Source organism: Rhipicephalus microplus, chromosome 3, assembly GCF_043290135.1.
Source record: "Rhipicephalus microplus isolate Deutch F79 chromosome 3, USDA_Rmic, whole genome shotgun sequence".
NCBI classification, from domain to species: domain Eukaryota; kingdom Metazoa; phylum Arthropoda; class Arachnida; order Ixodida; family Ixodidae; genus Rhipicephalus; species Rhipicephalus microplus.
In genome coordinates, this window is record NC_134702.1 from 238886961 (window position 1) to 238959049 (window position 72089).

The following is a 72089-nucleotide window of genomic DNA, read 5'->3' on the forward strand; positions in this document are numbered from 1 at the left end:
TGTCAGGTGATCACGATTTCGATGGCCGTTTTCTCTGCGCCGTTAGTGTATCCGACTTGGCCGAACAGCAGAAGAACGATTCCGAGCTTCGACAATTCATCGAATATCGCGAAGGCCGTACGCCGCATCCACCACCAGCATTCGCCCGCTCGTCATCATCGTTCTGCGTCCGCAGAAATATCCTCTATAAAAGAAACTTCGACCCTTACGCGACTGAGTACCTGCTCGTTGTCCCGCCAGCGTTACGAGCCGATGTCTTGTCCGCCTGTCACGATGAGCCTTCCTCAGGCCACTTGGGATACACACGTACCTTGGCCCGGATTCGCCAACACTACTACTGGCCTAAGCTCAGTCGAGACGTGAAGCATTACGTGAAGACGTGTCACGAGTGCCAGCGCCGTAAAGCACCACATCAGCGCCCAGCCGGCTTTTTGAAGCCCATCGCTCCTCCGACACAACCGTTCCAACAAATAGGCATGGATCTACTCGGATCTTTTCCCAAGTCTCGTGACGGCAACCGCTGGATTGTAGTCGCTACTGATTACATGACCCGCTACTGCGAAACGAAGGCATTACAACGTGGCACCGCCATTGAGACTGCCCACTTTTTCATGAAAAACATCGTCCTCCGACATGGAGCACCAGCAGTTGTCATAACTGATCGTGGCACAGCTTTTACCGCCCGGATGATACAAGACGTCATGCAGCTTAGCGGCACAGTACATCGAAAAACTACTGCATACCACCCACAAAGCAACGGCCTTACAGAGCGACTAAACAAGACGATCGCCGACATGCTATCCATGTACGTTGACCAAGACCACAAAAACTGGGTTGACATCCTCCCTTATGTCACGTTCGCTTACAACACCGCTGTGCAAGAAACAACTGGATTCACACCATTCCGGTTGCTTCATGGTAGGGAGGTCACTACAATGCTGGATGCCATGCTTCTACCAGACAGACACCAGATTAGTGTCAAGACGAACGAATTTATCAGACTGGCAGACGCGGCTCGTAAGCTTGCAGTCGAACGAATCCATAAGCAACAATGCATCGACTCGCTGCGGTACAACGCTCGTCGTCGCGATGTCTCTTACCAACCCGGAGAACGAGTATGGCTGTGGACTCCCAATCGACAACGGGGCCGGTCGGAAAAGTTGTTACGCCGCTATTTTGGTCCCTATAGAGTTTTCCGTCGTCTCAGCGAAGTGAACTACGAGGTTCTTGACGAGGACATGGCTCGTCAATCCCGCCGTTTACAACAGCCACACGTCGTCCATGTTTCGAGGATGAAACCATTTTACCAACGCTGACTATTCGTCACACCCCCTTGAGTAGACTTACAGTGATTGTGAACACCCCCTTGTGTACTGCTTATCGTGTGTGTTTTCATCTGGCAATAATGTTATGACATCGGGACGTTGTCCTTTGGGAAGGGGGGTAATGCCACTAGTACAAGTTCTGAAACTATTATTTCTACAGATGCTAGCATGCTTGTATGTGCCGCTGTTCAGAAGAGGACAAAGATGCGCGTGCAGAGAAAAACAATAGTCGTACTGCCGTTGTTCGAATCAGTTTGACGTCCTTGTGTGCCCTTATCAGCAGGTTACAGTCACGCGTTAACGTGACAATACGAATGCTTCGCGGTGCAGTCCTCTTGCATAATCTGTGGTTTGAATTACTACCCTGCAAGCTTGCGTTGCGCTGAAAAAATAGACACCACAACGAATCGTGCTCGGTTCCTTTGACTTAATAATATTGCTACGTAGCTGACATATCAGGGGTCAGAAGACGACAACGAGGAAGTGGTCTGTCGGTTTTGCGTGCTGTCCTCCATCTTGGTCGACGCCATACGCATCAGTTTGAATATAGATTTTAAGTAGACACGCCTCGGGTCATTTTTACGTAACATCTTTGTGATGGACGTGCTCGGTACTTTCCCGTCTTCATCACGAAGCTCCGCAACGGCCGCGTCATCATAGGTCCAACCATGTCACAGGTTGAACAACCATCATCTTCACCAGCTGCCCCTTCCGTGACTTCTACATACGTCGTTCTACCTCCTGCTCATGATCCCGGTGTATTTTCTGGTCAGGATGGCGTTGACGTCGACAAATGGATCAACCGGTACAAATGGTTCAGCGCGAGCTATAGGTGGGACCCGACTCTTATACTTGCCAATGTGCTTTTTTACCTCGATGGCTCACCGCGAGTGTGGTTCGAGACGCACGAAGCGGAGATTACAAACTGGGACTCCTTTAAAGAGAAGATCCGCGACCTTTTTGGCGACACCGTTGGGCGGCAGATCACAGCGCGGAATCAACTGACGGCTCGTGCACAGACGTCGACGACGGGGTCGTACGTCGCGTACATTCACGCCGTCATCGCCCTATGCCGCCAGATTGACGAGCACATGAGTGAGTCGGAGAAAGTGGCACAAGTGCTGAAAGGCATAGCAGACGACGCCTTTATTCTTCTAGTTTACAACAACGTTGCCACCGTCAATGCCGTCATTAAAGAGTGCCGGTGGTTCGAAGAAGCCAAGAGCCGCCGTATTACTCAGCGGTTTACCAGGCAGCCCAGCACAGCCGCAACCTCATCGTGTGAAGCCACCGGCCCACGTAGGACAACGTCACACGCATTGTTCGTCGGGAAATTGAAGACGCCTGTCCAGCTCCTCTTCAGCCACCTGTTTTCGCAACACTCGCCTCTGACCAACAACAGCCGTCAGAGGCGTTAATACAAGCTGCGGTGAGGCAGGAGTTTGCGAACTTCGGCCTTCTATCAGCATGTTCCTTGACTCGCCCTGAAGTCCCGTCTTACTCCCGAGGACACGCTCGCCGTTCACCTCCAACAATGCCCTTCTGTAACCCTTCGGAATGGCGAACACCCAACGACCAGCCTATTTGTTTTTTCTGCCACCAGCCTGGGAACGTTTCTCGCTATTGCCGCCGCCGTTGGTCAAACCAACCACGTCAGATTTTCTCTACCTCGGCACTCATGCATCCGACGACCCCTCGACGTTCAGTCGCCGCACCCTTCAATTTCTATTCGTCGTCATCTTACAAGCCTTCCACTGACACCCCTTTGCCCGGTCGCCGCTACCCTGACGCCCCTTCGTCCGGTCGCCGCAGCTCTCGGTCCCCGTCACCGCTACGTCACCAATCCCGCTCTTCGCCACCTCGGCGCTTTTCCTCGCCGAGCTTCTCTGGACAACCGCAGCAGCAAAAGTAGATACTGCTGCTTATAGAGGTGAAGCTGCAATACCAATGACGACCGAAAATTCTCTACTGACGCTTGCCACGCACCACAGCTTGCTTGAAGTACAAGTCGATCAGTTTCCTGTGACCACTCTCATTGACACAGATGCGCACCTGTCTATTATGAGCGCTTCTCTACGCTGCCGCTTACAAAAGATTATGACACCATCTACGACGCAGGCAATGCGTGTTGCCGATGGTGGTACTGTACCAGTAATCGAAATGTGCACTGCTCATGCCATCATTGCCGGTCGTCACGCCGTGGTACTTTTTGCCGTGCTAGCCTGCTGCCCTCAAGACCTCATACTTGGCCTTGATTTCCTTTCGGCACACTCGGCCCTAATTAATTGTTCATCTGGTACCCTCAGCCTTGATCTTCCAATCTTTGCCGACTACTCTGCAAAGCCCACCAGCCGGTTGAGCCCGGCCACTTTCGTTCGCCTGCCACCTCGAACCGCCACGTACGTGTCTTTGTCATCGACCCCTCCCGTTCTTGACGGTGATTATATCGTTACGCCAATTACTGAAGTTCGGCTGACGCGCAGTGTTACTGTGCCCTATATTATCGCGACCATAGCGGATAACTGTGTGTTACTTCCGCTCCTTAACTTTGGTTTCACCCCTCAAGTGTTGCCCTGCCAGATGTCTCTAGCCCAGCTAACTGCCATGACAGAGGACGATGTCAGTGTTGTCGCTGTATCTGCTCATCATCGAAGCGCTGTCTCAAGGTCACCCAGCTAAGACGATGGTATTTTTCGAAACATGATTGCATCGGAGCTGTCGCCTCAACAGGCCGACGCTATCTGTGAAGTTTTAGCCTCGTACAGTGACATTTTCGACACCGGAGATCGTCGCTTGGGTCAGACTAAAACTGTCACTCACCGAATCAACACTGGTGACTCTTCGCCCATTCACCGTCGGCCGTATCGCGTGTCAGCGTCCGAGCGAGAAGTGATTCAGAAAGAAGTGGCCAAAATGCTTACGAAAAACGTAATCGAACCATCAACGAGCCCTTGGGCGTCTCCCGTGGTATCAGTAAAAAAGAAAGACGGCTCACGGCGTTCCTGCGTTGATTATCGCCACCTTAACAAAATTACCAAAAAAGACGTGTACCCTCTACCACGCATTGATGATACCCTTGATTGCCTTTATGGCGCCACCTTCTTTTTATCTCTCGACCCGCGATATGGCTACTGGCAAATTGCTGTAGATGACATGGACCGAGAAAAGACCGCCTTCGTTACCCCTGGCGGTATTTACCAATTCAAGGTCATGCCATTCGGTCTCTGCAACGCTCCAGCGACCTTCGAGAGAATGATGGACACGCTACTACAAGGATTTAAATGGTCAACATGTTTGTGTTACCTGAACGACGTGATCATTTTTTCACCTACCTTTGCAACCCACCTTGAACGCCTTTCGACCCTTCTATCCATATTTCGACGGGCCGGCCTGCAGCTCAATTCCTCCAAGTGCCACTTTGGTCTTCGTCAAATTACCGTATTGGGTCACCTTGTTGACGCTGCCGGCGTACGGCCAGACCAGGCAAAAGTACGCGCTGTAACAAACTTTCCAGTCCACGCTCTGTCCATGATGTTCGCAGTTTTGTGGGCCTCTGCTCCTACTTTCAGCGGTTCGTGAAAAACTTAGCGGCACTCGCACGGCCACTCACCGACCTTCTCAAACAAGACGTCCCATTTTGTTGGGGCCCTCCTCAAGCTGACACCTTCTCTCAGCTAATTACCGCTCTAACGACACCTCCTATTTTTGCACATTTCGACCCTAATGCTCCTACAGAAGTGCGAACAGATGCGAGTGGTCACGGAATTGGTGCAGTTTTGGCGCAAATTCAGCGGGGCAACGACCGTGTAATCGCGCACGCAATCCGTCTGCTTTCTAAGTCTGAACGCAATTATTCTATAACAGAACGGGAATGTCTCGCCCTTGTTTGGGCGGTTTCGAAATTCCGTCCTTGTATGGCCGCCCTTTCCGTGTCATCACAGATCATCACGCGCTGTGTTGGCTTTCTTCTCTGAAGGACCCCACTGGACGACTTGGTCGTTGGGAATTACGCCTACAGGAGTATTCCTACTCGGTTGCTTATAGGTCTGGACATCTCCATCTGGACGCCGATTGCTTATCCCACTACCCTGTTGATGAGCCCGACGAACCAGACATTGAGCCTAGCCTCAGCGTCATGTCAATGTCCCAGTTTCTTCAGATTGGTGATGAACAACGTCGTGATGCTTCTCTGCGACAACGTAATGACCATCTCGAATCTGCTCCGAACGACACGTCACTTCGCATGTACGTCCTCCTGAATGGCACGCTGTACCGTCGTAGCTTCCAGCCAGAAGGCCCTGAGCTCCTTCTTGTCGTGCCGAAAAATTTGCGTTCAACGGTGCTGCACGAGCTTCATGATGAACCAACTGCTGGTCATCTGGGTGTATCTCGGACGTACGACCGCGTGCGTCGCCGCTTCTTTTTGCGTGGTCACGCCCGGTCCGTTAGCCGTTACGTGTCCTCCTGCGATAAATGCCAACGTAGGAAGCGATACTGCGCCCCCGGCTGGACTTCTTTAACCAATCTCCATCCCAACCGAACCATTCTTCCGTGTTGGTATAGATCTTCTCGGTCCTTTTCCCGAGTCGAAATCAGGTAACAAGTGGGTCGCCGTTGCTATAGACTACGCGACTAGGTATGCCATCACTCGAGTGCTCCCCACCAGCACCACTAATGACGTTGCGGACTTTTTGCTCCACGACGTCATCCTACACCATGGCGCTCTTCGCCAATTACTCACGGATCGCGACCGCGCATTTTTGTCTCGTGTAATAGACGATCTTCTGCGCTTTTCCTTGACGCATTACAAGCTGACCGCTTCCTACCATCCCCAAACAAATGGCCTTACCGAACGACTAATTCGGACCCTCACGGGCATGCTCGCGATGTATGTGTCCTCCGACCACCATGACTGGGACCTCGCGCTACCTCACGTCACCTTCGCGTACAATTCTTCGCGCCACGACACCACTGGTTATTCACCGTTTTTTTTTGCTTTATGGCCGTGATCCGACGTTACCATTCCACACCCTACTTCCAACCACTACAACGCCGTCAACCAAATATGCACGCGACCCTATTGCTCGTGCCGACGATGCACGTCAGATCGCCCGCTCTAGACTTTCGGCTTCGCAAGCCACCCAGAAAGCCATCTACGACAGCCGGCATGCTGACGTTCGCTTCTAACCCAGTTCTCTTGTTCTCCTGTGGTGCCCAGTTCGTCGAGTTGGCTTATCCGAGAAGTTGTTGTCTCGCTACATGGGTCCTTACCGTATCATCCACTAGGTAACCAACGTCACCTATGAGATCATTCCTGCATTTGAGACCACAAGCCTGCCTGCCACTACACCCAGTGATGTTGTGCACGTCAGCAGGCTGAAACCTTACCACCTGCCTACTGGAGACCGTAGTTAATGTGCACCGAGAGGGCGCTTTTACCGCCGGGGGGGGGGGGGGGTAATGCTACGTAGCTGACATATCAGGGGTCAGACGACGACAACGAGGAAGTGGTCTGTCGGTTGTGCGTGCTGTCCTCCATCTTAGTTGACGTCATACGCATCAGTTTGAATATAGATTTTAAATAGACACACCTCGTGTCAATTTTACGTAACAATATCTTGTGGTAGGAAAGTAAAATAACTACCCCGTGTCACACAATGCGATTTACACAAGTGGTGGTCTGTTTGAATTTTCCAAGCCACAATAAAAGGCTCAGCCATTATTGTTTATCGTAATCGGTGACCGCATCAACAAAGTGCACGTGATGCCCCAGTGATGTGCAGCCAGGCGGCTACCTTGCTTCTCCGCAGAACATCGAGTAATAACACAATCCGTGCTTCCCAACTAGTCGGGAATTATGACTGTGGTAAGGGGGGTGCTTTGGAAGTGTACTTGTATTATACCCCCAAGAGAGTTTACAACGGGTTTCTGAAATACAGCTCTGGCTGGTGTCGCTTTTACTGTGGTGCGTTTTTCATGCAGACTTGGAGTTTTGGGGGTGAAGCTCCTTAAAAAGTGGGTCCTTTTCTTGTAGTAGTAGTATGCTGTAGTAGTAGTCACTTGTAGTTACTTTTAAAAATTGCTCACTAGATGGCGTTGTGTGCATTTGTCTTTGGAAGTAACACAACTAGATGGCATTTGTGGTTTTTACAATACGAAACTCCCAGCATATCCACGGAGTGAATGATGAAGGGTAGGGCGAAGCGTACGCCCTTCCGTGCTTTTGATGGAGTGAACGGACGGACGGATGGACGGACGGACAGACGGACGGATGTATGTACAGACAGACAGACAGACAGACAGACAGACAGACAGACAGACAGACAGACAGACAGACAGACAGACAGACAGACAGACAGACAGACAGACAGACAGTGATGGAATGAAGGACGCTGCGCCCCACTGATCATCATTCACTCCATGAATATGTAGTGATTTTTTCTGCACCAGACAAATCAAGTAAGCGGTAGACTCTCAAAGTAAAAGACTTCAAGCAGAAGTATTTACACAGAAAGTGCGTGCTAAAGCCCCCTTATTTACGTGAAAGAGTTACACCCCAAAAACAGTTCAACCCGTGAATTAAGTGATGTGTGGGTACCTGCTGGCTGCGCAAGAGCAAACGAGACTACGAAATTACTTTTTCCTGGCGACATATCAGTTATTTCTTAAACAATGCCACCTAATCACACGTGCAAGAGCACCGACTTTGCGTAGAATTTATTTGTGTAAAGAAAGAATGCACACGCCAACAAGGGCTTGCAGAAACAAGAGACAAAATACTGTTCATTCAATATATGACTTCGTTTTAATAAAACGCTCTTTCTACAAAATGACTGCCTGCCACTAACTCAATGGTCAGCTTTAAATACAACTTCGGAAAAAGCCAGACAAAATTTTGCTGTGAAGTCAAAAAGACTTCAACGGCCAAAACACCAGCTTCTGTGTCTTCTGTTTCTTCTGTTTCTTGGGCCGAAGAAGCTATGCCTGAGGCAAACGCCCGGCATTTCATAGCAGAACTTGATTTTACGCAGGTACCACCTCAAGGGGCGTTAGAGCACGAACGCGTGGTCCGAGACCGAACAGGCCTGTGATTTCCTTCTTTCCGGCGGCGACGACTGCCATAACGTTGTTGAAAATATCTGAGACGACTGTGAGAACCGCTCCCAGCTGATTATCTGCAGCTTCTGAAGTATGCACTGTAGAAAAAAAAAGATACCGGTCTGTAGATAACTAAAGGAATGGACATTTGTCGCCTTCGCAAAGAATCTGGAGGTGAACTTCTAAAAAGGCATGCTACATTTGATGCGATCAAAAACATTTAGAGGCATAATTGCAATGAAACTTTCGCCAACTAAACTGATGCCTTTTTGTGCACTTTCATTCGCTTTACACTTCGTCAAAATTATGCACTATAGTCTAAAAAAGCAAGCATTGTCCGGCGCCTTCCTTGGCCTAATTATGGGTTCTGTTCATTCGACTGTGTCTAATAACGAAACAAGTCACTCTAGCAATCCCCTCTTTTCACTCATTCACAGCGAGGGCTCCAGCATATTGGATTTCTTGTAGGTAACATGCGAGGGTTTATCGGTCGCCTGCCAATTTGTGCAAATGTTCGCGTGCCATGTAGTGACCTCTGGAACTCGCTGCCATCGCTACGTATAGCACTGCCTAGCACCACCGGGGATCGCACGCACAAAAATGCCCAGCAAAGCGGACAAGGAAGCATCTTCGTATTCTGTTGGCAGTTCAAGCAATGTGAAACTTCGAAGATTCGAACCCCACCGAAGAAAACGCGCCTTTTTCGTCAACCATTAATTCGTTTCAATTTAGGCAGCAATTATTCCACTTCTTTTCGAAAAGCAATAAACATTGTCTTCAATGATTTCTTTTGCTTAACTGGTTGCGTCTAACTATTACTGGGAGTAATATATTCACTCACTTTGTGCAATAATATAAAACATTCAAGTTATTGCAATAATTCTAGAATTCAGTAATTTTTCGAGCACCGCATCACAAACTAAAATAAAACTCAGACGTCCTAAAATCCTAGAAATTATTTTTGTATGCATAGCTAAATACCTAAATATTCACCGCAAACGTTTAACACATTATCAGTGGCAGTGAGAGTATCTTCATCTTGGCATCAGAATCACTTGTAGTGCTTGATGTACACTATTAATTATCATTTCATTCGGTTTCAACCATATATTAACAGTAATCCACTCTAACATAAAAATCAGAGTGTCTGCTAAAGATTGCGTGTCTGTTAAAGAATAACTTAGCTAAGGATCTCACCCATCGCCACTTCACGCATGCAAAATTTTTAAAATGGTATGAAACATAATGTGCTGTCATGCGTCAAGGATAGAACGGAACAGGAATACATGAATCTCAGACACGAATAGATGTTCCCCAACTAGCCTGAGCAACTCTTCACCTTTCCCGGCTGGTCACGGTTTGCAGCCCCAAAGCACCAGGTGACATTTTTTACCTTCCCAATGTCTAAATAATTTGATGCTCAAATAAAGATGCTCACCCAACGGGCCCATAATATGAAAAACGGAAGCACTAAGTTATAACACGTAGCACATGATTGGAGGTAAAAATGACGTATAGAAACTGAACTAAAAGAAAGTTTTCGTTCATTGAACGAAAACATTGTTTGAACGAAAACATCGAAATGTACAGAAAATGGCATTTAGGCTTCCGTGTGGGAGCCGGAACCCTAAGTTGTGGCAAGTCCTACATCGCTCTTACTGGACGCTGCATCTATGATAGATTGAGGGAACATGCTAATAGTTCAGACAAAAGTGATCATGCCCATGTTTCTGCGCACTGTAAAGCCTGCGAATGCGTGCCTTAATTTGAGAAACCGTGATTCTCGGTAGTAGTAGTAAACAAACAGCTAGAAAGCTCCTCGAAGCTTTTTATATAAAAAAGAGCCCGATTGTATCAGTGACTCACATATAACGTTGTATCCCGCTGAAATCTGGTTTTTCGATAGCTTATTGCATTGACAATGACGCTGTATGGCGTTTGTTGGCTGTGTACGCATGGGTGGAATTGTCTTCTTTTTTTTTCCTGTACGTTTCTTAGACTGTCATTAAACAGTTGGTAGCTGGCACTGCTCTTTCCTTTCTTCTCAACTCCCCGTTCCACGAAATGTTTTTTCACGCCTCAGTCCTCTGCGACAGCATTTGCTGCGAACACACAAACGCTGTGCAAACGAGAACGGCTACGAGAGCAGCCTGAAAAGCTGTGAGGCAGCCGATAGCCTAGGACTACCCGTCCAAGAGTTGGAAGCTGCACACAGCTCGGGCCCAACAGTGGCTGCTGACCTGCAAAGTGCCAGGATTCGTAAAGAAACTGAGCTAACAGAAACACTGAGTGACTCTTCCTAATTACCAACCGTTCTTCGGTCAACCAGAGCTCGAACCAAGCCGAAACACCTTCGCTACGATGAAAATTTACTTAAAATGTTGTAGTGAATTTTAAATGCCAAGCACAACTTAGCCAACTTCGGCGAAATCGACCATATCTATCTATCTATCTATCTATCTATCTATCTATCTATCTATCTATCTATCTATCTATCTATCTATCTATCTATCTATCTATCTATCTATCTATCTATCTATCTATCTATCTATCTATCTATCTATCTATCTATCTATCTATCTATCTATCTATCTATCTATCTATTCATCTATCTATCTATCTATCTATCTATCTATCTATCTATCTATCTATCTATCTATCTATCTATCTATCTATCTATCTATCTATCTATCTATATACGAAATATATACCAAATTTGGTGTTACGTGACGTGAATAGATGATGAAGGCAAATGACATGTCGAAACATGATAATCATGACATGTGTGTCACGTAAAACGTGACTACATGCTACGATCATAGCGTGCTCGCTGACGTATCGCTAGCTTCACAGACACGAAGTTTGGTATTACGTGATGTGAATAGACGACGAACACATACTTCAGGAGCAAACATGATAATCATGACATAGAAGTAGTGTGCGGCACAGTTTATGACTGCCTCGCAACTCTTAATAATTTGAATGTGACATTTCAACCTTCCCCATTCTTCGTACACCATCGATTCCCACTGTATGCGGGTTCTGCTATCTATCTATCTATCTATCTATCTATCTATCTATCTATCTATCTATCTATCTATCTATCTATCTATCTATCTATCTATCTATCTATCTATCTATCTATCTATCTATCTATCTATCTATCTATCTATCTATCTATCTATCTATTTATATACATAATATATACCAAATTTGGTGTTACGTGACGTGAATAGATGATGAAGGTAAATGACATGTCGAAACATGATAATCATAACATGTGTGTCACGTAAAACGTGACTACATGCTACGCTCATAGCGTGCTCGCTGACGTTTCGCTAGCTTCACAGACACCAAGTTTGGTATTACGTGATGTGAATGGACGACGAACACATACTTCAGGAGCAAACATGATAATCATGACATAGAAGTAGTGTGCGGCACAGTTTATGACTGCCTCGCAACTCTTAATAATTTGAATGTGACATTTCAACCTTCCCCATTCTTCGTACACCATCGATTCCCACTGTATGCGGGTTCTGCTATCTATCTATCTATCTATCTATCTATCTATCTATCTATCTATCTATCTATCTATCTATCTATCTATCTATCTATCTATCTATCTATCTATCTATCTATCTATCTATCTGGTCGCCTACGTAGGAATTATCTCATTCATGTTGCCTCCCCCCCCTTAACATGAGGCACACCAAAATTAGTGTGGGAGGGTAAGATGGTTTTATGACCAAGGCTCGCTTGTCACGACATAAGGAGTGTCCCAATCTTGTCGCGTACGTGGTCAAACTGTTTCCGAAAGCACCACCGTGGTGGTCTAGTGGTTAAGGTACTCGGCTGCTGACCCGTAGGTCGCGGAACCGTATCCCGGCTGTGGCGGCTGCATTTTCGATGGAGGCGGAAATGTTGTAGGTCCGTGTGGTCAGATTTGGGTGCACGTTCCGGTGGCCAAAATTTCCGGAGCCCTCCACTACAGCGTCTCTCATAATCATATGGTGGTTTTGGGACGTTAAACCCCTCATATCAAACTATTTTCGAAAAAATGGCAGGCATGTGCGGGAGGAAGAGTGGCCTTTATGAAGAAGAGAAGAGTGGCCTTTATGAGCCTTTTCTAAACACTGATTGTTTAACCGCTGCAAGCACACTTGCTTGATATTGACTACGGCATTATAAATAATAATATCTGGTTAGTCGTTTGCTATTCTACTTTTCGCCATTCTTCTGAAAAGCGTGGTTACCACTAAACACTTGCAAGAAATTTTGTACCAATTACTGATTCAGTGGTTGACGATAAAGAGGAATTATGCCTGAAGCTGGTATGTGCCACAGATAATAGGTGATCAAGAAAAATATTTTGTAATGGGTTGGAGCGTCGGATGACCCACTTGTTACGCTATTCACATTCTGTGAAGCATGGTTGCTCTTTTGCTGTTCTAAAACGCTTCATTACTCATATTAGCGCCATTCCTTTCTCGACATCAAGCCTGCCTAAGGCAAGTTTGCGAACACGTCCCAAGCACTGGCGTGGCTCAGTGGTAGAATACTGGTCTGGCACGCAGTGAAACCGAGCTCGTGCCGTGCTGTGTCCCTGGTACTAGTTTTTTTCTTTTCTTAATTCGTGCGAGATTGGTTACAGACAGCGGTGACGGTGGCAGCGGAACACTATAGCGCTGGGAATGACGTGAGTTGTGATCTCATAACAGCTTTAGCTCTAAAACAGTTGCACATACGCGGAGGTAGGTATGTGCCTTTGGTATGCGAGTATGTGTCACGGGTGTTTGACACTCAGTATCTACGCAGGAATGGCGACAGCACAGATGAGTAACTAACGCTTGAGCGCTAAGAAAAGGCTACCATAGGCAGCGTTGATCAGACTAATGCAAGCTATAAATGTCAGTATCCCAGCATCAATCTGTGTGATAATGAAGTGTTCTGTGACATAGCCACGCCACACCTCGTATATACTTTTCAAATGGACCCTGGTGTTATCGTAACGTCAATTGTGGTTGCAGTACTGGCTATCCAACTTTATACTTCTATGTACTCGTTTGACACAGCCTTCATGTCGAGTTACAGTACTGTATTTAGGCAATATCGCTGAAGTTGACTTGTGTAGCAGTGTTGAGGGCTACTTTCCCCGCGCCCCCAAGTGCAAACACTGGTGCTTCATATCAGCTTACCGCTTCTGGTCTATCTAATATGCATGTTACTGTTGGAATGATTACGATACTGTAAACTGCTAACATAAAACACATGCGACTGTTTAACGAGCGTGTGTGCGTGAAGTTATACCTATATTTAGCACCACTTCACAACGTCTCACCCAATAAAGAAATATAACACATGCACCTCCCATCCGCATGCTTCACATAACATCGATTACCAAGGTATGTGAGACCTGCCGCATTTTTTCTTTGGCTTTCTACTTGTTTCCTCCGTATTATGATTACAAGCAAGTGTCTGGTTGCGTAACTCTATGAAAAAAAAAGATGTACCAGATCAGGCTATTTTGCATGTGTGCATGTTGGCACAAGCCACATTCAAAATAAGCGCACTCTACGATTCTCGCGCCCTCCCAGTATGGAAGGCGTACTTGGAAAACAAATCACCAATTCAGAAAGTAGCACATATTAGCACGAGCCATACAACAGCAGCCGCATGAGGCACTCAAGAGAAATAAAAGAAGACGAGACGAATGCTCTAGAACGAACCGTTGATTAGAGCGGCCCCGTGAACATTGAGTTGCCTGATTCTTGGGCACGAGTTTGCCCTAACCACTCGATTTAATTAAATTGTACCATTTCATTGTGCGTTACAAACTAATAGCCATTTTTTTCCTTTGCTCTTCCTTCACCTTGATGCTCACCGTAGCTACCTAAACTATATCAATAAACGAGCAATCATTTATTCCTTGCTCACCAACATGTTGTTTCGCTTCTTTACATTGAATACGATAAAGTTCACTAGCTCATAAAATGCAATCCTAAGCCTGTGCTTCCCATTACTCCTATGAAGGTTCAATATCACCATGTAAATATTCTGCTTAAGCTCTATGGTATAAAAATTTTGTATCAGAACCATAAAGCCCAATCACTAATGTGTGCAGCCACGCAAATGGAAAGCTGTGGAAAACTTGGAGGCTTATTTCACATCACCGTCAACATCAGCCTGATTACGCCCGCTGCATGAATAAAGACCTCTATCAAGATCTGCCAATTGACCTGGTCTAGTCCTCTCTGCTTCCCCGTTATACCCGCAAAATTTTATTTATCATAGGCCTACTTAACTTTCTAGAAGCCTCCGCCTCACGCCTTTGCCTTCAGATATCACAAAATTTCAGTGGAGGGCAAGTGCATGCACGAACCACCGAAATCTATTGAAGAAGTAATTTGTTGTGTGATAGAGACCTATATGTTCAAAGGAATTAAGACGTACCGCACTCGACCAAGAGTTGGAGCAATTTCGAGCTCCAGACGCATTCATCCGAAATCTAGACGCATTAAAAAATCCAGCATCGAATACATGAACTCTAGGAACAACGATGAAACTTGCCCAATTCTTAATACTACTCAACAATGGAACAGTTCTTGTGACTCGCTAGACCCTCGAAAGACTTTGTATCCCTTATGAAAGAGTCTTCGAGGCATTCACTCGCATCCGCAATCGCGTCATTCCTTCGCTGCTCTGGCGCTACATCAACATCGCTACGGCTTGATGTTTCTGGTAAATTTTCTGCAAATATTGCCGGCCACGTCTCTATAGCGATTGACCTATTGCCACATGACGTTCCAGTCGCACCAGATTGAGAAATGAAGGTTGAAATCACTATGCAAGAACTTCACGCAGCATTGAACACGTGCAGGCACTCATCGTCCCCAGGTCTGGATGAAGTGACTTATGCTGCCCTACGTCACCTGGGTCCGAAGGCACAACGCTGCCTCTTGGGCATTTTCAATAGGTCTTGGCATGATGTTATTGTGCCTGATGAGTGAAAGTGCAGTCGCCTGGTGCCCTCGTTGAAGCCGGGAAAGTCTTCATTGGGTCTGGCATCATACCGGCCTATAGCCGTAGCAAGCCGCGTCGGCAAGGTCATGCAGAGAATGCTGCTTACGCGCATATAAAGGTACCTGGAACATTATAACACATATCCCGATGCTACGGCTGGCGTTTGGCAAGGTAGGTTTTTAATGGATAGCGTCATTGACTGAGTGATCTCGGTTCAGCAACAAAAAGGTAACAAGCGGCCGTCAGTAGCTCCGTTCTTAGACGTCAAAGGTGTCCATGACGACGTGACTCATCAGGCTGTTCTCAATGCTCTCAAAGAAGCTGAATTTGGAGGCTGTGTCTTTCGAAGGGTGAAAAGCTACCTAACAAAGAGATCCATGTTTGTTCTAATTGAAGACGGGTCTAAGAATAAGCATTTCACAAGTCGTAGGGTGCCACAAGGTGTCGTTTCGAGTCCAACTCCTTTATACCTGTTTCTGGTGGGGCGCACCGAAATGCTGCCACAGATGGCTCATATATCTCTCTACGCTGATGATATCTGCATTTGGGCGTCTCGCGTGACATGGCCTCAAGTGCGCGCAAGTATACACCTGGCGGCAACAATGACATCGGCATACCTTCGCCAGCAAGGTTTGACTATCACCGCAGAAAAATGCGCAGCGGTAGCGTTTACACGTAAACCGACGTTTTTCTACCTATTGCGCATCGATGGTGAATAAACTGCATATAACAGCAGTCATGAATTCTTAGGTGTCATCGTAGAATGTGACCTAACCTGAAGTTCACATGTCGCATACCTGACGAAAAAGCTCATCGGTTTTGATAGTGCATTCACGTTCGTTGTCGGAAAATCATGGGGCTCCTCCGTGCACACTATGCTGCAGCTTTATACAACCCTCTTTCTTGAACTTCTCCAGTACATCTTTCCTGTCTTATGCAACACGCGCAAGAATAACATCCGTGCACTACCGAGCGTACAAGCCCAAGCACTTCGGACATAACTTGGCCTTCCAAAATGCTCATCGACAGTGGCAACCATTGTTATCGCACAAGAACAGGCAGTATCAACGTATATCACTCTCAAGACGACAATAGCGCACATTCGGCATTTATCACGGCTTCCGTTACATCATTTACTTATTTGACAGCGCAGAGGTCCCTTGCTTTGTTCTGCTGTATTGTGACGAAACACCAGGACATAGTACCGCCTGGCTTCAAACTTGCGATGAGTCCAGCATATGTGTTATGGAGTCTGACGTGCGCTTATTGGTTCCTGGAATCATTAGGAAGGCACGCATGTCACCGCTAGCCCTGAAGCAATTCCCTTTGCGTCTGTTGGACGAAAGTTACTTTGACCGCATACATATTTACACCGATGGCTCCACTAATTCCCAGATTACCAGAGCAGTGGTCGTTCCATCTGGTAATGTGTCTCTCCAATACAAGTTCTCTCACACCATGACGCGGACAGCAGCAGAACTCGAAGCAAATCAAGGTGCAGTTAACTACATTCTTTGACAGCAATCTTGTCAATGGGCCATCTTTTGCAACTTGAGGTCAGCCTTACAGACACTACGGTTATCTATACAGCACTGTTTACACGAACAATCAGTCAATCGCACGACTACCGCGATACGCTCGAGCAAGGTCACCACGTCATATTTCAGTGGTTGCCGAGTCATTACAGAATAGTCGTAAAAGACCATGCTGAGGAAGGTGCTCGATCGGCTCATGACCAAGACCTACGCACGCCCACACCACTCTTGAGAACGGACGCTGCAAGGCGACTACAGTCACTTGCTCGTTGTATAACTCGCCTACAACGGAATCCGCTGGGTTTCTCCAATGCGCGCCTGTGTTCTATCGACCTAAACGTGCATCTTTGTTTGCAATCGGGCTTCCACGACAAGCTTAAACTTTACTGTGTCGCATGAGGTTGGGCGTGGCATTTACGAATGCGTATTCTTGTCTCCTTGGAATGGCGAGCAGTTCGGCATGCAACGTTTGCGCCTGCGAGGAGATGCTTGAGCACATTCTATGTCACTGCCCAGCATACCAGTCTGAACGACGTATTATGTAAGCCAAGGTTCATCAGCTGGATTCACGACCGCTTGCAGAAAAGCAGATCCTGGGACCTTGGCCGACGGTTTCGCATGCGCGCAAAGCCACGAAAGCCCGCTCGTGCTTCCTATAAACCACCAGACTTCACAAGCGCTTGTAAAAAAAACAGCGTGAGACCGTACTGTGTAGTCTCGAGCTGACTATTCATCCATATCTTTCTTACTCCTCTTCTTTTCTGTCTCTTTCCTTTCTATTATTTCCCCTTTCTCCCCCTCAAAAGTGTAGGGTAAGCTTAGTTAAACTCCCTGCCTTTCCTCTCTAGTTTTCTCTGTTTTTCCTTCTTGATTTAAACTATAATATCCTTAACTCTGACTTGCTCCCTGCTCAACTCTGCTCCCTTCTTCTATCTTAAGATAACACCTATCAGTGTCCTTTCCATCGCTCACTGTGTCGTCCTCAATTTAAGCTGCACCCCCTTTATGAGCCTCCAGGTTTCTGCTCCGTAGGTAAGCACCGACAAGAGACAGCTGTTATCCACCTTCTGCTTGAGGGATAATGGCAAGCTATCATTCATAATTTGAGAATGCTTGCTGAATGCGCAACTTCCCATTTATATTCGTCTAGGTTCTTGAATCCCGTGGTTCGGCTGCGCTGTCACTACCTGCCCTAAGTACACGTACTATTCTACAACATCCAGTGCACTGCTTTCATCCCGAAGCGCTGTTTTCTTCTGAGGTTTCTGTGCAATCATTTCTTTTCGTGCAGAATAATTTTAATACATACCTTCCCGCTCTCCTTGTCTGATTCAGTTAACTTGAACTGCATGTCGTCTCCTAACTTACTCAGAAATGAAATGTTATCGGTCAAGTGCAGAATTCTGAGGTACTCTCCAGTAACTCTTATTTGTAACTCTTTCCATTCTAGGCCTCTGAAAACCTCCTGTAAGCACACAGTAATTAGCATTGGGGAGATCGCACCCCTTTGTGTTTCACCCCTTTTTCTTGGTATTCTATCGCTTCCTTTATGGAGCACATTGGTGACAGTTGATTATCTGTACATTTCTCCAATGATGTGTATATATGCTTCGTACCTACCCTGATTTCAGAGTGGCTACTTCATGGCTACTGGTATCTCCATTGAATCAAATGTCACAAACTGACCGTAAATGAACTCCATAACGCCTGCTTCTAAAGTATTCTTCAACAAGGTGACAAGGAAGGCAGCAAGTGTGTTCCAAGCTCGAGGATCGTCGCCTGTTACGTTAATATTATGCCGGTGCTGCGGTAGAAGCACATAATGCTGTAGCATAGAGGCAAGCCGACCAAGCATACGGCATGTGACGTCGTGGTGTCGCGACCATGTATAGGACGTCGTGGTGTTTTCCTCAAATTTCGTCGAACACCTCCGGCGCCTTGAAGCAGTGCTGCAAGCAATCAAGAACTCCGAACTCATACTCAGGGCAGAAAAGTTCCGCTTTGCAAACGAGAACCTCTAGTTCCTGGGCCACGTTGTTAGCAAGTCCGGCGTCCGACCCAACCCGCAGAAAACTGCTTCCATCGCCACCTTCCCACCGCCTACTGACAAGAAAGCCGTGCGTCGATTTCTTGGCCTATGCGCCTATTATAGCGGCTCGTCAAAAACTTTGCCCACATTTCTCAGCCACTCACTAAGGTTACCAGGACCTATGTGGAGTTTAAGTGGGAAACGCCGCAGGAGAGAGCATTTCAGGAACTGAAACGACGCCTGCAGGCGCCTCCGCTACTTGCGCGTTTCGACAAATTCACCGAGACAGAAATATCCATCGACACAAGCCGTGTAGTAGTCGGCGCCGTTCCTGTGCAGAGGACTGAATGACGGGAAACAGTCAGCAGTTATGCTAGCCGGTCGCTATTAAAAGCAGAAACCAACTATTCTACAACAGAAAAGGAATGCATTGCAATCATTTGGACTACATCGAGGTTCCGCCCCTACCTTTATGGCAGGCTCTTCAAAGTTGTGAGCGACCACCTTGTGTTGGCTAGCTAACTTGAAAGACCCTTCAGGTCGCCTCGCTTGGAGGAGCTTAGACTTCAGGAATTCAATGTTACCTTCGTTTACAAGTCTGGAAGAAAACAATCTGACGCCGACGGCCTGTCTCGTACCCCCGTTGAACCACCGCTGAAGGACGACCCGGACGATGACTGTTTCTTAGGAACCGTAAGTGCCGTTGACTTCGTCGAGCGACAGAGAGCTGAATCGAAACTCAGGAGCCTTGCAGAATACCTCGAGGGCAAGGCCACTTTTGTCCTAAATGTATTCAAATGACAAGTTGGGCCATTTCCTGCGGAAAGGTGTTCTCCTGAAGAAAAACTTCTCGCCCCTTTGGGCAACTACCTAGTCGTAGTACCTTCAACGCTACGTGCAGAAGTTTTGGAGGCTCTACACAACTACCCAATGGTTGGGCACGTCGGCGTTTCCCATACGCTCGCAAGAATACAGGAGAAGCACTACTGACTACGTTTTTTCACCGACGTCACTCGTTATGTGAAGACGTACCGGGACTGCCAATGGTGAAACACGGCACCGACCAGACCAGCCGGTCTTTTCCAGCCCATCAAGCCTCCTCCCTGGCCATTTCGGAAAATCAGCATGGACTTACTGGGCCGTTCCCAACGTTGAATTCCGGGAACAAATGAGTTGTCGTAGCCACCGACTACCTAACACGCTGCGCCAAGAAATGGGCCCTGCCCAAAGACAGTTGATTGATTGATATGTGGGGTTTAACGTCCCAAAACCACCATATGATTATGAGAGACGCCGTAGTGGAGGCCTGCAGAAATTTAGACCACCTGGGGTTCCTTAACCTGCACCCAAATCTGAGCACACGAGCCTACAACATTTCTACCTCCATCGGAAATGTAGCCGCCGCAGCAGGGATTGCCCAAAGACATTGCCGCCGAGGAAGCAATGTTCTTCGCCGAGAACATCGTCCTGCGTCATGGTGCTCTACAGGTCCTCATTATTGACAGAGGTGCGGTCTTTATGGCGGACCTAACTCAGGCTATCCTGAGGTACAGCTCCAGACCACTGCATACCATCCACAGACCAATGGCCTCACTGAGCGTCTTAGGAAGACTATCGCCGATATGCTGGCTATGTAGGCCGACGTCAGGCACAACACGTGGAATCAAATCCTTCAGTACGTGACCTTCACGAACAATACGACCGTCCAAGAAACTACGCAGACGGTGCCGTACAAGTTGTTCTATGGAAGGAGCCCGGCAACGACGCTCGACGCTATGCTTCCAAACGTCGCTGACGAAGAGCAAACCTCAACGTCACCGCCTACCTTCAGTGGACTGAACAAGCTCGTTAACTCGCTTACCTCCCTATCTAGAATCAGCAGGTGACCTACAGCTGCCATTACCATATTCGACGAAGTTTTGTGCAGTACCAGCCCGGGGACTGTGTCTGGGTATGGACGCCGATACGCCGACGTGGGCTCAGTGAAAAACTTCTGCAACGGTATTTCGGACCATACAGAGTAGTAGTTCGACGTCTCGGCCCACTTGACTACGAGGTTGTTCCCGACGGCATTATGAACTATGAGAGCATCGGGACGAGGCCATTTTTCAGAGGGGGGCAATGCCACGTTTGTTTATCAGGCTTTGTTATCGCGCCATTACACTACGTTCAGCGCGAACCAAACCTATGATGTTTGAGAAGCCTCCAGGCTTCAGTAGATCGTTTTCTTAAGATTAAGCCCACTTTGTGAGCATTACACATTTTTCTGGAACCTACGTCGCCGCTAGCGATAACGCTAGAATATTCGACGACATGGGTAAAAAGCGGACACGGTTCACCGCTTGTCAGTTGATCGGCAGCCGACGCTTGGTTCGCCGCTATCACTGCAAGACTGCTACTGTAATCCGACTTTCCGTTTACTGGCCACAAGATTGCACAAATAAACAGTTTATTATTCAACTCGCCAGGTGCTCTATTCGTCCACACACGACCCCGTGGCAATATCCATATCTCTATTTGTTTGCAAGCTGGCAGTCATCATTACCAGCCTGGCTACGCCCTTGCAGAGCATAGGCTTCTCCCGTGTTCGGCCAACAGACCCGGTCTTATACTTGCTGTTACCACGTTATACCCAAAAACTTCATCTCATCTGTCCACTTAACGTCCTGTCTCTCCCTTGCGCATTTGCCTTTTTGGGAAATTCTGTCGGTTATCACGAATCATCAGCGGCTATCCTGCCTGAGCAATACTGGCCCGGCTCATGTCAATTTTTTCTTCTTCATTTCAACTACGATACCCATAGGAACCGTTGGCTCCCCGACCCACTTCCCTGTCATTCTGTCTCGTGAAGTTACGCGTATCATTTTCATTTCTATATCTTGAATTGAATGATTGAATTAAGTTTATTGCGCAACAAGGTTGCGAGGAGACAAGGCGAAAAAGCTGCTCAAGCTACACTAAGCAGCTTGAGCACAACCTAACCACCTCACACACTGAGTGGTTACAGCATTTCAAGGCATGTCCTATACCTAATGCATGAACAGAACAGCAGAAACAGTAAGCGAACACGGTAACAAATAATGAACAAGGTATATAGTGTAAACTTTAAAGAAACTGAGAGGAAAATACTCGTGGTGATGAAGATAGCAAAAAACAAACTGAAAACAACAGGCCAACCTACGCCAAATGAGACAATCTGGCTGCGTCATCCCCCATTTAAATAGAACCTCCTACTTATAGCATCCAGGCTTCTGCTCCGTGAGTACCGTAATGGTGAAGCTGTTATATACCTTCCTTTTGAGTAATAGAGATAAACTACCAAATATGTTTTGAGAATACTTGCCAAATGTGCTCTACCCCATCCGGGTTTTTCAAATTATTTCACTCTATTGGTTCGGCTTCGCGGTTACTGCATGTCCTAAGTAGACGTATTAATTTTTATATCTACGGTCTCACACAGCTATTGCAAAACGCTGTTCTCTTCGAGCCTTCTTCACAATACTTTACATTTCTCCAAAATATCCAGGAATCCCTCAACATGCTGCCAGCATAGTCGACAGCGATGGCAAAGAGAGAATGGCAGCTAGCATCTTAACTACAGAAATCGACACGTCAATAGAAACAGTGACAGCACTAGCAGTTTCAATCTTGCCACAGCAGTATTAGTAACAGATTCGCAAGCAGATTTTCCAAATTTTCAGAAAGACAGAACTTCTAAGCAAGCCTTACAAATGCTCGCCACTGCAGCGAAGACGAAACTATTGTTTGGCTTCCAGATCACGACTCCCCGATTGGAAAAAAGGCTGCCAATGCTTCCGCCCAAGCTCATATTCACCGGGCAATCCCACAGGACGCACTAAGCAAAGAAAAAGATGTACTTAAAACGCACAATGGTATGCTACAGCACTACAGGCTAAACAGAACTTTTATCCGCCAATTCACCCCAGCCTGACTCGGGAAGAGGCAGTAACCCTCAAAAAGCTGCAAGCTAACACCTAAGTTCACGGTACGCCGCTTCACCACATCTCACCAACCGAGCACTCGTACAACTGCCAGCACTGTGATGTCCTAGAAACCTTATTCCATATGGTATATGAATGCAGACAAAGCCCTGGAGCCACTACAATAATCGAAGAACAGTGGGAGGTCAAGTTATCAGACCCGGCTCTGAAGAATCAGCGCTGCATGGTTCAACGGGCACGGGAGATGGCGAAGGCTGGTGGCTACCTGAAATAACGAGGATGCCCACATTGAGCGCATAGTGCGTTTGCAAAAATAAAAGTTTCTGTTCTCTCTTTCTTTTTAATGTTTTTCAGACTTTCTTTCCTTCTTCGCTTGTGCAAGTGAGTCATCATGAGCTTTAATGCGTCTCCTGGGTTACTTGTTTATTTCGAAGTCATTGGTGAATCGCAGGCTACTGGGATAAACAAGACAAGCTGGGGTGATTCCACGAAAAATCGACAGGGGTCGCAGAATTGATATTTTAGATTTATTTCTTATTTTATATTTCGTGCACATATTACCCAGCAGCCTGAAAGTGAACTTTATTTTTTTTTAACTGCATAGTTTAGAAGGAAAATATAGTCAACCTATTTTGTACACAGGGACCAATTTCGTCCCTTGTCATTTGTAAAAGTTTACCACAATATAAATACACAAATATTAGCTTGATGAAGTTTTTTCCTAATATTCGTTTGTGTAATGAGGAGCGAAGTAGCATTGTTTGAAGGTTGTGGGCTGAATCAAACCGTTTTGAAAAATGTGTGAACAGGTGACACTTTTGAAAAGTTGCGTGATTTGAGATTTTTTTCCTCCTAAGCTATACAAGCTAGCGTTTCATAGCTTGGTCACTTATTACAACATAATATTTACAATATTATCTGTCAATAGTGTTGCTGTACCTAAAACACATAATTTTATAAATTGCCTCCAACTTTCAAATTTGTCGACAGTAATGCCTATTAAAAATCAATATTTAAAAGCCCCATCTTTGATTTTTCGTAAAACCCTCTAAAGCATTTCTCACAGGTGACACAAAAATAATATTACAAACATTTTGCATTATTTTATTTGCAGCAACAATATTACGGGCGGAATTTATAGCTTTTCGAGCGTGCACTCAGGCGATAAATGCATGAGATATCGGGCTAAAAAAGTGGGCTTTAGCTTCTGAGTCGTTTGAACAGTACTATACTTGCAGAGGAAAAGCAGATATAGCACATTGAGGATTAAATTTCTGTAAATGCGCATTTCAGGTGCGCTTCGCTAAGCTTTAATGCCGGATGAGCAATACCTAGTGACACACTTTAAGGCCATCCTTACATATTTTCCGACAACGCGATGAATTAAAATGCTCTAACACCAGCATAGAACCACGAAAGATAGTACTTGAACATTCGGAATGACCCCCTCTTTAATCCCTTTTTAAGCTGAGAAATGCATTGAGCAAAAACCATGGTGTGCTAAAAACGCTGATTTTTTTCCAGATGACTTACAGCAGTGCCTCAGACCAAGAAAACACGACCATAATTTGTATCATTTGGTGAGGTTGACCATACGCACCGAAAACAAAGGCCTGCAGCTCGCGGCAAAAATATGCACTAAAACAATCCTAAAGTAAGGAATAGTCTCTAGGTAATCTTCATTTGCATAGAGAATTTTGACCTTCTTTAACCGTACGGTCTTCTGCACCATCATTTCAGATTCAGGCTTAATCGCTCCCAAACATGCCACTCTTAGGTGGAAGAGTTAGGTTTCAGACTTCGCTAGGCTTTACTAAGTTATGTTCCGTCAAAATTACAGATTTCTTACCGTTTCCCCTTAGTTGAAATGCTATGATATTCTGCATTGCCTACAAGAGGGGGTGCGCATGAATATGTTCAGTAGGCGGCCGGGGAAGGAAACGCTAGACCGTGTCCAGGTTAAGGAGGCTACAGCAGCATTACCAAATATAAATATTCGTTATGCTTCAGTGGTTCCTTTCGCAAGCCTATTCCCGTTTAGGTGTACTGAACGAAAACGCTAAAAGCAGATGACCGTAATAGCTGCCTCATGCAACCAAAGTGAGCAACTGAGGTGCGAAACACTGAGGTCTCAATCCTCGGCTTGAAATAGCAAATTGAGGTAATTCAGAAGGGCGCGCTTGAAACGATCATTCCTGTTTACCAAATCTCATTCTCTTCTGTAGTTATGGTCCTGTTCAAACGACTTAGAAGTTCAAGCGCACGTTTTAGCCTGATTTCTCATGCGTTTATCGCCTAGGTGCATGCTCAAAAAAATGGAACTTCCAGCCGTAATAGTGTAGCTTCAAATAAAATAGGCCAATATGATTTTTAATTATATTTTTCTATCAATTGGGAGGAACGTATTATGGGATTTTCAGAAAAATTGAAGATGGCGGTTTTTAATATTGATTTTTCTATAGGCTTTACTATCGACAAATTTGAAAGTATGAGGCCATTTATAAAATTTTTTGTTTTTGTTGGAAAAACAGCAACGGTATATACAGGCAATATTATAAACAATATGTTATAATTGGCCCCCAAGTTACGAAGCACTAACTTGTATCGGTTAGGAGAAAAAATCTCAAATCAAGCAACTTTGAAAAAATGACACCTGTTCAGGTATATTTCAGAATCAGTTTCCTTCAGCCCACGAATTTCAAACAAATTTGCTACACTCTTTATTACGCGTGCATTTATTAGAAAAAAAACATCTTCAATAAGCTAATGTTTGTGTTTTAGTATCGTCGTTCTTTTTTAAAAATGAAGAGGGATGAAAATTGTCTCTCTATACAAAATAAGTTCAATAATTTTTTTCTTAATCTACGTAGTTAACAAAAAAAAACGAAGCTCACTTTCGGGCTTTTTGCACAAAAAATATAAAGTAAACAATAAAATCTAAAATATCAACTTTTCGACCCGTGTCGATCTCTCGCAGAATCACCCGCATGTGAGCGGGGTTAGCTGATATAAATATATAATAATACTTAACATCGTGGAAACCACAAGAGGGCTCCGTGGATGCGACACAGCTTCCTTTAACCCAATCCACTTCACCGTGCAGGTTTCTATTCAAGTTGCCTTCCTGCTAGCGCTCGTTCTTGGCTTCACTGCTGTTTCGGGCAGCGCAGTGCCCTCTCACCCGCCTAATCTCTGCGCCGGTGGTGCTCATGCGGCGTATAGTTGTGGCAGTTGTCAGGAGGCAACCGTTCAACAGCCCTTCCACAAATCCCCCCCCCCCCCCACAGCCACTGGCCTTCTCTCTACCTTGGCTGGACCAATCATCAACGACAACCTTCACGGAGTAGCCTATAAAGCTGCCGCATAGATCGGCACTGCTCCTTGGGCTTGATGGCTGCGCCACACTAGCATCCTATGACCCACTCCGCTTCGCCATGCAGGTTGGTTCGTCGTGTCAATTCTACTCCAAAGAATATGTTGATACAGCTGCCGATCCCTTAGTGCTTAACGTTTATCTGTTGTGAATGTAATGATGTCTGCAACATCATATTGCTAGCAGGAGATATATAGAATAACCCGGGGTGAGAAATGGCTAGCATCCTCAAAAGAGAAAGAGAGAAACGAGAAAAAAGGAAGGCAGGGAGGTTAACCAGATGCTAGTATCCGGTATGCTACGCTACACTGGGGTTGGGGAATAGGGTGTTGAAAGAGAAAGATAGAGTTAAGAAATAAATAAGAGAAAAACACCGACACACACACACAAAATCAGTCCACTCAGAGGCGTTCCGACAGGCCAGTAGTTCGCAAAAAGCCCAGTAGCGCTTGCACGGCTTTCTTCTGTGACAATGAGTCATCACGATGGCGCAGTATTCTTTCTTTTGACACTGGCTGATCATTCTGCCTGTTTAGTGTATTAGAAAGGTGTTGTCTTTCCAGGTTGTATTCCGGGCAGTCACACAGGATATGTGGAATTGTTTCTTCATCTCCGCAGTGTGCACAGTCGGCGGTGTCGGCCGCCCCGCCGCGGTGGTCTAGTGGCTAAGGTACTCGGCTGCTGACTTGCAGGTCGCGGGTTCAAATCCCGACGGCGGCGGCTGCATTTCCGATGGAGGCGGAAATGTCGAGGCCCGTGTGCTCAGATTTGGGTGCACGTTAAAGAACCCCAGGTGGTCAAAATTTCCGGAGCCCTCCACTACTGCGTCTCTCATAATCATATGGTGGTTTTGGGACGTTAAACCCCACAAATCAATCAATCAATCAGCGGTGTCGGCCATCTCTATGCTGAACGCGTTCGCACGGGTAAACGCGACTTCCAACCATAGTCTGCACAGAGCAGTAGCGTCACCTCGTCGAATTTTTGTTGGAAGCTGTAAGCTTAACGTTGGATCAAGGGATCATAATCTTGCATGCGTAAAGAGAGGCTCATTCCAAAGAGCCATGGAGCGTTGGCGAACAAGCATATGAGCCTCCTAGCAGCGTCCGTCCTTGAGAGATGTATTGACTGGTTGTCTTCTGTATTGGCTGGACGGGCAGCTTGATCAGCTCATTCGTTACCGATACTTCCACAGTGGCTTGGCAACCACTGAAATATAACGTGGTGCCCTTTCTGTGTTATATGTTGTAGCATGTCTGCTGTTTCAAATACCAACTGCTTGTGTGAGCCATGGCGTATAATTGACAGAAGTGACTGCAGTGCCGTCTTGCAGTCGCAGAAAATCGTCCACCGTTGCGTGCTTTTGTGATTAATGAAACGCAGCGTAGCGCGAAGCACTGCAAGCTCTGCTGGCGTTGTTCTGGTTGTATGAGCTGTCCTGAATTTGATGGTTGTGGCGTGCGTTGGAATAACGACCGCCGCAGTTGAGCTGTTTGGCAGGACGGAGCCGTTGGTGTAGACGTGGGTGCAGTCATGGTACTTCTCGTACAGCAGAAGTAAGGCGAGCTGCTTCAGTACTGGTATTGAGAAATCTCGTTTTTTCCGGATGCCTGGTATTGTCAGGTTGATGACTGGCTGTTTAAGGCACCATGGAGGAATTGAAGGTCTCGCTGCGGGCGTAAAACCAGTTGGTAGAGAGTCACCATGTGTAGTTATTGGTCGACAAAAAGGAAGTATGAGGTCTATCCGCTGGTAGAGAGGCTAGGTGGTGGTGGGGAGTCCGGCCCACATGCCTTATGTGTGTCCTCAAAGCTTCAATTTCAATATGGGTCTGCACGAGGGGGTTTTTGCCTAAAGCTATAGTCGCTACCGTTGAGGCACCCTGAGGCAGACCTAGACATATTCGAAGCACCTGTGCCTAAACGCTTTGTATCATGCGTCGACTTGTTTTGCTGGCGTTTGATAATGCAGGCAGATTGTATCGTAAAAAGCCAAGGAAAAGCACCTTGTACAGTCGTAACATAGCATTAGGCTCCATTCCCCAAGTCTTTCCAGCTCAAAACTTGAAAAGATGGCATATGCCTGTCAATCTCTTTTTCAAGTACGACACATGAGGGCTCCATATGTCTCTGTCGACTATAACACCCAAACATTTGTGATATCGACGATATGGTATATTTTTCCCGTTAATTGACACTCTGTAATTCGACATGGGTTTCCGCATAAATGATAGAAGAGCGCACTTCCCGGAGGGAACTTCCAGGCCTCGATTGCGGAGAAACAAAGCAGTGGCAGTAGCAGCTCTCTGTATTCTCGCTCGAAACTGTAGGCGAGTTACCGCAGATGTCCAGATGCAGATGTCTACAGCGTATGTTAAAAGATATTGTTTGGTAGGTGCGTATGGAGAGCGATTAGTGTTATACTGAAGAGCACGGGGCTCAGTACACCACTCTGAGGGACGCCACGACAACTGAAATGTGCAGACGTGTTCCCGGCCTCCGTACTCACAAAAAATGATCACATTTGGAAATAACTGCGTGTCAACTTAAACATTCGGCCACCCACTCCAATCGCTTCTTGTGCGGTAAGAACGGCTTGATGTGTAACGTTATCATAGGCTCTTTTGATGTCATGGAACAGAGAGGCGCAAAGACACTTATGGCCTTTGTCGTGTTCGACGTACGTGATTAGGTTGATGACGCTATCGATTGATGATCGACCACGTGGAAAGCCCGCCATGGCATTTGGGTAGATCTCATGATATTTCAAGTATCACTTGAGTCGGCCGAGAATCATTCTTTCCATCACTTTACCCACGCAACTAGCCAATGCGATCAGGCGATAGGAGGAGAGTTCGAATGGTGAATTGTCAGAATTTAGCAGTGGTACTAGACGACTAGTTTTCCAACCTAAGGGGACAGTGCCCTCTAGCCAACAATCATTATATAGCTGAAGTAGAGCTATTCTCGCGCGCTCACCCAGACGATCCAGGGCTCTGTAGGAGATTCCGTCAGGTCCTGGTGCGGAGGCACGTTTTCATGAAGCGAGTGCTGCCTTGAGCGCCTGAATGGTGAACGGGAAATCTATACAGGTATTACGTGGTGGCGGACAACTACTCGAAAGTGGTGAGCTGCTAAGTGCTGTAGTTGGCGCTCATAATCCGGCGCAGAACTCTTCAGCAACATCCACATCTGGTCGATTTTGGTAAAGGGCTAAGGCCTTGAATGGTGACTTCTGAATGAGGGATGACCGCAAACCTCTTACCGTCCTTCATATCTGCGATAAAGGCTTACGACGGTCGAGTGACTCGCAGAAAGTAATCCAGCGTTAGAATTCTAGCTTGTCCTACCAACGTTTGATCTTCTTCTGCATACGTCTAGCAGTCCGTGAATCTTCAATGTCCTTCGTGCGCTGGTACCTTCTTTCAGCTCGTCGTCGCAAAGCTCGAAGCCGCTCCAGCTCTATGTCGACGTCGATTATTCTTACAGGGCATGGGATCGCACACACAGTCTCTTTTGCAGTGTTCTTGATGGCCTGTTGTAAATCGGATATGTGTTCTTGGCATTGGTCTTCCATACGAGACTGAAATTTTTTCCAGTCCACTCTGTTAACCATATCGTGCACTTTAGGAGGCGACAATATTCTGATCTTGACTATTGTTAGAATGTGATCACTTCCATGCGCTTCTATATCTGTAAACCATTCAGTAGGTTTCACTAGGCTTCGCGACACAAAAGCCAAGTCGAGACAGCTACTGTATGTGGAACCACGCAAAAATGTAGGACTGTCATCGTTCAGTAACCAAAGTTTGTTGTCGAAAGCAAAAGACACCAAGTTTCTGCCCTTCATGTTGGTATTCTGACTTCCCCATAATGTATGATGAGCGTTAAAATCCCCTATGATAACACACGGGTCAGGAGTTAACGCTATGATGTCTCGTAGTCTTTTTTTATCGAACCGGCTTGATGGTGATAGGTATGCGCCAACCAAAGTGATGTTGAGCCTCCTCTTTTTCACTCTTAAGCAGACGTATTGGTTTCCATCATGAAGTGGTACAGGTTGAAGAATGTAATTAGGGTCTCGGCGAATGAACACCAGAACTTCGCTGCTTTCAGTAACAGTGGACGACATAAAAGGTTCGTATCCCGACAGTTGTATTGCACTCGATAAGTTCGGCTCACAGATGACAATTACGGGAAACATATTGACGTACACAAATCGACGAAAGTCACCAATGCGCGATCTCAGTCCCCTGGCATTCCACTGCAGTATTGCTGCTTTACGAACCTCCTCCCTGAAAGACAGTGGTGGGTTAGCCATGGTCTACTCTAGGGCTGCCAGCACTGGACTAAGCACGTCCAGTACTTGAAGGGCACTTTTGGCTGACGGTGTATTCAAGTCGCTTAACAACACGCGAATGGTATCCACTAATGATTTTAGCATCACCATCACGCGATGATCTGGCTTCCCGGCTGTTGCAGCATCTTGTGCTTGTTCTTGAGGTGGCTTCTGTTGAGGCTCAACAGGTCGTGTAAGCGGCTTCTGTTGAGGCTCAACAGATCGTTTAGGCTGTAGGGGTGGCCATTCCTTTGGGGAGAGAGATCTCCCAGCATCTTCTCTTTCAGCGCATATGTTTACCATGCTAGGAGCCGCGCCTGTCGATTTCACTTGAGTTTCTGACTTTCTCGTTAGATTTTGCACTGTCTTCCGTGAGGACCTTCGACGACGACGGCGCCTTCGCCTTACTTTTTGGGCAGCTTGTCTGTCAGTCAAGTTGTCTCACACCATTTGCCTCAGAATATAAATCTCTTTCTTGATCTGAGGACACTCCTTGGAGGAAGCACTGTGAGCGCCGTGGCAGGTGGGGCATTTCAACGTAGTTGCACTACAGTCGTCTTCTGAGTGGTGTTCAGTGCATCGGGGGCACACTGCGAAATTTCTGCAAACACCCTTCACGTGGCCAATCTTCTGGCACTTGAAACACTGCATAGGCTTCGGAATGAACGGGCGAACCTGGTGACGAAAATGGCCAACCTTCACGTAAGAGGGAAGACAGTCACCCTTGAATGTTATTCGCACACAATGAGAGTTGCCTAGGCGACCAGCATGCACAATGAAGTTGTCTTCCCTCACTGGTTTTATCAGTACAGGAAAATGTTCATTGGCGATTTCAGTGTCTATACCATAGGTAACTCCTGTTACGCTGTCACCATTCGCTGGTATGATGGATCGGACTTTGATGTTTCCCAGCTCCGACACATGCTGTAGCATGTTCAGTGCACTCGGGTTCATTACGTTCATTGCCCAAATATTCTTCCTCGTGTTTATCCTGATGTCCTTAATCTCGTTAGGCACAATGTTTTCAAAATGCAAGGACAGTGCTTGCCTGTTGAGGGTGCGTAGATATGCCGTGGTTGTCTGCGGCACAAACAGAATGGAGTGAGGCCATCGCTGAGGCGCTGTCCTCACAGTGGCTGTACTTTACGCTGGTGATGCGTTCATGATTCTTCGTTTGGCCTTGCGGTAGAGCACAGGTTCGAAGCCGTCTTCCGAGGACTCGTCGTCTGATGCAGAGTACAGCTCGGTGTCCTCGCTTTCGCTAAATGCATTACCACGCTTTCTAGAATCAATGCTCGTGGATGAACTGGTACCGGGCAGGATCTCCGGGGATCATATCATCAACGAGCTAAAGAAGCTGTCTCCTTCACAGTTGAAATTACGAATAGAAGTGCAGAGCATCAAAACCCAACACCTCGTAAACAGCGCCGCTATTTCTCTCACAAGTACACGCTTTACTACTGTCTAAACCAGCTGCTAGCGTATTGAACCAATGCGGGTGCAGCTAGAATCAATCAAATTGGATACAGTTGGTTCTACTGCTTGAATTGTAAGATTGGAGAACCATCTTCATGAAGGCGAAAACCATCTAAAGCGTAGCAACTTCTTGTCTGATACTGACTCAAAAGAATTATCCGTGCTTGGAAAAAATCTTCATTCGGCACTTCGCCGAGCACCTTTATTACCTATTTGGCCGCCAAATAATTGAGGCTGCACATCGACACAGTACATACACTCAAGATCGAAGCCGGTCACTTATAGTTAAAATGGGTTTTTTTTCAAAACCAAGGAAAAATCTGCCAGGGGGCTGAGGTGTGTAGTTGCACCTTACATGGGCTTCTGCTTTTGTTGCTATTTTCTGTGCAACCTTGCCAGGACACTGCTAACGTTTTGTGACCCGGGATTCCTGACGTTGCAAGGCATCGTTTTACACCAGACCTATCGTGTGTGTACTTTTTTACTAGATATTGAGTGAGTGAACAACTTTATTTACTTCCTGCAGGTTACCAGGCTGGGTTCCCACCTAGGAGCTGGTTGAGAGACCATGTCTCTCCGCAGCTTCTTTCGTCTGCTGGATTGTGACTTCTAAAAAAAAGTGCCGCCATATCCACGAAGTGAATGATGATGAGTGGGCGAAGCTCTGGAGGAAAACCTGGTAAACCATGAATCTTCCGTACATTTTGCCTACTCGATTTTATTACAATGCTCCCCCTAGCGTACGTCGCCGCACTAAATCGAACGATTGCCTTCCACCAATGACACGTGCCATATGTGACATCATTCCTATTTTATAACATCTCGTATCTTTCATCATCAACTACAAGTACCGCCGTCTAGTTTATAACATCCTGCATCTTTTCATCATCAGCTACAGGTCCCGCCATCTAGTGAGCACTGAAAGAACTAAACGAGAGGTGGCTACATGCAGGAGATGGTGCCGCCATCTAGTGAACACTGCAAGAACTAAACGAAAGAAGGCGACATACGGGAGACGATACCGCCATCTAGTGGACACTGCAAGAACTAAACGAGAGGTGGCTACATACAGGGGACGCACAGCCCACGCCTTAAGGAGCTTCGCCCCTAAAATATTTTGCCTGTTCACTGGGACGCAACATCGCCAAAGAATCCAAAGGCCGCGCTGCACGCACATGCTGCTGTGGCACCAGGACAGGCCTGCGAAACCAGATGGATGCCACCGGCTCTTAGGTCCACGAGCACGCTGCTCGCGCAACACGCAGACACAGCGTCTGAGGTCAAAAGCTAACGCCCTCATGGAAACGCAGATGTGTAACCCACGTAAAGCGGGCCCAAGTACGATGCAAGTGGACAATACGGAGGGTAACTCAAGAACGGCATCACGCTGTACGTTTCATGAAAATAGAGAAAAAAACGGCAGGCAAATCCCACATTGGGTTGCTAAAAACTGGCCGTGAAGGCAGGTCAGACAAAGAAGACAAGTCAGCCGAAAAAAGAGCTACACAACCTCTGAAGCCAGACGCGGAGTCTCAACCACACCGTCAAAGCAGCACTAGGATGCGGTCATTCCCTACTGACGGCTATAAATTTTTATTTTGCCCGCCACCAGGACTAGATCTTTCAAAGCGAACACTAATCGAGGGTGCACGTGTCATCAGATGATCAAGTGGCTTGCCTCAGCTGGACTTTTATGACCCTGTGCGAGTACAGTTGCAGAAAGTCGAGAATGTGGTCATCGCAAGCACAAGTGCTGAACGAGCTTCAAAACTGCAAGATATTGTTTTATTCGTTATTATTTGAAGGTTACCCCGCATTGCCGAAAAGCGTTACAGCAGGAGGGTTACAGAAATGACATATGCAATTTTTCATTCTTACAGCATACTTGCATGGCAGACAATCCATTCCACCCTTTAACAGTTCTAACAAAAAATAAATTATTGAAGAGGTTCGTCCGGGTGCGTAATTCTCTTATTTTAAAAACATGGTCAGTTCTAGATGAACGGTAATGACGTTCCTTAAAATTTTTTTATTAATTCCTGTTTTATCATTATATCTCTGAAAAAAGAACTTCAGTCGCAGCTTTTGCCGACGCGGGGAAAGCAGCTCCCACCCAAGTTCATTTTTCATCCTAGTGCAGCTCTCCCCTCTCTTGTACCTTCCCAAGACGAACCTGGCCGGTATAAACGCTATAAAACAGGTATAAACGATATACAGCTTGGCGGAGTAATATATCAAAAAACAGCACATTTGAAAATAAAGGCTCTAAAAATAAAGTGAAAGATCTATAACAGAGTATACAACATTGCCCACCAGACAAGTGTAGCACACGTGAACTTGAGGGCAGCATACTAAAGCAGACGGAAGCCAGAATAATGAAGCGGGTAGAAAGAAGGCTGCAAACACATGAAGCGTAGATGCTCAACCTCGTCGAACGACACCTTGAAGCTTTCGAGGAAGCCCTCGCTGTGAAACTCCTCGGATCCATAGACATAATCATAGAGGAAGTGGTTACTAAAATTATAGCAAAGGTAGACCCACTATCGTACTGTAAGCATGTTTGACGCCAAGCTTGACGGCGTCATGGCACAACAGCATAACTTCATAACATTCGCATACAAAAATGTTTTACCCATGAGCAGCTAGCGAAACAATCAGGAACCAAGCGGAAAGAGCGAAAGACTATAGGGGATGAAACTGCAGTGGTAATTCGATTGACAGCAACAAATAACCGGCACCAGGTGGAAGTCAACTGCCAGAGTGGCAACACCCACACGAAGATCGTCTGAGCCAATCCCCATTCTTCGAATTTTGCACAACAAGTGCAGATCCTAGAGACCTCGTTCTGCAAACTTGCAAGAATATGTTAAAACAAATAATCCAGATATGATTGCGTTGCAGGAAACCCCCACACAGAAAAATCAACCCCCCTGGCTACAGCGTTCTCACACGCTCACCCCGCACCACAATTCTAGTCAAGAAGGCTCTAACCACACAGGCTTATGAAATCGAAGACATTCACATTGAACATACCATCGTGGATATAATGCCAACTCGGAAGACTCAAGAAAGCTTACACCCGACCAACCCTTACCGCCCTCCGCGGGAGCAGTTACACCAATGCGAGCACTTCGTCCACGAGCTCCATCAAATGGTTAACGGCAGCTGACTTGTCATAGTTGGGGACTTCAATCCTCCACACGCAGCCTGGGGCTATCACAGCACCAACAAGAAAGGGGCGCATGTTCACGACGCTGCACAGCAACACGGTCTGCCACTGTTGAATGACTTGCTCCATTCAACCCGAGAGTGCGACAGCGAGTCGAGAGGTACTAATCCCGATCTCACGTTCACTAGAGACGTGCACAACGCAACGTGGACAAGACTACCGGACACTCTAAGGCGCGACCATCACATCATTTCAATAGAGGTCGAACAGGCTCACGGCTTGCTTAAGACAGAAAGAGCTCGGCTCACGGACTGGACCACCTACAGAATCGACCTTGATGATGACTCGACCATCGAAGACATTGAAGCCTGGTTAAACAGTATTTTAAGTGTTGCTGATGGACATACTAAAACAATACACTTGAACGAGGACAATCGGGCAGTCGATAATCATATCCTTTACCTATGGGAAGATCGAAGATTGCTTATCAAACGATGGCAACAGCAAGAGCTCAACCACAAGCTCAAGCGCCGCATCACTGTATTCACCAAGCAGGCACAAGAGTACGCGGAAAACCTTGCGAGCCAGAACTGGCGATCCTTCTGCGACACACTTCAAATGACACTGAGCACAAAGAAGACTCGGCGCATTCTTCGAGCCCTTATCAATGACACCCACACTAAATCTAATCAAAGACATTCAATTCAGCGGCTCAAGTACAACTGAGAGGGCACTAAGCCCCATTACTCCAAGAACTTCAAGCAAAGCTGCGTGGCTCTGTTAACCAGCAAGCTACCTCTATCAACACTTCGACACCCAGGGACTACCCATGATCGCCAGACGAAGCACCAGACCAAACGTTCACGCAGGCAGAGCTACACGCGGCCACCGCTAAGTTTACGCGCAACACAAGCCCAGAAAAAGACAGGGTGACCACTGAGCACCTACGAAAGCTACCGCCCCGGGCGTTGACGGCGCTCTTTTGGCACTAGAATGACTGCTGGAAAAAGGACGAGCTACAACAAGTCTGGAAGCACTCGTAGGTGACCCAAGCCAAACAAGCCAATCGCGATTGCGAATTTTCGTCCCACTTTGCTTACGTCTTGTGCTGCGAAATCCTTTGAGCACATACTAAACAAGCGGCTCACCATAAACCTCAAACACCATGTTCAGCTTCTGCCAAATGTTCAGCGCACAAAGCTCTTTTTGCACGTAAAGGAAGATATTCTTTTTCGAGCACAGTAAATCATGTGTTCTAGCTCTGGGCGTAAAGGGCGCATTTGACAATGTAAGCCACGAAGCCATTCTGCGTAGCCTTGAAGATGTCGGCTGCCGTGCCAAAACACACGCCTACATGCTGAATTTCCTCACCAACCCCACAACCACTGTAGCAATTGCCAGTATCTGGAGCGAGCTTTTTCAACTCCCTAACAAGGGCACGCCGCAAGACTTAGTGGCATCAACACTATTATTCAACATGGCCCTCCTTACGCTCCCACTTCTCTTGGACGCTGTCTCTGGGATACATCACGCGTTATACGCTGATGATATCACTATGTGGACCAGAGGTGCAAGCAGGGGTGAGCACGAGGACCGACTTCAAGAGGCGCTTAACATGACTGAAGAATATCTCAAGACCTGCGGCCTCCTTTGTGTTCCCGAAAAGACGGAACTGTTAGTACTTGCGGCACGCGCCCGCGGTAGACCACCAAGCTACGATGCACCTGACCCAAGAGTCTTTCTACAAGGAGTCCAAATACCAGAAGTTGACAAACTTCGAGTCCTTGGACTACCTATACATAAAGATGGCTCTGGCCGTGCTGCCCTACCCCGGCTGCAGAACATCGTTACACAGCTCACTCGCCTAATCCGAAGAGTGGCTAACCACCGCAGCGGCTTCAAAGAGCACGACACCCTAAAAGTGGTACAAGCTCTCTTTTACTACCGCATAACCTTCGCAACTTCCTACCCTAACTTGAAGACAGCGGAAAAACAAAAGCTTAGTCTGCTGATACGAATTGCTACAAAGCTTGTCCTAGGACTGCCGCCAGCCACCTTAACTGACCAATTGCTCCCCATGCGAGTTCACAATACGTGGTAAGAACTCACCGAAGCACACCTTATCAACCAAGCCGAGAGGTTCAAGCTGTCACTAACAGGGTAAGCCGGCCTTCGACGCACACGATACGAGACCACCCTAGAACCCAACGAAAAACGCAAAGGCGAAATTCCGTCGGAGCTCCGAGATGGCCTTGAAATTTGGCAGATTCCTCGAAATGTCAATCCTCAACATCACCAAGCAAGGCGGCTCACCAGGGTTAACATGATCCGGAAAATTCATGGCAATGACCCGCAGGCGCGATACGTGGACGCAGCCCAATATACGGGACATAACGCATTCACAATTACCGTGACATATTACAAAGGCGCGGTACTGGAATCGGCAACTATCATCGCCAAACGTGCGGAAACAGCTGAAGACGCTGCTATAGCACTCACCACTCAGAGGATGAGGATACCATCGTGGTCTTCACCGACTCACAAACAGCGGCACAGAACTACCTGAAAGGCAGGGTCTCCAGGGTGGCGATTAGGCTACTAAAGCGTACGGACAATCCTCCTCCCTACACATGCATCGTATGGGTTCTGGGTCACGAATATCTCGAGGCAAATGAAGCAGCACACACCCCAACCTGCGAATGCATCAACCGGGCATTCCCGTATGAGATCCGAGGCATCTCCCTCTCAACAACAGAAACAGAGGCAAAAGAACCCGTATACCACTAACGTATAATGCATTACTGCAACATTATCGGCTCGAACGCAAGTCATACCGTTCGCCACATCAAAAACTCACAAGAGACGAACGCACTGCCTACAGGCGTCTTCAAAGCAGCACGTTCACCCACGGAGTACAATTGCACCATATGAGGCCAACGTTTCACAGCTATATCTGTTCTCACTGCAATGTGGCAAGCACTCTGGCGCACCTCCTACTGCAGTGCAAAGTAACCGTCTCAATGCTACAAGCAGCAGCACCAGATGCTGACGAAAACCTCCTCAGTTAAGCGTGGGAGATCGCGATCTCCCAGCCGTACCTGGTCGAGCAGCGTCAACTTGTCGCTCGAGCCCAGCGGGCTGTCCAGGCCAGAGGGTTCCTGGAATAAGGGGCCCTCCCACTTTCACTCACAAGCCTAATTCAATAAATGTTTTCTCTCTCTCTCTCTCAATACCAAGGACACGTCGCTCTGAAGTGACCGTAAATTAAAGGGTACTGCTTTCGGCATAAGCGAGGACCAGGCTTCCTGCAAGTCCAAAACACACCTCATTGCTATTGCAAAAAAGCAATCCGTCCCTTTTTTAATTCGTTGCAAAGCGTTTCCCATGAACTCGAAGTAATATGTCTGCAACGAGTCATGTCAAAAATTTGTTTTTTGTTTTGTTTTTTATGGTATTTTTGATGCATCCTCTTAAGTACACGTGGTATGGCGATTTTTTGTTTAACCATAGTTTATGCGCAATCAATGTTTCAGTCGGCCGTTCAGATTTTGTCCTGTGTAGTTCTCGTCTATTTGTATTTGTTTTTTGCGCGATTATATATTATTATACAAAGAAACTCTCCATTAAAGGGCCCTGCGACTCTTTTTGAGCATGCTGAGGAAACGCTGCTCATCGGTAGTCGAGGTTTCCTAGAACACGCGAGCCAAATAATATAGCGAAGCACGTGTCCTTGAATTTTTCATTACTTGTAAAAATCTGCTAAAAAGACTAGACCATCATCACGGCATGAATGTTTAAATATAGGAAAAGTGCAAAATAATGCGAAGGTTTACTCAAACACAAAGAGGGAAGACTTTGTACATTGTGTCAAACTATGTTATCACAGTGCAAAGCTTGTATGAAACAATGAAAGTGGACTGCAAAAAACAACGAGATCATAAAAAATAAATTATATAGTCTTTGTGTTTTGTGAGAGGGGGAGTGTTAAAAGTAGTTGGCAGGTACATGGAGCAATTGATTGTCTCTGGCTAACTTACGAGGAATTCAAAAGGTAATACAACTGAGCAGTAGACGGAAGGATATTCTACAATGAACTTGATTGTAAAGACAGCATGCCTTCATCGGCAACAAAGCGATGGAATTGTTAATAGTCAAGCAGGCTTACAATAAGATCCTCAGTCATATTTAGCGAAATGATGGTTGGAAATGCTGAGGAATCTTCTCTGTACCTGCTCAATAGCGTTATAGCTGGAGTTAGCAAGTTTTGTAATATCGTCAATAAATTATGTGGAAACCGTTATTGTTATTACAACAATATATTATTATTATTATTATTATTATTATTATTATTATATTTTTATTATTATTATTATTATTATTATTACTTAAAACACACATACCGGTGTATAGTACAGAGAGAATCAGGAGCATAACTGAGCACCAATGCATCTTGAGCCTTCCTCTTTGCGTTGTGCTTCTGGCGTATAAGGTTCGCTTCGGCTGCGAAATACCTTTGTAGTGGTCGGCTTCTGCGAGCAGTGTGCATGCCGAGCTCAATGTCGCTTTGTTGGTATTCAGTGCATGCAGGTAGACGAAGCATGTGCCGATGACTAATCTTCCGCAGGACTCCGAGTCGCTGCAGACGTTTTCCACAAGAGCAGGCATTACCATGGCAGCTGCGCTTTTTGCAATCAGATGTGGCAAGACTTTCACTTCTCTGCACGCACGTGATGACGCGGGTGCGTGGGATTCACCATTCGAGTCATGGTTGTGTAGGCCGCAACTCCGAACTCACAAAGCCACTCACTATTTCCGGCTACGGCTGTCAAAGCTCAATGCTGGTAAATTGGGCCGATTGCTTGTTCTTTATCGTAAACTTACAGGCCAAAAAGCCAAGGAATATAAATATAACATCAATAATAATAATCAATACAAATAACAGCTGGTATATTATGTCCTAGCTTTAATATATATGATAATGAGCAACAGCATAGTGGAGGGCTCAGGAAAATTTTGCCATCTGGTGTTCTTTTACGTACACTGACGTCAATCACACAGTACGCAGGCCTCTAGCATTTCACCTCCGTTTGAAATGTGACCAACATGGCTAATATCGAGCCTGTGACTTTCATGTTGACATCCGAGCACCATAGCCATTCACTGCTACACCGTGGTGGACCCTTCATAATAACATGAATTCCTGCACATGATGTGATTATCAGTCCCTTGGGATGTTTCAGCTCTATAGATTATGTTTGTGCATATAAAGCTGTTGAAAGTTGGGGCTTGTTTGGCTTCATGTGCTTGTGTGTCGTTCTTCCCTTTTTGTTCGCTATTATTTTACAATCACATCGAAACATGCACGGAATAGTGCACTCTTTCAGCCCTTCGTCTGTCCGGTGATATTGCCACTGCTAAAGCTTCAGGTAGATAAAAAAAACAGTGAATAAAAGGTGGCTGTGTCCTACAACGATTTCTCATCCAACTTGTGGCACACGCATAACACTGAGTCGGCCAAAACCTACCGCTGCCTTACAGGTGCCTCCAACAAGCGAGTATAGATGTAATGAGCGAGTTCGTTACATTGATGGACGCAGTTAGCTGTAAATGAAAGTACATCAACCCCGCAACAAAACTAACCGAGTGTGAAGCAATAAGCGGAGATAACAATAAGGGCGTGTGCGTCGGCTGTACAAGTACCACCATATGGCAAAAATAGTAACTCGGAAACATGAATGACAAAATTACTCCTAAAAAGTAATTGAATCACGGTAACAATTGCTTTTTGTTGAACTTCAGAAGCATGAACTGTTGCGATACTTGGTGAAACATATTTTGTCTTCAAAGAGGAAAAACTTGACCATGTACGACTTCAACGAAAACCGAGGGACAGGAGGAGCCCTGTTATGATCGGCCTGTCTGGCTTGATGCCGCTTTGTCGCATGAGACATTGTGGCTGAGCCTACCCTTATTTCTTCCGTGTCAGTGCTCCCAGAGATGCATCAAGAGTGGCGACAACAGAGAAATCGTTCTTCTAGCTATCCCAGGTCGTCGGCGCCCCTCGTAAAACTCTTTGGACACGCCTGCCCGACTGACAAATTAGGAAGAGTTGTTGGCCGTCGAGGCGGCTTGCTCTGTCGTCAAGGTGCCCCGGGCATAGGACCCAGCGTCTGACAACCGTCTGCGGATGCCTTTCCCGCGTTCTCCGCGCCACCCTGATGCCGCTGTTTCCACAATTTGTGGTCTGCCTCGCGCCGTCACTGAAAGAGACTGCGAAATTGACTTCTACGTGAGACTCAACGTCTTCTTGCTGTGCTGTGTTGTGTGTGGTGTGAAGTGCTTTCTTTCTCGCCATAGGCTGAACTGGGCATGCCTCTTCCCCCTTTCGTGGTTTAGGAAGGAGGCGGCGTGTCACCTTCCCCTTTCGGGGGCGAAGGTAAATATAGCAATTTTCATTGGACTGTTCTGGCCTCTATTGTTTTGCTGCAGAGAATCCTGGGAAGGACAAGACATAAAATGGGAGCGCCGAGGCGCTCTCGGAAAGCTCTTACAAGCTCCGAGAAGCTCACGGAAGCTCTAGGGTTTCCACGATACTAACCCGATCGTGTAGCAACACGCTACCAGTAAATATGTAAATAAAAGTCACTGTTAGCAGCTCCCGGCTCCTCTCCTCGACATCTCCCCGAGACTCCGGCTGGCGCCAGTCCTCAGGGCAGACCCACTGTTACATTAGCCCAAACTAGGAAATAAGGTGAAAGCAATAAAAATTAACCAATTGACAGTGATCGCTCATGCGGCGGAACGAATTATGATTGTGAATCAGATAATTTCTATTCATTCTGTGTCAAGTTTTCTATCTCGAAAACGAGAAGAGAATCTTTCTTGCAGTCTAAACGAACTATGTTACAATAGTTACAACTGACCAAAAGAAATTATATTACATGAACACTACTTTGCAAGAATAATGAAATTATTCTAAAAGTACTTGAAGAAACGTGCGTCATTTGTCACTAGCTGACGTGAACTTCATTTGCGGTGCATATACAATGAAGTCTCAGAGATATGAATTACACCAGAGAAGCAGCAGTGACGTCTACGAGAGCTCGCAAATGAACGATAATATTTTTTTAGTGAGACTCCTGTTTTTTGATGCGGGATTTTGTATTTTGTCATGCTGACACGTTTGTATATTTTTGCAAGTGCTTCATTTTATATTGTTGTGTAACTTGTCTATTCCACGCATAAGAAATTTTGAAGCATTTGAGTTCCAGCGTCTGCGACCTGTCCATAATAATTTATTAATTTCTGATCACGTTGAGTTTCTAGCAATGCCGGTAAATGGGCTTCTACGGCGGTGTATTCAGTGTAGATACTCACTTTAAGAAGTATTGCTTTAATTACGGAGTTTCTTCAGAGAGCAGGCTTAATAGGTACTGTCAGAGACACCTTTTCGAGCAGTAGGGAAGAGGACGCAACGTCAATGCACACAGATATATATATAAACCCAAATAATATGCACATGAAACAAATACAAAAGCACAGCAAGCACAGAGAAATAACAGTGCGTCTTTAGGGAACAATTTAAAGAAACAACGCACTAACGCGTTAGCGGACTGATTACGCAGCTGCGGTGGCGTTGGCACTATGCAGCGAGACGGGCAGGTGGATTAGGCAGATAAAATGCGCCCGCTTCGCGCCGGGAGAGAAGGCATGTCGTTCACGAAGTCATTTAAGCGTTAACGTCCTCCGTGGTACCCACAACAATGTTGGCCTCCCAAACGTTGATGGCAGGCCACGTCAACGCCTCAGCTTCTGTCACCATCTGATCAGACAACAAGACCTAATCTGTTTTCTTCTTTTTTATCTTCTAGATACGAATCTTCGTAAGACTTTACCATATCAATCTGGCTTCTATCCGTTCGTCCACTGTACACAGGCGAAGTGCAGGCGGAAACATATGGTTTAGGCACAGCCAACATATGGTTTAAAAATAGATCCTCCCTCCATCTATCTGTTCATACGTTCATTCGTTCATGCGTTCGTCCACTCATTCTTCGGTCCGTTCCTAATACTCGCTGGTCAAATCAACGTAGGTATTATGAACCTTAGCACTAAACATCATTCCGTCATGAGCCGCGAATATACGCCAATTTTTTTTTCTGTTTACATGACATCGGTGCTGGTGGTAACGGGTTACAAGTGACGCCATTAACAGTAATTTGTTACTTTTTTCAGTACCTTAGTAACGTACTCGTTACAAAGTTGGAACTGTAGTGGCCAACGTCCGTACGTTATATTTTTCGCTAACGTTCAGTGTCATGTTACTCGTTACTTTTTTAATCCTAGGTGCCATTTCTCCAGACTTCGCCGGATGAATTCTTTTGTGCAGCGCCGGATTGCCGTCGCCTAAACATGCATGAAAAAAAGAAGACGTGTTGAATCACTTTTTCTTGTAGAAATCTTGGGTAGATTGCCGGAATCACTGTGGGGAGGGTTGTGTCATCGACACACAAAGCTTAAAGAAAGACTTGGAATCCGCCGTAAAAATATGTACAGTGCTCAACTTGCATTTCTATAACCACGGAGCATCGCGCGCGGAACAGCATGAGCGACATCGGCAGTCACAAATACGCCGCATCTGAGCATGCGCAGCTCCTATGATATGTCTGCCCTGCAGTTTCCACCCTTCTTTATCTCCGTGGCCATGATGACTCCTTTGGCCGTCGAAGCGCTGTCAACATTATGAAACCAAACTAAAACAAAAAAAGAAATATTCCCACCTCGTGACATATCACAGCGACATCTGTTTTACTTCATCTTTTTTCTTTGTGTGTTTGTTTTGCTAAATTGTTCAGAGCGCTTTCGAAAGCCAAAGCGGTTGCCGCATGTGTGGAGATAAACAGAGATTATTATTGCAAGGCAGGCACGTCACTGTCGCCGCGCATGCTCAGGTGTGGCGTATTCGCGACTGATGTCACCCGTGCTGTTTCACGCACGACGCTCCGTCGTTATAGACATGCGAGTAACACTCCACGGGCATGCTTTTATGAAAATGTGCTGAGGCAGGTGGATTGCTGGCACCTGTGCTTCTCCATCCCCAAGCGATAGTCTGTTCGAAAGGAAAGCGCGTGGGCTGTTTAATAAGCGCCACGTGCTGATTGCGATGGTTCGTTTGGGGGCACGCAGCTGGGGAACTTTGCAAGATCCTGCGGCAACATGAAGTTGGGGTGCGCAAATTCCAGGGAAAAAAAGAATACGCTTGCTGAATTCAAGCGGGGTGAATGACCACAGCATAGAATTTAACAGCTCTCGCGTAGTAGACTTAAAGGCCAATTACTATCAGCAGCTTTTTGTAGAATCCTGACCCATCCAGAAGACACCCGGTAACTTGAACCAATCTAAATGTGCGCGGCCGATGGAGAGTCTGCCTCAGCGGAATTTCGCATATCATGGAGGGACTCAAGGGCATGAAGAAAAACCGTAATAAAGGAAACTTCATTTTTTTCCTTCTAGAGCAAAAAAAAACAATTTTTTTTCTCTGCGCTTTGATTGGTATTCCTTATTTTCAAATAACTACGGTTGCAGCCGAAAAGAAAAAGATAGCCACAAGGCAGACACAACTGCAGCTAGTTTTCTAATCAGAGTTATTGCAAAGAGGTGATTTCACGAGATCTTGGCATGGATGCGAAAATGAAAAATTTTAGGTTTGATTGGGTGTTTTACAATTTATGCACATGCTCGAGAAGGAACATTGTTTTGAAGTTCTTAAGATATGAGGCCAAAAATATTGAACATTTCAACATAGCGAGACCAAGTTCATAACGCACCGTTCTCGAAACTTTATAAAGATGTAACACACACATATCGCTGTTACAACAAAAATGGCATTTTGTTTATGAACAGTGTGCACAAGAAAGAGTAAAGTAACATTTTACTCTACAAAAATGTCTTAATGTGCCACAATTTTTTTAGAGTACCTATGTAACAGTTGCACTAAGTTCATAAAACTTACACAGTTTGGCTTCAAAACCTATTCCGCTTTTTCTCTCTTCAGTGGCAGCTACGTTGCTAATTATTGAACCCCGGGTAGTGGGGCAAACTATTATAGTGCGAAGGAACAAGGCACCGTTTTTCAAAGAAAATTAAATGCAGCGTTGTGGGCGATCTTCACGCTTCTCAGTGATCTATAATGATTAAGAAATCTCTTTAATACTACGAAGTTTGCACATCAGCTTTACTAGTACAGACCTGAATTGGAATTTTCTGCATATATACACTCTAAGCCAAAAGGGAGCAACAGGGGTATAGGGGTTGCTCCTTTTAGGGAGCAATTTCATTGCCACTCTCATTACTCCCCTAAAAGGAGTAACAGCAAAGGGACGAACCGTTGCTCTGCTTTCAGTTCCTCCTTCGGGTGATGAACAGTTACTCCCTCCAGTTCCTCCCTGCGGACCAACAGTTACTCCCACCAATTGCTCCCTGCGGACCAACCATTACTCCCACCAGTTGCTCTTCTAAGAGGAACAGTTACTCTTTACCGTTCCTCCGACGTGTTCGCAGTTACTCTCTGAAAACCGACCGCACATGCTTCCGGTTACTCCTTGGGGAAATGACTATCTCGAGTATGCTTGTCACACGCTTAACACACGGCGAGAGCTCCTTAGAAGAGCACTGCTTGGGTGCCTCTAACACAAAAAGTGGACAATATTGAAAGGAAAATAAATGCTTTATTGTTCTTTTTATGAGACGACGTGTGATCACACGTAAAAGTAGACTTCGCCACACCACAGCCAGCACTAAACAAGCCCCATAATACATCAAAGGTTTTCTGCGTCATCCGTGGAAAAACAATCTTGAATTTCTAGCATAGGGCAGTCTGTGTCATCATTGGTGAGAGAAGGGCAACTTCTTCAATGCTGAAGGACTCAAGTTTCGCAGCTGGTGTTTCCATCAGGCTAGCACTACGGAATGTCACCACAGGCATATGTGAAGCATCTCAGTGCTGCAAGAAAAAAAAATAGAAGTGTGAGGTTAAACATGCCAGAATCAATACATAACAATGAGTCACACACACTGCAGCAGCGCTCACATTCTAGGAAGTCTACTGCAAAATGAAATGTGAAAAAAGGAAGGTTCGGCCAAACGTTACTTGGCAAGCCATATAAATGCTGATGTGGTAGACTCTTTTCACATGATGTCTCAGACAGCAATATTCTGGAAGAAAATGTGCAGCACCTCAACAAGGCATATTTGTAACAGTTAAAGATACCCTTAAGTTAACTTGTATCCTATACACAACTGAGTGACATTTCTATGAGCCCATTCATCATTGGGCATTCTAAGAGAGATCATGTGTGTGGCAAATAACACGTACCGTCCGCTCGTGTTAAAATACCTATTTAGCTCGTGCACATAGTTGTTCTCCATTCTACTGTTCTAACATACGCTGCTGCGTCTTGATTTGTGCAATACCTGTAGGCACAAGCCAAGCATGCAAAGCCTGCTTGAAAGCAACCATTTCCAGAGGCTACATGATAATGTTCAGTATATTTATTTGTACTTGATGCAAACGGCTGGACAAAACTATAGACAAATAAATGTAGACCGTGCTACCTGCAAAAAATGCTTTAAATTTAGTAAACTAGGGTGCATTTGTTCACTCGATTGACGAGTCACAGCCACGAGATATGTAAACGAAACAATATATTTTAAGGCATGCACAGATATTCTGATTCTTTATTTGACAGTGTCACAGATAGCTTGCCAATACATATATATCTGAGAGCAACAAGGTGTGACGCTTTTATTAGTTCAACGTCTTGTTGGTTCACAGCCAAACAGGTTACTGCTCTGTTAGACAAATTGGAATAAGCGCACCGTAGTTTCCAAAAAAAAAACATTATTAGAAGTTAGCTCCCGGAGTGAATGTCTGCCTATTTATTTTGTACTGCCTTCTACATGTGCCACAAAGACATTTGTTGAGGATGTGCTACCAGTCAAGCCAAGATCGCATACTTGGTCAAGGTGATGGAAATACAAACATTAGAAACACTCCCACCTCTAGTAAGAGCATAACACTTCATGATCTTGGAACAGCAAGGAGGTGCACAAGAAAGTTAAGCCCACTCTTGCAGAACTTCGAACGCAAATTTTTCAGAGTGGGGGAGGTCAACATGCTGTGGCACTTTTAAACCCATGAAACATCTGCAGAAAACAGGGTAAAGGCAAGTCAAGAAACGCTGTTATGAAGGCCTGTGCATGGACAGCTTTGTCAATCTAGGCCCAAGTGTTATGCTTTGTGCAAGCCAAAATCCATGTAAATATGGAAAGCATACTTTTAGGAGCACCAGCGTAAACAAATCTTGGCAGTTGGCTTTCTAGTACAAACAGCAATCCCTGCAATGAAAACAAACATTTTATCTTAACTGTAACAGTGTGAGCACACACACGGGCCAGCGGAGCCATGTCAAATTGTCAGTGCCAGTGCAGCCATGTGGCATGATAAACTATTCTCTGGCCAACACATGCACAGTTTGCCCCTAAAAAGCGATGCTTTCACATACGTAGTACAAAAAGTCTGCACTTACCAAAATTCACTTGCTTTCTGTAATTTAGCATCGTTGGGAGCATCTTTATCGGCGGTATAACCAAATTTGTGTCATATCCCTGAAAAAAAGTAGTAAAAGACATGCATCAAATATTGTTTCATTTGGTAGCAGTGAAGTCAGGTTAAGAACAGCCAAGTGGGAATCAGCCCACTTTTGTGCATGCGGCAAGTCCCAAACGGCGTTATTGAGGTTGTCGAAATTTTCGTCGATTGGTATTAACGTCGATATGTGACTTCAACGGCATGCCAAGTTTTCACAGCGCATAAAGATTTCATGATGCAGAATAATGACAACGCTAACGAAAACATACAGCATTTATGGTTGTCTTTTAAAATATTCAGTTTTGCGAAGGTTTTGCATGACTAAAGAAATCTGAAAGATTTGGGTCATTCCTCCTCCAATTATTCTGTCCATGTGTAAATTGCTCGCTTGATGGTGCGCTTTTAAAATAGTGCGTTCAGCGCAGAGGTGAAGCATGTGACGCAGTGATGTGGGCAGATTTTTTTTTTCTTTTTAGGCGTGTGGGGAGGGGGGGGGGGGGGGTCCGCTTATCTGAATTGGAGGCCGGGCAAGCGAATATGGTCGTCATAATGGGCTCCCTACGACTGGCCTAAAAAAACTCTGTGCGCAACCGCCTGGCTATGTCAGTGAAGTGATGCGACAATGATTTGTTCGCTTACTGATTTACATACACTTTACAGCTCTAAAAAATGCGGCCCAAGGCCCCAACACTCAGCCGTTAACGTTACACAAAGCCAATGGTAGAAAAGTGCCAGTATGAAGGCAGCTACAGGCCCGCCCCAATGTTATTTCAAGCGAGGAAGTGTTGCGGAAATGAACTTTTAACTGAAAAAGTACACTGGCACTGCAGTGGTGACAGGGGAAGCAAGAGGGTATGCAGGCAGTAATAATAGAGGTAATTTAGTCTGATACGGGTAGCAATGGACACGGTAAATACGAAAGAGCAAATAAATTCTCTTTTAATAGTGCAACCACTCAACAATGTATTGTAAGAGCATTAAATGTTGCTGGAAATGTCACTCACCTGCACGCTGATGCATGCACAGTCCTTTGTCTGACGAGCGAAGAGGCTTGCAGATAGCTGAAGACGTGTTTACGATGTGATTGTTCCACCCGGCAGCAAAATCCACAACAACTTCGCGCTCCATAAAATAAATATACACTAACCTTCATCACGAATAAGTAGAAACGCAAATCTGCGACACATACACACGATCGAAACATAGCTCACAAGCTCGCATGTCCATGTGCTCGCCGACAACAGAGACCACATGAATATGAGTAGTGCGAACGCGAACCTAGTTGCGCCGAAAAAAAAAAAAAACGTCGAGCAGTGGCAGCACAGGCGTTAGCGCAATGCTTTCAGTGTGTTCTCCTAATACACTTATAAAAAAAAACTCAGGTACACTAAAACTTATAATTAAATATAAAAAATTGAGTGTGATTTTTATTTAGTGCTAGTAAACATAAACACTGAATAAAAATTAGTTTGTAAATTACATCGCTTACTACACTAGCGCCACACTTGTCGTGCGGGCGCAGATGGCGCATATTTGTCATTCTGCCCTCGAACTACACGGTGAAGCGTGCTACCAAGTGTACGACTGATGAAAAGCGCGTCTGGGTCCGCTTTTTTTTTTCTTCTCCGATATATCAGGGAGGGGGGGGGGGGGCTCCATATGCACGTGTTTCGGTGCTTGATCGACTTTGACGCCCTTCCTTCGCGGACGAACGGCGTGTCTAGGCTTTTTTTTTTTTTTCATCGTTGTTTTGCACGTGTTTCGGCGTTTGGTCTGCTTTGACGTGCCAGCACTCCATTCTGCTGCTGCGTGTGTTAAGTACTTGCCGTAGCTGTATTCTCAGGCCTTCTGTGTTCAGCCAGCGCTGCTATCTTATTATCTGCGGATGCTAAAATAAATCACTGTTTTGGTTTGGTGAAGTTTGGCACACAGAACAAACAATAATCTGGCCCATGAATATCAATGTGGGCGGCATGCATATTTGTGTGCGGTGTCCTGCCGGGGAGTAACCGTTGCGTCACGAGAGGATTTACAGCGGTTCCTCCTTCCATTGCTCCCTTACAAACTTACGATGAATACAGTTGCTCCCCCATTCTCGAACAAGTCGGCCATCTTGTTCCGCTTGGTCTTTCCGGAGAGTAACAGTCGGTCTGAAGGAGGGAAAACAGCCGTTCCTCCCATTTCGGCCGTTTTTGGCTTAGAGTGTATACTCTGCGCATGCGTGCCAGCGTCGACAAGGCACGCGGCATTATTTTTACCGGCCAAAATGGGACGACCGATTTGGACCAATCAACATCTGGTGTAACAAACTTACAAATCCACTCCCCCACCCGACCTCCTCGGAAACGCAGGTCTCCGCCATTGCGCACTGGTGCGCGGCGAGCTATTTCGGAGGCCAAGGACCACCAGCTCCGATTTCGACGTGCTGCAAGGGAGGTGTTGTTCGGATCACGAAAAGGCTGATTATTGCAAATTTGCCGAGAGCTCAGTAAAATATCTTTGTGGATAGCGTGGATGAATAAATTTCATACTCTGTATATTGTTTCTTTCAGAAAAAGACGTCTTCAGCTTTTGCTACTGCGTCAGAAACCATCGCATGTACCTCTACACAGCAGTGCTGAGGTTCATTACATTTGTAGAAATAATTCTCAATAAATGACAACTTTGGAAGTAATTTTTCTTTGAGTTAGTAGCTTTGTGCTAAACATAAATTCAAAACTTAAATATCCTTCTATTGCCGGTTCCTGCAGCAGAGTCACATTAAGACATATGATTTCGGAGTAACGGCAGAGGTAACGTCGATTAGTTTTTCTCGGTAACGTTAGCGCTTACGCGTTACCTTTTCAATGCAACATAGGGCGGTAATGCGTTCCTTTTTAGGTATAATAACGCGTAATGCATTTATTACCCTTTTTCAGTAACGCGTACAACACTGCATGGCACATTCAGCACAGAGTCTACCATGAAATGCTGGTCTTGCTACTGGGCGCGCGCTTTCGCGTGTCTATAGTCACTTCATCACTCTCGTGTTTCTGGCGTCGTCGCACCTACACAGAGCAAAAAAGCGCTAGTCTCTAAGCTGTCGGCTTCAAAATTACCAAAACAACACGCAGCCGCAGCCCGCGAGACGTTCTCGCTGCGGCGGCGTGAATAGGAGGTCAGTAGCACTCCAGTTCAGTTCTTAGAGGGGCCCTCTTACGCTTCAAAACATAAGTGCTGACTGCAGACCTCACGGTGGCCCTCGCAGAACTATTGCGAGTGGAAATGCCGACGGAATACACAGACCTGTGAATAAATCAATTTTATGCTGAATGTAATCGTGGCAATGCATGGAACTAGGGGCTCATATTGAATTTTTCCTTTCTTTACCATGGTTTTTCACTAAACCGGAAAAGAAGAAATTTCTACGATTTTTCAGCTCGAAAATTGCGAAGCTGTTCAGAGAATGCGCCGAACACCACGGCTCTGAAGGAAATGCACTGGGTACGCTTATGTGCCGTTGTTTTAAGAAACTGAAAGAAAAAAATGTAAGAGTTTTCATCTATAAGCGCCATCGCGAAAAGACAGATCAGTAAACCTACAAAACGATAGTGAAGCTTTCACCGGCTGCCTCGTTTCACACGTGTAGTGTCCTCTTTAAGTACCACATTGTTTGTTACCATCGCATTGGCGTCCTCAATATGTTGCGCAAAGCTCGCAATGTGGTATACAAGCTCTTTGTACAGTATGGTTCTCAGTTCATTTCATTGGGCAGCATTCGGACGTCACAGGGCGAAGGGAACGCGGTCAGATGGGCCCGCGAAAATAGAGTTGAGGGTAACCATTCATTTCATTGTATTTTGATATCGCTACGCTGAATATCTTTGCACAACGTGCGCCTATCGCTGCCGTTCATGCAGCAGTTATCTCTTAAGCCTTCAGTCTTCGTAACCAGCTAGAAACACATGTAAAACAATGAGGTGGCGAAAAGGGTTAGAGGGCCCCTTCAAGTGGCATATGTAAGTAAAGCAGCCCGGTAGTTCACTTGTATGCTTTTTAATAGCAGGCATTTTGGGTTTCTGGGAATATACACTAGCGTAAACATTAAGGCAGCTCTCGGCGTAACACGTAGAAAGTAAATTGAGGCGAGCACATACGTACACGCAGCTGCACGTTCAGTGCACGCGCTAGTGCTGAAAACGACTCTTAAATTTCCAAGATTATTCAAGTTCAAGGGTACCGTGATCTTCAAAAGATCATTCATTTCCGCTGGGCACGTCGCGAAACAACGTTCGTGGAACGAAGGGCGTGCGAAGGCCAATGCCCATACTGATTTCTGCCATCGCAGTTCAAAAGCTTGTGACCTCTAACCATTGCGCTGATTAAGAAAAAGGTGGACGGTGGGTGAGCTCAACCTTTGGCTAAATTAAACACGATGAGGATGACAATAAGCGAGTTGCTATCCAGAAACAGTGCAGAGAGTTTCCGTGCGAGCAACCGCCACTAGCGACACATCGAAAGCGCGTTCGTTTTTGGTAACATTGTCCAAGTTTCTTTCTTGGCGAGTATTTCAAAAGTTTTATGTGAACCGCATTGGTTTAGGTAATGACCTGGCTTTATTGAACATGGGTGATTACTCACGACACCCACGCTGCCGCGAAGAAAAAAAAAAGTGCGGTTGTTTTAATGGTATACCTTACTTATCATCACAATATTAAAGAGTCCACAAAGAAAGTGCTGTTGTCGTACTGTCAACAAAATAACGTTTGCATCATCGGGCGTTTTAGTTGTGTCAAGTCTCTAAACGCGTTCGTGGCGATAATGTAGATCGTTTCATAGTTGTTGCGTATATGTATTCGAGCCTTGAGACAGCAAGGTCTTGATGTCATATCGAAAAAAATGAATTGATATCACTTCGCTGCTAGTGTGCGCCATTTTCGCTTCTGCATCAGCTTGTTCATTCCCAGCTATGCCACAGTGACTAGGAATCTATTGCAACGCAATGGTAGGTCCTTATTGAAATGCCTCATTCAACATATTGATTATGTCACACATCAGAGGAGTGTATGCAGTGTCTTAATTTATGTAGTTTCTAATTAGCTGAAGTGCCAGCTTGGACTCGCAAAATAGTGTTAATGTCACTAGACTCTGCTGTAAAATGTAGCACGCAACTTGTGAGACGGCGCTCAGCTCAGCGGCAGTAGATAATGTGTGGTGCGCTATCTTGAAGCGTTCAATTATTTATATGAGAGGCAAAGTGAAAGCTGCTGCAGAGGAAATCTTCGTGACAGAGCCATCAGCAAAAATGTGCACTGTATATCCGTACATATAGGAAATATACGACAAATCGAAGCGCTTATGTCCAGCAGTTGGCATTTTTACTTCTTTGTTATCTCTGGATAGACAATTGGCTTAGGCATCATCCAGAGCGGTATGTCGGAGATCACTTGTGGTCCATATTTTGATAACAACAAATCTCAGTGCGACATCACAGCTTTGGAATATGCAGCATTGCGTCGTCTGTTAAAAGCGTCAGCCAGTGGATGGTCTCGTCGCCTTGTCAGTAGCCTCAGCTGTACTCATAGTGGCTCGTGTTGAATATAAACACTAGTTGACAAGCACGTGCTTTCGCAATAGTGCCCCGTGTAGAATAACATCGAAATACACCTAGGTAAATTCTTAGGGCACGCGCCTGAACTTCCTCGAGTGTGCGTACAGCAGATTTGCAAACACGTGAGAGAGCATGAGCGCTGTAGCGGAGGTATCCAACAAAAATTACTTGGTATAGCTACAGTAGAGAAGATTTCGATGGCCCCATGATTTTCCAGAGATATGGTGAATGACTTTGACGAAGCTGTCCAGGTTTTTTAGCGCTGAGATGTGCTTCGAGCAAGACAAATCACGATGGATGATAACTTTGAGTAAGTTGTGATGAGTCATCTAAAGTATTGCGTTCCCATCGATCAATACAAGGTAGCAAGCCACGTATTGTCTCGTGAATGGCAGTGCTGCACTTTTTGTTCGTGGCAGTTGCAGTCTACAGATATTGAGGTACGCAGAAATTGTCGATACCGCACTTTGTAGCTTCATTTCTACTTGCATACGTGTTAGACTCGTGGTACAACTGCAAATGTCATCTGCTTACACAGAAACCGACATTTTGCCTCCTAGATTACCGACCTTCTGAACGAGGCCAACAAGCACGATGCTAAATAAGATTGAGCTCGGGACTCCGCTTTGAGGCACGCTATGGTAGACGGGAGGCCGATTTCAATCACTGTCGTTGGTAGACATGAATACAGTTCGTTCTTGAAGATAGCTGGCTATCCTTTAATGCATGTGGACGCCTATGCTGTAGTTTTCAAGAGAACTTAGAATGGTGTAATGCAGAACATAGTCTAATGCACCTTTGATATAAAAAAGGACTGCAGCCGTCAATCAGTGGCGCCGTTTCTAATGTTGAACGGTTGTTACAAAATCAATCGCACTGCCCATCAATAACCTTCTCTTCCGGAAGCCAGTCATGGCGTTTGGATATACTCTTTGCTTCTCTGGGAACCATTTCAAGTGCTACAAAACCATTCGTTTCGTGAGTTTGTCTACAAAACTTGCTAGCGCCGCAGGTCTGTAGGATAGCAAATCACGGAGAGACTTGCCTGGCTTTATCAATGCCACGACCTTGCCAGTTTTCCAGTGTGACGGTACAGTTTGAGATGCCCAAGAAAGGTTGTACAAAGACAGCAGTTCTTCGGAGGCTCAAGGACCAAGGTGGCGCATGGTAGCATGGATAATTCCACCAGGCCCAGGTGCACTGGAACGTTGCGAAATGAACATAGCCACATGAAGTTCCTGCAGCGTGAAAGAATGATCCAGACGGACGTCTGCTGTAGGGTTTGTGCACCAAAGCAGTGAGCCATTTCTTGTTGCAGAGCCCTAAAGGTGAATGCAGAATTCTTCCTTGATTTGTTTCTCGCTGCATGTCCTTATGATGGCCAATGCATGAAAAGGACGTAGTTGCTAAGGAGAAGATGGAAGAGCTCGTACAACGCCTCATATATGATATAATTGTTTTTGTGGTTCCAGGGTGACGCAAAATGACTTCCAGTTTTGGTGGCGAAGCTTTTCTAAATACATCTGAGTTTTGTTCTGCACGCTACGAGAGGTCCTAAGGTCTGTGGTCTATTTTGTTCGCCTGTGTTTGCGTTCAGCTCGACGATGCCTCTATGTATACCACATCAACCGACTTCCAGGAAATAGATGTGATAACACGTGCAGTGGTTTGTATTGCTGTGGAAATTCGTTCTTCAATCTCTGTTGGAGAGACTATAGAGCTAAAAACTTTCTATCTCATTTTTAAAAGCCTCCCAACCTGTGCATTGCCTTCGAATGCTTGAAACACCAGTATACTATCGTAGATGTACGTAAGTAGGAAGGTGATCACTGCCATACGTTTCAATGTGTGAACTTCAGGCGGCGGATGTTCAAAGGCACTGACAAGCGGCAGCTAAGTCGAGACAGCTGCTCTAGGTTGTGCCACGGGGATATGTCGGTGATTCATCGTTAAGAATATTGCTACGGTAAGAGCCGGGCTGTAGTATGTGCTCGGTAGATAGAAGAGGAAGACGACTTTGCCTGGTGCAGCCTGAGGACTCCATCTTTACCGCGACTGCAGAGCTTCATCCTCACCCTGTAAATAAATCCACCTATCCTTTAATTTAACCGTAACAGCTTTGTGGTGGAGGCGCTGGGTAATCAACCAAGATCTGAACACGACGCTTCAAGCGCCTGATCTACGACGAAGCCGCCGCCTTGCTGGAATGCCCCCATTACCACTGGCAGCTGAGATGTCTCATGGCGAAGAAGGAAACCGTATCCCCGCAGCTGCAGACCTTCTACCAGTCCCAGCAGCGCCGCTATTACCAGGTTCGCGTGCGGCTATTCCCTGGTTGCGTCACGATCTGATAGTGCTTCGCACAGTCGAAGGCGAATCTGGCGAGGACGTGGATGCCTGGCTCACACACTACAAACGGGTGAGCAAATACTACCAAAGGGACGCGGCGACCCAGCTGAACAATGTAGTATTTTTCTTAACGGACACAGCCCTCGTGTGGTACGAGAACCACGAAGATTCCCTCACGTCAGGGGATCACTTCGTTTCCCAAATAAGAGCGTGCTTCGGAGACTCCGTAGCTGAGAGAAAGTAGGCGGAACAAAAACTACTGCAGAGAGCTCAGATCCCAGGAGAGACGTGCATGACCTATGTCGAGGCAATCTTGAAGCTCTGCAAGATTGTCAACCCTTCTATGTCAGAGAAAGACAAAGTTAGCCACCTGTTGAAGGGCATTGCCGAGGACGTGTATCAGTTCCTCATCAGCAAAGACAGCCTTGCTACTGTAACCGACGTCATAAGCCACTGCCGCATATTCGAGACCCTGAAGATGCGACGTATCACCCCCAAGTTCGGTCGCCTACCGAATGTAACCACCGTGGCAAGTGTTGACAAATACACGCCGCTTGATCTCGCGTCGACAATACGCCACATCGTTCGAGAAGAGCTCACTCGACACGCTCACCTGACGCCGTACAAAGCTACACCCGCACCGCCTCCCTCTCGCCCTTCCGTGTCAATTGCTACAGCAGGCAACGATGACTGCAACTACAGGCCACCCTCACCACCGATGTCACAGCGCAATAACTACCTGCTGCCGAGGTACGAAGACTGCTTCAGTTACCCCTATCAGCCAGCCATCACCTATTACGACCCGAACGAAGATATACCCGTACCACCACCACGTCAGCGCAATGCTTTCCAACAGTACAATGCATACCGCCAAGCCCCTGTGTGCTACCGCCACGGTATCACCGGGCATATAGCTAAGTTCTGTCGTCGACAGAGAGAGCCGACATCCCGATATCGTTCCTTATCAGAGTTTCCACCAGCGGGCACTAGTCACAACAACGGTCATTGGCCCGCTTTTTCCAGGAGTACCTCGCGGCGGGGAAATCACCGTGGCAGTTCTCCCCCTTCTGACCGTAGTTTGATGCCTCAATCTGGCCGACTGCATCGTTCCTCTTCGCCGGGATGACGCCTGTCATCACCGCCGCCACCGGGAAACTAGCCAGTGCGACCGATGGAGGTGAGGTCGCACAATAGGATTTGCCTCAGATGCCTCCGCCAGTTATAATGCCCAAGAACAAGATACGTGTGGAAATAGATGGCTTTTGTACAAGTGCGTTGGTGGACACTGGTGCTATGATATCAGTTATGAGTCTTTGTTTCAAAAGTCGCATTGGCCGCAAAGTTATGTTTTCTTGGGGCGAATCAACAAGGTTTCGTGGTGTTGGTGGGGAAGTACTTCATCCTGTCGGAGTTTGTGCCTTCAATGTCTTATTGGCAGGAAAGGTGTTCCCAACAGAGTTTCTTGTGCTGTAACGTTTTACCCACAATGTGATTCCCGGTCTTGACTTTCTTCAAAGATGTGGCGCTATCGTCGACTGCAGAAGCGGTGAACTTTTCGTCAGCGGTGACATTGTTCCTGCCCTCGTCGACGAGGCGCCGCAGGCCACGAAGGACGCTCTGATTGTTTCCAATGAGCTGACAGTGCCGCCATGGTCAATGAGGTCAGTTGCGGTGTTCGCCCCAGAATCTGCCACATCTTTTGACGCCATCGTTGAACATGCCATTGTTCAATGTGCTAAGAAAGGCATACTTGTCCTTCGTTGTTTACTATCTGTTGATGAAGGAGCAACTTTTCTGTGGGCACTAAACTGTTTGCCAATGCCGGTTTTGCTCCTTCGAGGAAGGAAGCTTGGCGTCTTCGATGATTCCACTGAAGGTTCTGCAGTGGTCGTTAACAACGATGAAAGCGAGAAAGGTACAATCTCTGGCAAGCGCAGTTGCTCTTAGGAGTCGCATCCTAGGCATGATTAGCGACACTTTGCGGTCACATAAACAGCAGACGTTATGCCATCTGTTGAGGCGACATACTTCTGTGTTTGACTTTTGCCAAGAGGAGAAGCCACTACATCTACCATGTTCTCGCGCTCACCATAGGATTGACACCAGCACTGCCCATCCGATCCGACAAAAGCCTTACCGAGTGTCGTCATCAGAACGAAAATTTATTGCTGACCAGGTTCAGGAAATGCTGAAGAAGGGTGTTATTGAAGAGTCGTGTAGCCCGTGGGCAGCACCGGTCATCTTGGTTAAGAAGAAAGATGGTGCCTGGCGATTCTGCGTTGATTACCACTTTTGAAAGGTTTATGGATTCTGTGCTTTGTGGTCTTAAATGGGATGTGTGCTTATGCTACCTGTATGACGTCGTCATTTTTGGGCATACCTTGGAAGAGCACAACGTCCGTTTAAGCCTTGTTTTAGACTGTGTCGGAAAGGCTGGCTTCATTGTGAACTCTAGGAAGTGCCGGTTTGATGAACGACAAGCTTTAGTCCTCGGTCACCTAGTTGACAAAGATGGCGTCAGGCAAAATTGGAGCAGTCGGCACATTCAAACCACCAAAGACGCTGAAGAAACTTCGCAGCTTCTTGGGCCTGTGTTCCTACTTTCGCCGCTTTGTGCCCCTATTCGCGGACGTAGTACACCCACTGACGAGCTTGTTGCGAAAAAACAGCCCATTCGAATGGACACCTGATTGTGATGCCGCGTTTTCTGAAATGAAATTTCTACTAACATCTGAGCCTATTCTTCGTTTTGATCCCTCTGCTCCTACAGAAGTGCACCGTGACGCAAGTGGAATTGGCATCGGATGTGTGCTTGTTCAGCACCATGATAATGCAGAGCATGTTGTTGCTTATACGATTCGATGTCTAAGCAACGCTGAAATGAATTATACGGTGACAGAGCAAGATTGTTTAGCGGCTGTATTCGCCATTCAGAAGTTTAGATGTTACCTCTATGGTCGTCCATTCACGATTGTGACAGACCGTCATTCATTATGTTGGCTTGTTACCCTCCGAGACCCTTCTGGCCCCCTTGCTAGATGAGCTTTACACCTTCAAGAATTTGACTTCAGCATTTTGTACAGAAGTGGACGAAGTCATTCGGACGCTGATTGCTTTTCTCGCCTACCTATGACCACGACGGAGGACAGTGCAGATACCCTTGACATCTGTTTTGCTGCGGTCTCTCACACGTTTTCTGACGCCAATATCTTCAAACGAGAGCAATTGAATGATTTATCTTTAAACCCTTTGTTCGTTGACGCTTGGAATCTCAAAGGCAGTGGTCGCTTTCGCATTCGTGATGGACTGTTGTGCAAAAAAATTACTCAGCAACCGTCGCACCTTATTTACTGGTTGTACCTCAAAGTCTTCGATGCGACGTTCTCTATACTATGCACGATGACCCAACGTCCGGACACCTTGGGTTCATTCGCACCCTGCATCGAGTGCAGCAGCGTTTTTACTGGCCCCGAATGCGAGATTTTACGAAACAATACGTCTCGAGCTGCGAGAATTGCCAGCGCCACAAACGATCTTCCAGTGCACTGCACGGCCTTCTTCATCCCGCAGAACCGCTTACTACGCTTTTCGAGCAAGTAAGCATCGACCTATTGGGCCCGTTTCCGCTATTTTCAAACAACAACCGGTGGATAATAGTGTGCTTCGACCACCTTACCAGATACGCCGAAACCGCTGCGATACCATCTTCTACAGCTGATGGCGTCGCTACCTTTTTGTTACGCTCCGTTGTTCTTCGCCATGGTCCACCTCAAGTAATCATCAGTGACCGTGGTCGCCAATTCATCGCGGACGCTGTGGAAGAATCGCTTCGCCTGTGCACTTCACAGTTCAGACATTCGACACCATACCATCCCCAGACGAATGGTCTTGTAGAACGTACCAATTGAACTCTTACTAACATGCTCGCAATGTACGTCGCGTCCAATCACAAAAACTGGAATAAGATCTTACTATTTATTACTTATGCATAGAATACAGCGAAGCACGGGACCCCGGACTTCACGCCCTTCTACCTGCGCTACGCTCGATCACCACGCAGTTCCCTTGATACAATCCTCCCAATTAAGCTCCAGACCGATGAGTCTGTGGCCAAAACATTGTGCCGGGCTGAAGAAGCCTGCCAAATTGCTCGCTTGCGCACACTGTCATCACAAGATCACTCCAAGCAACGATACGATCAACGCCATGATGCCATTTCATTCCGCAAAGGTGAATTCGTGTAGTTGTGGACCCCCCAACGAAAACCTGGTTTATGTCAGACGTTTTTACCGCAGTACACAGGCTCCTACGTCATTGTAGATTGCTTGACTGACTTGACGTATGTTGTGGCACGCTTGACGACACCTTCTCGTCTGTCAAATCAAACGCAGTTGGTACACGTGGCTCATCTCAAGAAGTTTCCTCCCTCCAGTGACATAAACTCGCCCAGCGGGCTTCGTCTGTGAATTGGGGATTGCTTCGGTATGAGCCCGGCTGTAGTATGTGCCCGGAAGGTAGAAGAGGAAGACGACGTTGTCTGGTGCGACCTGAAGATTCCATCTTTACCGCGACTGCCAAACTTCATCCTCACCCTGTAAGTAAATCTACCTATCCTTTAATTCAACCGTAACAATATGAAGGACATTGTTGCTTGTGAAGCCTAGAAGTTGTTTTCCCCTAGTAATTATGACACTTTCACCCCGAAGATATTGATGTGCATTGAAGTCACCTACGATGGCGTGAAGTCCTTGACTCGTGTCGATGAACAAGTTTCAGGTGTCCAGCGTGAAATGTCCCACTCGGTAAAATGTAATCGCCAACGGTCGATGTCGTAGGTCTTTTTAGCTGCAACGTGATGGAAACGTACTCATTGCTGCTATGCATAGGTATTTGGTTATGGTAATACGTGAGGTCACAGCGCATGACTAGTAAAACTTTGCTAGGGTTTCTACTGAGACGTCATTTTTTCATATTCAGATAGTCTGAATGGTGAAGTTATATTCGGCTCGCATATCACAGCAACAGGGAATTGATATTTCAACTATGACAGTTTAAAATCTGCAAGGTTACAATGTAGCCCTCGAGCGTTCTATTAAATCACAACGGAACGACTCATCTTTCCACACAGTGCAAGGGCAACCCATCTTCTACACTGATAAAACTTTGGTGAACGCCGGGCACACTGTGAGCCGTGGGTTGGTCGACGAGACCATTAGGTCCGCTGAGCGCACCAAGAAAGGCAACCTGACGACAGGCCCGCTGCCTAGTCAATGTATAGAACAGATTTAGTGCCCGCCCCTCCCAGTTGGCCGGCCCCTTTTGCCCACCTTGTGCGGACGCCTACGGGTAGGCCTTTCGGAGAAGCTCTTCGCATTTGTAGACGCCCTTGAAATCACTTTTTCAAAGTGGTTTAGCAACTACGAGCTTCACAGTGGCAGCTTGAAAGAGGTTGTTTTCTGCTTAGTAAAAAAATGTCACATGGGTTGCGCACAACATAGTCCAAACCTCACCAATCAAATGACCAAGTTTTTTCTGCTCACCCATTTGCCTTTTTACACAAAGGTACTCCACAAGGAGCGAGCATCTTCCCGTGAAAAGAGGAAGCACCTGAAGCTCAGGCGCATCACCAGGCTTGCAACCCTATGTTTTGCGGGGCGTTTGTGAAATTTAAAACCTTTTTCTTGGGGATAAAAAAGGACACGCGACCAATTATTAAGAATGTATTGTTGTAAACAGATGGTGAGTCAGTACTCAGAAATGAGTTGCATGACCTGTGTGCAGAAAATAAAAGGTTTTCATCCACATAGCGCTCGTGATTCTCGTCTCTGAGTGTGACATTATGAATGATGGGGCTTTATTTACATATTAGTGCCTGAGGAAATGATGGTTCACTGTGGAAAGTGTTGCAAGAAATGGCTCACAACTGAGCTCTTTGTTCCACTCCTCTACAAATGTTTCAGTGCCGTCACGCGCTCACTTTCGGCATCCTGTCGACCTGACAATATTTAAGGTCAGTCGCGCACCCGCATAGGCATCCTGTTTTCAGGAAGCTAATTACCATATTTTCTCGGTCGCCATTTGAGGCCATGCATGAGCAAAAAAATATATATTAGGTGTTTCACATTGCCAGCGCGCATGGTTGGTTCCCGTCTCTACGCAGTGCATCACTGCCTTGGGTGACGTGCACACGTGTGCCAGCGCCATCCGGTGGTTTCCTCCCAAGGCGTTACGTGCTAGCCGGCGCGTTCATCACACTTTCCTATTCCAGCCACTGTAACAGTGCTGCACGGAACTTTTGGAACCGAGTATAGTTCTTTTTTGTTAGTTCTTGGAACGATGCCAAGTAGGTCAAGTCACAGCTGCAGGTTGACGTCCCTCTATCGCTCACCTGCAGCAGCTGCCAGCTCCTCCAAACACACTTGGGTGGTGTTGCTACCCCACCTGCTGGCAACACACTTCTTTCTCGCTTACCCCTCTCTTACGCCCAAAACGCTCGTTTGCAGAAAATTGGGAACACTCTTTGGGCTCGTTTCTCTGCGATAAAAGTTGCACAAAATACAACCCGCCTCTCGTGTCTCTGCGTTTAAAATAAATATATACAAGAGTAAAGGCTTTAACAAGTTTCGCATCAAACCATTCTTTCAACACTCACGTCGACGACCTTTTCTGCCGGGTGAATGGCGTGCGCACCGCTGCTGTTTCACATCCCATTATGGTTCCCTGTAGGGAAATGGTCGATATTTTTCAGCACTATGTAAGCTTAATTAGGAGTCAGGCTAGTTGGTTTTCATTCAACTTGCATTGTCTTTTAAGCTCAATATATAAACCTTACAGTGCTTCGAGCTAAGTAATAGTGCACTTGAAGTTGTAAAAGATTATGTCTACTTAGGACAGGTAATAACTGTAAAGCCGAATCACGAGACTGAAGTAACTACAAGAATTGGAATGGGGTGGGGCACATTTGGCAAGCACTCTGAAATTACGACAGGTAGATTGCCACTATCGCTCAAGAGGAAGGTATATAACAGCTGCATCTTGTCAGTACTTAGCTACGGAGCAGAAACCTGGAGACTTACAAAAAGGGTTCAGCTTAAATTGAGGACGACGCAGCAAGCAATGGAAAGAAAAATGGTAGGTGTAACATTAAGAGACAAGAAGAGAGCAGAGTGGATTAGGAAACAAACCGGGGTTAAGGATATCATAGTTGAAGTCAAGAAGAGGAAATGGACATGTGCCGGCTCTGTAGCACGTAGGCAGGAAAACCGCTGGTCATTAAGGGTAACTGACTGGATTCCTAGAAAAGGCAAGTAGGTTATGAGGAGACAGAAGGTTAGGGGGGCAGATGAGATTAAGAAGTTTGCAGTTAGAAATTGACAGTGACAACCCTAGCACCAGGTCAACTGGCGGAATATGGGAGAGGCCTTTATCCTGCAGAGGGCGCAATCAGGCTGATAATGATAATGATGACAAATCAGACACCGAAGAAGCACCCGCATGCAGCGTTGCTTATTTCTCTCAGTTTCTTTCTCTCTCAGAAAGGATCAACTTGCAGTTGTGCGCGCACGCGCACAACTGCAAGCTGATCCTTTCTGAGACGGATCATTCTCGCGACGGATCATTCTCGCGTCATTTGTTGCCTCACGTAACGATTATGTGAGCAAGATCCAGAATGTTTAGACCAATCAGAGACAGCTAACGACCATTTCTAAAAAAAGAAACAAGGAATAGAATAATATTGTTTATGCGACTTATACTATAGAAGCTGGCGCTGAAGCTGCAATTGATGCTAACCACACATAACCAGTGTCTGTGTAGTAGAAGTACATGTGCCCTGTTTATCTCCTTGTCAATATTTCGGATATATAGCATTGTAGCCATATTCACTATACAATGACTTGGTGTCCGCACAGTACCCTTTCAAAAGCAGATTCAGACATTGCTTAGTTAGGTGGTAAAATAATTTAGCGTTCTGGTTTTTGTTTCGCACAACGCGCTGGTACTGTTATGCACTTGGAAGGTCCAAGGAGCCACCTCAGGACACTTCCCGTTTGAAGGTAAGATTTAATAATAATAGCTTTATATAAATATTTAATAGAATAAAGATCTAGAGTAAATAGAGAATAATAAAGATAACTATTATAAAGATTATAAAGATATAATAATAATAATAATAATAATAATAATAATAATAATAATAATAATAATAATAATAATAATAATAATAATAATAATAATAATAAACACCGATATAACCGGTACTACCCATCGTACACAGTTTTGAAAAGTATAGATGCTTCATTTTAGTGTCTAATCACTAAATCATATAGCACTCAGTTCCTACGCAGAGTGTGCCGCGCACAGTCGTGAAGGATCGGCACCCAACCCACGTCGTTGCGTAGAAGCCTGAACGCGAAGCACGAGGGTTGATGCTGTCACCACAGTTAGCGTCGGCGTTGGACAGCTACACGAGCTGTAGGAGAAGCAGCCTTCCTAGGCTGACGGCGCATGGTGGACCAGCGGACGCCGCATCTCACGCACTGGCCCCGAATTAGAGTCACGGCTGGAAAGGCGCGCCTGAGCTCGAGCCCGAAGTTCGACTGTTCAGGCCCGCCCACAAGCATAAAAACGTCAGCGCAGTCAGGTAGCCATGGAGCCCCTCGGGCCGCCGAACGATGGAGGTAGCAGCCTTAGCTCGGGTCTGAATCCTGACCGCCCTGATGCGTGGCTCATCTTCCTCCGGCCACAACTTCGACCCCTTTTTTTTCCCGAAGCGGGCTGCTCCCACGTTGGGACTGAAAGACCTAGCTTCATGAATGAAAGAGAGTTTCTTGACGTACACATGACTTTCACATTGTTTTCACGGGACCAGACACATGTTCTTATATATATATATATATATATATATATATATATATATATATATATATATATATATATATATATCGACACGCTTGCCACCTTAGCTAGTGATGGCACTGACTGACACTCCCACGTATAAATTCACATATATACCCAATAAAGTGGCTGGAGGAATGGCCGCCGTGGTAGCTCAGTGCTAGAGCATCGAACGCGTTATTCGAAGTTTGAGGGTTTGGTTCCTGCCCACGGCCAGTTATCTTTTTACCCACTTTTCTTTCTTCACTTATACATTCCGACTCAGATTATTGTCTGTTAGATCTCATTATTCTGTGTCAAAACACGAAAAAACGAGCCCATATGTATACACTTCTTTCCCTAATTCATTAACGCATTCTGGCAGACTTAGTGCCTTAGGTTGTATACGAGGGAATATTGATCAGCTGGAAGCTCGTAATAGGCTCACGTTCTACGTTACGCCAAACAACCTCATAAAGAGTGTACCACACTCGCCCCCATGGCTACTGATGGTGCTGACTGACACTCCCACGTTTAAATTCATATAAATGCCCAATAAAGAGGCTTTGGGGATGGCCTCTGTGGTAGCTCCGTGGTAGAGCATCGAACGCGTTAAGGGAAGGTCGCAGGTTTGATTCCTGCCCACAGCACTTTTCTTTCTTCGAAATCACATTACAATTCGGTCTAATAACTTCCCCTATACTTTCCTTGTCATTAGTTTCTGTTATATCTCAGTATTATTGCGTCAAATGAAACACGAAAAAACGAGCCCTTATGTACACATTTCTTTCCATATATATATATATATATATATATATATATATATATATATATATATATATATATATATATATATATATATATATATATATATATATATATATATATATGTATATATATATATATATATATATATATATATATATATATATATATATATATATTGATAGTACACCTTTAGTGGTGAGCAGAAGAGACGTTTACTTTGTGGAAAACGTAGCGGTAGAACCGACCAGCTGTCAAGCGGAGCGAGCGCGAGCAGCAACAACACTCTTCCTTCTCTTCTTCAGCTGGCGTTCCGGCCTGTGCCAAATATCAATGCTACAAATCACTCCCCCCTCAGAAAAGGAGCCATCCTGGCGACCTATGGAACGGGTACGACGGGTGGGTCGTAGTGCGGCTTCAATCGATCTACGTGAACAGTCTCGCGGCCTCGATGCCGTCGGTCTGTTGATGGTTGAACCGGCTCAACAATATAGTTAACCGGTGAGGCCTGACGTAGGACTCGGTAGGGGCCTTCGTACTTCGGCAGTAGCTTGGTGGAAAGACCAGGAACAGATGAGGGAACCCGAAGCCATACCAAGGCGCCAGGCGAGTATGACTGCGAAGACAGGTTTTCGTCGTGACGGTTCTTCTGGTACGCTTGATCTTGGGCGGTTAAGGAACGCGCGAGTTGCCTGCATTCTTCTGCATAGGTGGCGACTTCAGATAGAGTTGTGGATTCCGAAGCGTCTGGATGATACAAGAGAATGGTGTCCATGAATGAGGAAGGTTCGCGCCCGTAAAGGAGGAAGAACGGAGAGAATCCTGTCGTAGACTGAGTGGCGCTGTTGTAAGCGTAAGTTACAAAGGGTAGTATGCGGTCCCAGTTGGTGTGATCAGCGGACACGTACATGGATAGCATGTCGCCCAGTGAGCGGTTAAACCGTTCGGTCATTCCATTCGTTTGCGGATGGTATGCGCTGGTTGTCCGATGCACAACGTTGCATTCGCGAAGAAGGGCTTGTACCGCTTCGGAGAGGAACGTACGGCCGCGGTCACTGAGTAGCTCACGAGGCGCGCCATGGCGTAGAATGAGATTGTGAAGGATAAATAAGCCAACTTCACGTGATGTGGCCTCTGGCAGCGCAGCAGTTTCAGCATAGCGTGTCAAGTGATCAATGGCGACAATCACCCAGCGGTTCCCGTTAGGCGTATAGGGAAGGGGACCGTACAAGTCAATTCCGATGCGGTCGAAAGGGCGGGAGGGGCAAGGCAACGGCTGCAGTTGTCCATTGGCTATGTGTGGTGGGCTTTTTCGGCGTTGACATTTGGAGCACGAACGCACGTACTGTCGGACAAAGCGGTACATTCCGCGCCAATAGTACCGCAGCCGGAGACGTGCATACGTTTTTATCACACCGGCGTGGCCGCATTGAGGATCCGCGTGAAAAGAGTCGCAAATGTCGGCACGTAGGTGGCGAGGAATCACAAGCAACCACTTGCGGCCGTCAGAAAGGTAGTTGCGACGGTACAGGAGTCCATCGCGGATGGTAAAGTGTCGAGCTGTGCGCTGCAGTGAACGATTGGGCGTAACTTGGGACGGCCGAGACAGTAACTCTATCATAGAGGCTATCCAAGCGTCTTGGCGCTGTTCATAGGGCATGTCCGCGTACGAAAGTGCCACAGCATCGAGGCTGGATACAGAAGTACTTCCGTGTTCATGGGGAAGTGGAGAGCGGGAGAGAGCGTCGGCATCTGAATGTTTGCGGCCTGACCTGTAGACGACACGGATATCATAGTCTTGGAGGCGTAACGCCCAACGAGCGAGACGGCCAGATGGGTCTTTTAGTGACGATAACCAGCAGAGGGCGTGGTGATCAGTCACGACGTCAAATGGACGGCCATAGACGTAGGGTCGAAATTTTGTGATTGCCCAGACGATGGCTAGACATTCTTTTTCTGTGACTGAATAATTCTGTTCAGCCCTAGTAAGAGTGCGACTGGCATAAGAAACGACGTACTCGTCGTATCCAGACTTGCGTTGAGCAAGAATAGCGCCAAGTCCGACTCCACTTGCGTCGGTGTGTATTTCTGTAGGGGCATCAGGATCAAAGTGACGGAGAATCGGTGGAGATGTCAGCAATTGACGTAGTTTCGCGAATGCCTTATCGCAATTGGAAGACCACGCCGAAATGCCCTCGGTGTCAGAAAGTAGCCGTGTTAAAGGGGCCATGACAGATGCAAAATTACGGACAAATCGGCGAAAGTATGAACATAAGCCGATAAAGCTCCGGAGTTCCTTAAGTGTCGATGGCTTCGGAAACTGGGCGACAGCACGGAGTTTTCCAGGATCAGGTAGAACGCCGTCCTTGCTGACAACATGCCCTAAGATGGTGAGCTTCCGGGCGGCAAAATGGCACTTTTTCAAATTTAGTTGGAGCCCAGCATGTGTAAGGCAATGCAGGACACTTGCGAGGCGCAGAAGATGGGTATCGAAGTCTTTTGAAAAAACGACGACGTCGTCCAAATAGCAAAGACACGTCTGCCATTTAAGGCCTCGAAGTATGTTGTCCATCAGACGCTCGAAGGTGGCTGGGGCGTTACAAAGGCCGAACGGCATCACGTTAAACTCGTACAAGCCGTCCGGAGTTACAAACGCAGTCTTGGCGCGGTCAGCTTCATCCATGGGTACCTGCCAGTATCCCGATCGAAGATCCAGCGAAGAAAAGAATTCTGCACCTTGCAAACAGTCGAGAGCGTCGTCAATTCTGGGGAGCGGATAAACATCTTTGCGCGTGATCTTGTTAAGGCGCCTGTAATCCACACAGAATCGGATGCCCCCGTCCTTCTTTTTGACCAGTACCACCGGGGAGGCCCACGGACTGTTAGACGGCTGTATAACGCCACGATTGAGCATATCAGACACTTGATCGTCTATAACTTGGCGTTCGGCGTGGGAGACCCGGTATGGACGCTGACGCAATGGTGCGTGGGTGCCAGTGTCAATACGATGGACAATTGCAGATGTTCGGCCCAGACTGGTTTGTTTGAAGTCGAATGATGAGCGGAAGTGGTCGAGAAGTGTCAAGAGTTGAGTTCGTTGGTCAACAGGAAGGTCAGGATCAATCGATGGAAGGAAGACGTCGAGGGAAGAGGTGGCGGATGTGAGAGCGGAAGTAACACTGGCGATCTCAAGGCTTTTTGCTTGATAGGGCAGTTGACTGGTGCAAACACAATCGATGTCCTCAAGGCGGCCGATGCATTCGCCACGGAATAGGGTGACTGGTACAGAAAGGAGATTCGTGGCATAAATGTTTGCGCAAGTGGCTTCGACCGTCAGAAGAGCAAAAGGCAGAAGAACGTTTTTTCGAGAAGTGAAGTCTTCTGACGGCGTGAACATGACGTCCGAAAAAGCGGCATGGTCGCACGAGATCGGCACAATAACAGAAGACATAGGTGGAATATCAGTCTCCGCGGCGACGACAACACGAGAAATAGAAGGCTTATTATAATCGTCGTCGGAGAGCGATGACAATTCTAGTTCGGCCCGGGCACAATCAACAACGGCATGATGTGTGGAAAGGAAGTCCCAGCCTAATATGACGTCGTGTGAGCAGTGCGGAAACACGATAAATTCAACCACGTACAGAACGCCCTGGATGATTAACCGAGCCGTGCACGTCATAGAAGGGTTCACGTGATGCGCTGTTGCCGTACGAAGGGAGAGACCAGAAAGCGGAATCGTAACTTTTCTTAACTTGCGACACAATGCTTCACTCAATACAGACACGGCAGCTCCGGTATCTATTAATGCTTGAACGGGGATACCTTCAATCAAGACAGTTATTTCATTATTCGGTAGAGAACGAGGCCTTGTGGAGTTCGACGGTGGCGCAGTTCTTGCCTCCGGAACTGCGATGGTCAGTTTTCCGTTTGGGCAGGTGGTGCACGCCGAAGCATTGGTGAAGGCGAACGTCGGCGCGGGGAAGGCGATCGGCGTGGGTTGAAGGCGCGGCGGCTCGGCGGAGAAGTGTCCGAAGCTGCATGGAACGGCAGCGTCTGTGGTGGTTCTGTGGGGGCGTAGCCGTAGGTGCCATCAATAATGCCTGAGTAAGGGACGCGCCGGCGACAGAACCGCTCAACATGGCCAGGCTGACGACAGTAATAACAGATAGGTCTGTTATCCGATGTACGCCAAGGGTTGTTGGGAAGCGTTGAAGGACGGCGGTAAATGGGAACATGCGAGCCTGCCGGTACGTGTGTTGCGTAGAAGGCGTTCGCTTGGTGGGCAGGGTCGACGACGTTTGACGGCGCATGTACCTGCCTTCGCGCGACGTCAGCGTAAGTCAGGGGAGCGGACACAGGTGGTGGCTGGTACGTGGGGGGAAGTGCCTCGCAGACTTGCTCTTCGATGGTTTGGCGCAGTGACGAGGTCAGCCCATGCGTATTGCTGGGAAGCAAGGGGGCAAGGGACAACTGGCGTGCCACTTCCTCTCGGATAAATTGCTGGATTTGCGGGGTCAATACAGTCTGTTCTGGAGATATTGCACCAACGGTCAATGCTGGCGTGCTGGTCATGTCGAAAGTAGGCCGTCGCGTTGAAATGCGCTGTTTTCGCAACTCATCGAAACTTTGGCAGTGTTGGATGACTTCCGAAACTGTTTGCGGGTCTTTAGCCACCAGCATGTGGAAGGCATCGTCCTCGATGCCCTTCATAATGTGTTTTACCTTGGCGGTTTCCGACATGTCAGGATCAAAGCGACGGCAGAGGCCTACGACGTCCTCAATGTAGGACGTGAAACCCTCTCCCGACAGTTGGGCGCGATCCCGCAAGCGCTGTTCTGCACGGAGCTTGCGCACTGTCGGTCGGCCAAACACGTCCGCGAAGGTGGTCTTGAAAGTGGCCCAGTCGGTAAGCTCGGCTTCGTGGTTGTTGAGCCAGAGCTCTGCTACTCCTCTGAGGTAAAAGTGGACGCGGCCCAGTTTGTCGTTTTCGTCCCACCTGTTGTTGACGCTTACTCGTTCGAACGAAGAGAGCCAGTCCTCGACGTCCTGCTCATCGGTGCCGTTGAAGATGTCTGGATCTCGCTCTCTCGGGACGCCGGGACAGTGGACAGGTGGAGATGTAGGAGCCGTCTGCTGTGCAGCGTCGATGGACATTGTTGATGGCGAAGGTAGAGTTCGGTTGCGGAGTTCCAGGATGGAAAAAGGTACCCAGCACTCTCCACCACTTGATAGTACACCTTTAGTGGTGAGCAGAAGAGACGTTTACTTTGTGGAAAACGTAGCGGTAGAACCGACCAGCTGTCAAGCGGAGCGAGCGCGAGCAGCAACAACACTCTTCCTTCTCTTCTTCAGCTGGCGTTCCGGCCTGTGCCAAATATCAATGCTACAATATGTATATATATATACATGCTCGTGTCTTGTGTGTTTGTGTGTGCGTATTTCTGGTTGATGAGTGAGGTAGGTTTGCCCCCTTCCACTCGTGAAAGAGTTGGTTCGCCACTGTCCTTTCATCCTGCATGGTAATATACCCTACATTAAAGTTTGCTCGGCCCTCGTGCTTACGTCGAATTCTCCCGTAGACTCTACGTGTATTATATATTAATGCCACTGCCTATACCACCCGTGAAGGAGTCCCCCTGAATCTTTTCATCGTTACTAGCTGTCCTGGACCCCGAAGGACCTGCGTCTCCCCCCAAAAAAGCTGTTGCGTGTCCTGCAAGTCACCAACCCACCTCTTTAACTAGCCTCCTATTGAAACGAATTCTGTCTCGTTGAAACCCTCTAACTGTGCACCTCTTTGCTTATTTTGACTACCTCAAATGCTACATCTCGACTAATCTACCATATATCTTTGTTTGCATTGTAAAACGCTCTTTTCAGGTTGCAGTAACACACTGGTACCTCCGGTATTGTGCATACCACTACCTGTACCTGAGGGGAAACGGTGCACATGTGATCGACCCCTTTCGTCAATGTGGTCGCTAGTCCTTCAGATTCTACGTTCAAGACATCGTTTAGACTGCCTGCAATTATCACGAGGTTTCGTCCATCAGCTAGCTTTACTTGTGAGTTTCATTCTCACTTGCCTGATCTCCGCTTCCACATCCTGGGAGCGTTCCTACTGAAACCCTCTGGTCGCCTCTAATCCTCTCTCTGATTGCATCTGCGCACCAATATAAATTCAACTACCAAGCGACTATCACTTGCTGCGACTTATCTCCTAGAGTGTCCCGCACATGTAGGTTACTTGTGCTTTGTAATGCCAACTGCTTTGTCCCCACCCACACCTCACACTATTTCGCAAAAGCTGGGTTTCATGACCTTTGAACCGGTTGAACCTGTTTTTTCCAAACCTGCTTTCTCCTACTTCTCCGCGGTTTTCTGTGCCGGTGCCCTAGTGTTTTCGCCATCGGCTTCTCTTTTAATCACTGTCACTAGTGCTTCCTCGGCTGACCTAATCCTTTCTCCCATAGCCTTCGTTTTACAGCAAGAGCTCTTATGAGATTGCATCTCAGGTCATGCGCAGTTGTC

The 72089-nt window shown here is 46.5% G+C and overlaps 1 long non-coding RNA gene across 1 annotated transcript; it reads right to left on the bottom strand.

The window, feature by feature from the left end:
- Positions 1-8111: 8111 nt before the first annotated feature.
- Positions 8112-40123, bottom strand: LOC119159858 (uncharacterized). The gene is made up of 2 exons (XR_005108134.2): positions 39729-40123; positions 8112-8521 (listed from the first exon to the last, which is right to left on the bottom strand). It is a non-coding gene; the product is annotated as an uncharacterized LOC119159858 (long non-coding RNA).
- Between the last annotated feature and the right edge of the window lie 31966 nt (positions 40124-72089).